Below are 60,948 nucleotides of genomic sequence, written 5' to 3'. Positions count from 1 at the left end.
TTATCCCAGGAACTGCAAACTTTTTTTTAATGCATTTTTCGTTATGTTAAAAAAAAAAAAAAAAAAGGCTCATAAAAGTAATATTAAAGCAATGAAAGCACCTTATTATGTATACATTTAAATAACTTCAAGAGCTGCATTGCAAATCCTGGATAGTAACTCCAGATGATAACCTAGATGCAACGTGGTTATTTTCTTTTCCTGCTCTCTATTACATCATCTTTTTAACTGTCTTCTTGTGTTGGAAAAAGGGAGATGGGCTTCACTCCCACCAGTGCCTGATCAGCTGCTACCACCAGTGCTGAGGTCAGTTATCACCTGGTTTCCACAAAACCAGCACGCAGCTCAGCTGAGTGGCAGATGGGCCAGGGTGCGTAAGAGCTGCGTACACACATGAGCAGACAGATGGCCGAAGGAGTGCTATCCTGTGGGGTGTGGATGGACTCCTCCAGGAGAAGCTGCGTAGAGAGATAGAAGGGCATGAGAGATATATTGAACTCTCTTATTTTGAAGAAACAGAACCGAAATCCTGAATACAAAGTCAAAAAAAAAGAGAGGTTTGTAATCCCGTGGCTACGAGGTATTGTTTTATGCATGCTGGGGAGTTAGCCTACTGGCTTACATGATTGCTTTTGGCACACAAAAATATTTTGTTCTTTGTAGCTTTCTGAAAAATATGTAAATCTTCCACTCTTGCCTGAAGCAGCATTATAGACATGGATAGCAGCAATTTTATGATGAACACTTTAAAAATCCCACTATGATAGCTAAATTACTTTAAAACACCAAACACCAAGGAAGTTGCGTAGAGTTGAACCTATGAACATAATTTCCTACAAATGCACAGAATTCTGACTGCAGATTTACAGATCTGGAATAGATTGGAGCCGTATTATACCTCTGCCAGGGTCCATTTTTTCATTTCCATCATATGGTGATTTTATCTATAGAACACAAATCTCCTATTAGTTAACTAACTGATTAACACAGTGAGTGGTTTTCTACCTAATTTGCTGAGGCACACAGATGCTCAGTTAGGTCTTCGGCATAATGTACAGTCATTGTAGTGCAGGGAACACAGTACACCTGCCCTCAGTTTTATTCTTTTGCTGTAGCCATTCACATTTCCTGCCGACAAAACCAACCTGGAGAAAAACACAACTTTGATTTATTTTAGAAAGCTCCTGGCTGTTTTTGCAATTAAAATATTGCTGAAAAGACCCTAAAGTATTGTATGTTGACTACTGTGCTGTTCTCTCTTCTTCATCCTCCCTCAAAAATAAACCCTCCACAAAGTTGCATGTCTCTCACTTTTATTTGCTTACTTTTTCTGGGATTTAAGAGTTGTTATTGAGATCAAAGAGGAATTCATATCCATAAGCAGGAGAGGCTATGTTCTTAAGTGTGATCAAAAAAAAACCCAAACCAAACCAAAACAAAAACACAGTCTCCTTTTATGTCACATTTGCTTTGCTTTTCCCTTCTATTTCCTTAAATTAAATGGCAATTATCTTCTTTCATGCATGCAAGTTCTTTAGAACAGGAGGGAAATTACTAGGTACTAATCACTAGGATCCTTAGTTATTAGCTGCTGAATAGAAATGGGCATTCTTCCACCCGCTCTTGACCCTTATTTCAAAATAGAGCTTGTTTATCCTGAGAACTATGGAAGATATTTCCTGCAGAATGGGAGTGCAAGAAAAAGAGAGTCTCAGGCAGAAATCATTATGCAGAATGGGCACCCTCTTGGTGCCATTGTATTTTTTTCTCTTCTGAAAGCAGAAAAGGTTCCTTTCTTGCTTACTAATTTTCTGATGACATCCAGATGAGGTGATAAATAAAGTTCTATTTCATGAGTGCTTTGTATTTTAAGTCTTTAAAAACACAATCACTACAAAAATAAAGCACAAATCCAAACCTTGGAGAGGAAATCAGTAAACAGAGGACATGCATAATATATAAATAAAACAGTCAATTAAAAGATGAGAACTAGGAGTTTTATAGACATTAGCATGTGAAAAAGCTTGCAAATGCACGGATTGTTGTCTTCTATTTCTATAAAGATTCTTAAAGTGTATGCTGCTTGAACAGTTTCTAATAATGGGTGACTGATTTGACTACCATCTGTGATGTGGTGGTTTTGTGTTTTGTTGTTGTTGTTTGCTTGTTTGTTTGATTGTGTTTTATTTCCATTCTTTTCCTGCAGGAGAATCTGCTGTGATGTTTTAGTTTAGACATTTTTGTCTGCTCTTGTTTGTGATGCCATATATTTGTATCGGAGAGCTCCAAGTGGAAGAAGTGTTCTTTGTGCTTTTAGTGGGAAGAGAGTTTAAATTTTGTGATCATCACTTCCTGGGGAAGAGAGGGTAAGGGCTAGGTAAGGTGGATACTGCTCGAACATTATGTCAATGTTTGTTTCTGTTTCAAGGAGACTGGGAAAATTTCTCTGGATGATTCATCACCTACTGGATTCCCAAGAAGAGCCTGTGCCAAAAGTTTAGAGCTCCTTCAGAAATTCAGAATATTCACTTCATAAAGAGCTTTGGGAGGAGGGGCTGGTGAAAATCCTGAACTGTAAAAATACAAGCTGTCAGGGTAGATCCATCATGTCCAAGCAGGCATTATAGATTTATAATGGAGTAGGACATCACAATATTCATTGTTAACTTCATGGCTACTTGTAGATCCCAGGACATTAATAACACAGTTTCTTATTGCTAACCTTAGAATTAGATTTGACAGCAGTTATGGATCTTTACAGGTAGCCCTTTAGGCTACACACATATAGCCTCTACCAGGCAATCCTGTGGATACAGTTTAGTTTCTGGCCAAGCAGCACAGCCTGTATCTTATCTTCTGGCCTTTTGGAAGAAGCTGCGCCCGGTCTGCATTTAAGCAGGACTGGCCCTCAGCATGAGAAGCATCCTGAAACCTTTTGTGCCCCTTTTTGCTGCAAATGTCCCTGTATGGTCTTCATAAGGGCACTGGCCTCATATACCTCTTCATTCCATCATTATAACAGTTGGACAGTCATGCTAACAGCACAGTTGCTACTGGTGCTACTCTTCCTGGGGAAGCTTAACACCACAGACCTGTCTTTGGAGTCATCCAAACCCAAAATAAAAAGGCAAATCATCCACAGAAGCCTGGTTTCCCTGTATTCCCAGGTAGCTCTGGTTACAGACTGAAGTCAAAGTGTTTTTTTTTCCAGTTAGCAGGCTTCCCTTTTCTTTCCTGTTTCCCACTACTGGTGTAACCCAGACTCATCAAGCAGAGGAGGAAGAGCAGCCACTGTTGGATCTCTGTCTTTCCTGTCAAGAGCAGGTGCAGAACCCTTGTGTGAGGAGTCCCATGTCTGAGGTCCTGCACGGGAGAGTCTCCCCTGCCCCAGACTGACTGCATATCACTTTTAGGACCCCTCATGCCTCACTAACCATCAAGGGAGTTGTCCTCTGACTGCTCTGGAACATATCATTGGAGAGAGCCTCTTCAGGCTGGGAAAATCTGATGCTCACGTCTTGCAACATGAACCTGGATGTCAACCCTTGCTGGGAGCTGTCTACCCAGGCATATGGCTGCAAGCCAGGATGTGGGAGTGAAACGTGGCAGAAATTCCTAGGGAAGCAGAAAACTTGAACTGCCCACTCATTGAGTCAACAGCTAACTCCCAAAAGGCACATCCAGAAACAAAAGGCATTTAGTAAAAAACAAACAGAAAAAGAAGTGGTTCTCGAGCCACCAGCTCAGCAGCACTTGCCGCAGTGCACAGGCCTTGTGCAAGAGCAGGCTCGGACACACTGCTCATGGGGTTGGACACTGTTGTTGCAGCCAGAGGTCACAGCATGGGTAACACGGTGAGCTGCCCGCACAGTGATCTGAGCCTGGCCTTAGGCTTTTTGGACTAGCAGGACCTTCTTCACACAGGGAGCTAAACAAGCTCTTCTGCCACCTCCACAATGTCTTCACACAGATGCTGGAGAACTTCTCAGCAGTAAAGCTGTGCACAGAGCTACAGAGCACCCTGAGGGCACCACCAGCCCTGCCTCTCCCTGCCCACCCCCAGGCCCAGGACCCAACATTAGCCCAGGGCCACCAGCCCCAGCTCCAGCAAGGCTGCAGCAGGGCCAGGCTACAGCTCCCCACAGCCCTGCCCTGCTGTAGGCCCATGTCCTGGCCAGACCTTGTCCTGTCTCCATCCAAAAGGGAGGTGCCCGGTGTCAGGGCTGGGGCTGCCCCAGTGCCCTCAGTGCCCTGCTCCTGGTGGGGCAGGGGGATGGGATGGGCTGCCGGGCCCTGCCCTGATGTACCCACAGGCAGTCCTGACACCCACAGGGTACACACACACATTTTCAGTTGTTGCACGGAACCTGCCCAGCAAACAGATATGTTCCCTCTGATTCATCCCCTCTGCTGCTGTTACCTTGCCACGTAAACCCACTACATCAATGCACACCAGGCAGTATGGAGTTGTTACTTTATCTGTGTTCTACAGTAATTTACAGTCGTAGGACTGGGTGGTGATTTTAAAGTGAATTTTCATGCAGGAATGGTCACGCAGGAAGACATGCACTGGGAATTGAAACAAACCGCCAGCATGGCAGTGCCAGCGCTCTGAGGGCTTCCTTCCACACTGAGTACACCACAGCCCTGGGCAGCTCCTCTGGGGCCACAGGAGCCTCACCCTTCCGGAGTGGCTGAGAACAGGGGAGAATCAGCCACAAAATTTGGTAAGGATTTTCTCTGTGAAGACTAAGAAAGGGCCTAAATAGCTGCTACAAGAAAAAAATAAATAAATAAATAAAAATTAATGGCTTTCTGATTTGTTTATTTAGAGCTGTTATAACAGAAGTCCCCAGGCGTGGATCTGTGTCTTTCACAGGAAGACAAGTGCTTCCACATTATTTACTGAAGGGCTATGTGCAGCCATGGGGCTGAGCCTGCCCTTACGCAGTGACAGCTGCCGAGGAAACCCCTCCCTGCACCCCTGCTCTTGGAGCACTTTCTGGCGCCTTGCCCTCGCGCCTGCGCACACCGCCAACGACGCCGCGCCCTCCCTCCTGCCCCGCCCCTAGCCCCGCCCCACTGCGGGCAGCCCCTCTTTCCCCGCCCCCTCACGCCGCGGGGAGTCACCGCGCATGCACCGCGCATTCCCCCCCTCACGCTCCTTGTTACGCTAGAGGGGAAGGGGGCGGGAACAACGCTGCCTTCCTCGCCTCCCATTGGCCGCCGGCCGGGCCGGGGCGGGTGCGCGCGCATCGCCGTGCCCTGGAGGTCGCTGCCGCTCCGCTGCGGGCCGGGGGCCGCCTGCCCCCCCCCCCTCCCCAGACCGGACGTCGGCGGGGCGCGAGCCCCTGCGGTACGTTAGTGGCCGTTAGCGACCGTTGGCGGCAGTTGGCAACCGTTGGCCGCTGCGGGGGGAGCCCGGCCGCCCCCTCCCAGCCGTGGGCCCCGCGGGGAGCGCCTCGTCCCGGTGGGGCTCGGCTCGGGCAGCCCCGTCCCGGGGAGCGCCCCCTGCCCGGGTCCGGGTCCGGCTGGGGAGCGGCGGGGCGCGGGCCTCAGGAGGGGGGAGCGAACGCGGGGCCGGCCGGCTGCGGTGTCCTGCGGGACTTTGAAAACCAGCCGCGGTTCTGAGGATCCTGCCCTCTTCCCGCAGGAGCCCTTTAACGTTAGGATGTTGGGATTAGGAGCTTGGGGTGTTTGCCTCTCGGCTCCCGGCGCTTTGGTAGCGGTTGTGTCTGTGTTTCCTCAACAGTTGCGTGCGGAGGCTGAATCGGCGTGGATGTGTAAATATTTTCCTGTTGTGGTGACAAAGAAGGCGCTGTAATATGAGGTAAGAAATCTGCCGCCGTGTTTAAGCTCCTTATAAGGATCCTTATAACTGTCAAAGATAGTTTTCTTTAAAAACGATGACTGCTTATTTGAGTACTTAAGCATGAGCATGTAGTCCTGAGTGTGTAGTCATTAGTTTCCCCAATAAGTCTAATATTCCGTTATTTTCTTCTTCATGTACGTTGTTTAGCATGTGAACTTTATTTTCTAGTATTTTATCTATAAAATCTGTTCCTTGCCCAGGTTGTGGCAAGGAGCTGGAGTTGTATCTTGATTAACCTTAGCAGTTAGTTGAATTCAGTAAGCCTAAGCATTTAGTTTGATGATTGGTCTCACTGAAATGCATGGTGGCAGAAGTAAGGGCTCCTCTGCAAGTAGTTTGTATATCCAGCTCTCAGGATGCACAACTTCCTGGGAAAATAAAGTGTTCGGTCACTGGGGACTTCTAAGGACAGAATTTGATACCTTAGTATCTAAACTATGTTTTATGTAATAGCAGTTTCAGACAGTCCTCTGCTAAGTTTGCTTAAAGTTTCATTCCTATGTAGGCTTTGGAAGAAAAGGAGGGGCACTCTGCTTGTCGCTTCCCCACGCCCGCCTCCAAATCTCTGGTACATCCTGCACTTTTGTGTATGGTGTTTCTTTTGCTGTCTCCCTCCACCCCCAGCTTTGAGGGATTCCAGTGCTTCTACATCTATATCTGTCCTACAAGATTCTGAGCAGTAGTGAAATATAGCATTCCTGTTGATCTCCCTCTGTAACTGTCTGGCAGAATGAGCCGTAGTACAAGACAAATTCTTCGCATCCTCTTTGTGTAAGGTTTTTGCATAGGGACGGGAGATGGTCTGTAAAACTGCCTACTGATCAGTTAGATTTCTTAATGCATATGCCTGCGTCCAAAACTTTGCAAGTTTAGCAGTAGCTGCACAGTCAGATTTCAGTGTGAACATTTAATTTTGCAATACTTATCACTGACTAATATAAATTCATCTCACAGAGTCTGAAAATAGCATCGAGAAAAACGACAAAATGAGTAGTCGTCGAAAGCGTGCACCTCCATCAAAAATAGACGATGTGAAGAAAAAACAGCTCTGCTGGAATATGCATGAAGACCGGAGAAATGAGGTGATAACATTAGATGATGAAATGACCAATGAGGATGATGTTCCAGGCCCAAGCACTTCCTCTTCGTCCTTCATTGTTATAAATGATGATAGCACTGATGAGGATGTCAGTCAAAAAGAAGACACCGGTTCAAAGTCTGTTAAATTTTTTACAGTTAACGACGAAGAAGACTCTTATTCCACTTTGACTTCTGTGTCAGTACAGCTAAATATTACTGTCCTGCCATACCGTGCAGATGGGTCCTGGAAAGCTTTATTGGGAGAATTTGCTCTTTGTCATCCTTCTGAGCAGATTCTAGCTGAGGAATTCCATGAAAGGGGCTTTACTTTGATGAGAGGAGACTCTGATGATCACCTGCAGGTCTGTGTCCATAAAAGAAGCGAAGAAGAGTACAGTAACGAAACAAAGGAATACCTGGGTGCTTATGAACAAATTATTATGGTGGAACCAACTTTAGGTGGTGAAATATTGGAAGGCTTGCGATGGTTGCAAAAGAAAAAGATAATTGGCCTTTATCAAAGACCTGCAGAGGCTCAGGCTTTAAAGGTATTGATTCATATATCTATTTTTGTTGTTTTACGTTTTAAAATTTCTTTTTTGTTGGAATTGGAAGATTAAACACTGCTGAACAACGAAGTCTGTCTTACAGTTTTATAATGTGATGAAATACATAGTTTCTGCATCCTTTTGCAAGTGTTTTTGGTGTGTTTTCTTCTGAAGACTGTCTTTACTGTTGCACCATTACTAACATTTTAATCAAATGAATTAAGGTAGCTTTTGTCTGTGACATACTGTATCTTCCTTACTGTTACCTTGGCAAAGTTCATCATATCTGTCTGCATCTGTTTATTTTGAAGGTTTGGTAGCTAAGGTTTTTCATGTAGAAGGCTATGAAAATTACAGTGTTTTTATTTATAATGTCCTTAGCATTCTGATAATTAAATGATTAAACATTTCATAGGTTGGAATTTACCTTCTGGAAGCTGGGCTTAGTAAACCAGATTTTCTCAGTGATGGAGGTGGAAGACCCAAAAAAGCTAATCAGCTGATTCAAAAACTCATGGAAAAGTTCTATAGTTTTATAATTCCAGGTAATCTGATTCAGTTGAATGTTGATTAATACTTTTTGTTATTTCTGTTATTGTCTCTTTTCAGTAGTTTCAAATATAAAGGAAAAGTTATTCCTGCCATATAGAGCAGCTCTCTTTTTAAGTAATATTATTAGGTAATAAACTTTCCGTATTAGTATCCGACCATTAATCATATGCTAATTAACTTGTGGACAAATTACAGATGGTAATCTTCCTTCTCTACAGATAAGGCTCTGAGGCACATAAAAGCTTGAGACCTTACCATCTGGGGAGTAAATGCAGATTTCTTTAATGCATGTGAATTATTTGAACAGATGTACAGTAAATAGCTGAAGATACCTAAGAAATGTTTATTAAAAAAAAAAATTAAACTCAGAGAAGTTTTATTCCTAGTTTGGTGCCTAACACAACCATGGCAACAGATTTTTTGTTTGGTTTATACTGTAAAACAATCGTAAAGAAAACTGCATTGATGAAGTTATGTAGAAATGAGGGAGATGTTCTCTCCATCCTATTGCTTTTATATTTTTTTTCCTCGGTGTACTCATCCTGGTAATGTTCTTGTAGAGGGTTTTGAGACTTGGAGTTATGGATTCCATATCAAGTTAAAGCAAGCATAGGATAGATGCATTAATGAATCTGCAAAAGATCAAAGTTACACTTCACAAATGTGGTAATTTCATTGTAATTTCCATGAAGTTAGGAATCTCTGTGAGAGGATCCCTTGGAGTAGTTTCTGTAGCTCTCTGGTGTTTGTGCCACGTATATTTCCTTTTTTTTTTTTTTTTTTTTTTTTTGAGAGGTGTCACAGTGGTAGTCTGATTTAATTGTTGTGCCTCCCAGTATCATTTTTCTCTTTTTTTTTTCAGTATGATGTTATAGTTTTAAATGTACCTTAAAGGTCACTTTGTGATGATTATGCTGGGCTTGAGTTGCTTCTTAACTTTGGTCTTCTGAGAAAAATGCTGCAAGGTGGCTTTCTCTCCAATACTAGCTAGGGTTAGTGTCTTTATTTGAACTGTAGGGTTGTACAGCTCTTCCCAGGTTTTATTAGTACTGATTTTACTTGGGACCTAAAATGCTCTCAAAACTTGTGCAAGCCTTTTGTTGCCTCATCTTACTTCAGCTTCCTAAAATACTGACCCTTAAATTTTTCATAAATATTTGTTCTGCAGTGCATAAGTTCTGTGTATGCCCATATACCCAAATTTCATGGAAAATATGTATGTACAAGGTCTTCTTTGCTAAGTCTCCTAGAGGGTACATACTTCTCTTGAGGTAGGATTATGATTTCTGAAGTATGAGTTGTCTGACTTCTTGCAGTGATATGATGGGAATTCCATGTTGTTAGACTTCTACAATTTTTATAGCCAGATGAATAATTTAAAAGTAACATGAAAACTTATACTGAAGAGATTTTCTGATTGTTTTTAATGTTTTCATATCAAGAAGGACTTTATTTAATGAAAAATGAACAAATCCTTTACAACCCACTGTGATTTTCCCCTTTCTCTAAGTCGATCAACCCATGTGAACATTTTAAACTGAAATGTGAGTTATTTTTGATTCTTTATCCACTGGAAATACTTAGTGGAAGCTATTTATTGAATAAATAAAATCTGGTCATTCTGTGCCTAAACTCTGAAGGAAGAGCTTTTCCAGTTATATCCATTTCCATGATGGCAGTAGAGTGTTAATGTTAGCATCTAGGAAAGTGTTCTTTGTTTCCTACTGCTGGTAGCTGAGTCAGGTGCAGTTGTGACATGTTTAAATGATGTTTTGCTTTGTTTGTTTTCATGGCTTAAATAAGTATGTTGCAGCAGAACTTACTGAAATGTTGACAAGAGTTAATTGATAATGCATCTCTTGAATGACTGGGTGTATACAGATGTGCTGGAGGAAGATGAAGAAGAATCAGACATGGAACTAGAGCGCCAAAATATCGAAGAGCTTTATGACTTTGTAAGGCATACCCATCAGCAGGATATCCAATTGCTGAGAGAGGATGTGCAGCATCCTGCCTTAATTCCTATTCTGAGGCCGTACCAAAGTGAGGCTGTGAATTGGATGCTTCACAGAGAGAACTTCACAGGCACTCCAAGCAATGGCAAGTATATGGGCCTGGAAAACTTGTATTACTGAGGAAAGTGGTGTTGTATTGTGAGCATAATGTTTTCTTACTGTTTGATTAGAAGCTTTGTTAATTATTTCATTACTATTTTTATAAAAGGTGTGGCTTATAAAAGCAACCCAAGTGGGTTGCTTGGGTAGTGCACTAAATGAGAAGATAAATATGCTTTGCTGATCAGCAGATGATACAGCTTGTTGGTCATGAAGTGTGGTGGACGTCTGCCTCTTTTATTTAAGTGCCACAATAAGGCTAAGCAATTCTAAGTACTGTTCTAACTACTGTTTATAGAGAAACCTTGTAATACTATTATGACCTCTTTCTCCCTAGAAAATGCACTGCACTTCTTATGGCGAGAGGTCATCACTCTGGATGGAGTGAAAATCTACTATAATCCATTTACAGGCTGGTACGTTTCTACGGTCACCTCTTTAGAGAACACCTTAAAGCTGTACTTTGTGAAAAACCTTATTGGCAGCTTTTACCTGGAGAATACAAGATAATCCATAATTCTAGCTTTTCAGTTAACAACTAAAGAATTAGAACAATGATATATTTGATTTTTAATGAAAGGGCAAATTGGAGTATATAATACATGGAAAAATAAGTAAATCTGGAGTTGAAGACAGTTCTTAAAGCTGCTTGTATTTGATGTAAGTTTTTGGTTATAAGATTAACATTCTTTTAAAATTAGAATGCTGGAGGCTTCAACCTGTTCTTCCAATGCTTTTAAAAGCTAAAGGAAGGAGGCAGCATAAAGCTTTTTATTAATGCAATTATTATCTCAGTTTCATTTTTCTCATGAATTTGTTTAGAACAGAATCTTTTGCTAGTATGCTTTTTTCCTGTTGTGTGTATGTAATTTTCAGAATATGAATATAAATATATTTTTATTTTTGTAGACTAATGTTGCAATACGCTAAGATTAGCGAAGCAAAATCTATCAGGGTGGAGGTGTGGGGGTAACCTTCTGCCATACACATTAATTTTGACCAGGTTGGAACACTCAAAGCTTGCAAGCTTTTGTCAAGCTCAGTTTATCTAATAAAAGATATTACCCATTCGTAGGTACTACCCCTTGCTTTGCTGACACTGTGCTGTGTGTATATTCCTGAACACATGCTTCTGTCATACCGTTCTGTAATCACTGATTTTCCTCTTGGGAACGTACTTGTTTTTTTAGTATTATCCGTGAATATCCATGTGCTGGACCTCAGTGGCCTGGAGGTATTTTGGCAGATGAGATGGGTCTTGGAAAAACAGTAGAAGTGTTGGCGCTTATTCTGACTCACACCCGACAAGACATTAAGCAAGATGATCTGACATTACCTGAGGTGAGGCAACTAGGGTAAGATTTAATATGAGGAAATTACTTCTCAGATTAATGAAATGTGTTTTATCTCTAAGTTTACTATTTTGTTTTATATTAATCCAGAATCAAAGCTGGATTAAAGTACAGTAAAAACTTTAGCTTTTTACTTTGTGATACGTGGTGACATAAATAGTGGAGTAGATTGCATGAGTGGCATTTGATACCATTCCCCTTTGTTGAAGGGGACTAGCAGGCAACTGCACTGTTAATAAGCTGTTAATAGTTTCCACACACTCCAAGAGTGTATGAATTTATAGTTTGGTCTGCTAAGTCAGAAATTGTTCTCCCCTTCACTTCATTCTATTAATAAGTATCAAACATCTATTAGACAAGCTGTATTGCTTATTTGTTTTTGTCTTTCTGGCTGTATGTACAATATGTATTTTCCTCTCCTGCCTTTCCCCATCCGTAATCTATGTCAGTTACAGCTATAGATTCCTTCAACTTAGTTCTGAAGTCGCAGAGACCCCAAGGGGCTTGCTGGGCTGCTCTTCTGTTTTAGTGTAGGGTGTTGAACAGCATTTGCCAGAAAACTGAGCCAATGGGTATCATTCTACCTACTTAAAAATAAATAAATAAATAAATAAATTAGTGGGATCAGTGCATCGTAAGAGTGCACACTTCATTAACAGTTCAAGCTTTTTTTCAAATGTGAAAAAATTAAGTTCAGAATTGCTGTGAAGAGATGTGAGCTGATAACACTATTTAATGTTGTCTGCCTTAGGGTAAGCTTGTGAACTTCTTTGTTCCACCTCAGCCTTTAGAAGGAAATAAAAAGAAAAAAACAAGGGAAATGGAGTTGAAATTGAAAGAAAAAATACAATATCCCAGTAAGTATTTCTGATGAATTTCTTAATGCATTTTGCTTTTGGCATAACTCTTGTGTTGACCATTGGTAGTGAGTTTAAGGCCACTCTGTGATTTTGCAGAATGAAGTGGTTCTTTCGCTGAGTATTTTGGTGTAAGGTTGTGTATGTTTAAAAGTAAAGTTACCAACTCAGATGTCTGCTATAGAACTGTGTGTACCTGGGGGTCATTTTGTAAGAGTTCATTCATCAAACTGAAATAGAGAGTTTCTAAACTTCAGTAAGAAAAATTAGGAGGTAGTTATTTTTGTGGTTACTCTGTATTGAAATATGCACGTCTCATCTGAAAAGTGATTCATAAAACTACCTCAAGTAAAGCATTGTCAAAACTGCTGTCTGTACACACTTTGCATTTTTTTAGATAAGCACAGACAGTGTTCAGGGTTCCTTTAATAGGTGTTCTCCAAGGTAACTGTCATTTTGTCTGAGCTGTAGTTTTTCTTCTGCTTTGGTTATACATGCAGGCTTACGAGTGATGGTATTAGCAGCTGTAAAGGAGATGAATGTGAAGAAAGGAGCATCCATTATTGCAATATTTAAGTATATCAGTGCTGTCTATAGGTATGACATACAGAGAAATAAACGTCTTCTCAAAAGAACTCTAGAAAAACTAATTGCAGAACAAGTAGTGGAACAAGTCAAAGGACATGGTCTGGCTGGGTCTTTCAAGCTGGGAAAGAATTACAAGGAACAGAAGAGACGAGAGAGAACCAAAGAACAGGTAAAACTTGCTTCAATAGCTACTTCAAAGAATGGTGCAAAGGCAGAGCTTTCTACCCATTGCATACTGCAGTCAACCAAGTTGTCTCTGTGACCTAGTTCTGTGATACTGGCTTATTTATAAAAATGAAAAAATGCACCATTTGCTTTGAAATCCATAGACAAGGAAGCAGAAATGATAAGTAGGTTAAATATGGGGCTAAACATTAACTACATTTGTCATGAGTCCTGTAAAATACTGCTGTAGGGGCTGGCAGATACACTGTTCTTACCTTGCAGTTGTGTGGTAAACACTGGTAAACATATAGGATGTTTATATCTTGATGTTAAAGTCTTCCTTCCAAAGGAAGAAAAAAAGGTGAGGAGAAAGTCTGACAATCTTGTTTAATTTTACTTTGTAGATAGCAAGGACTTCAGAAAGGACTCAGAAGAAGCAGTTGACTGATACTAATACTCAAACCAAAGAATCAAAAAATAGTGATGTTACTTCTGAAAATGTCCTTAAAATCCCTTTACGACTAGGTATCGCCACAGAAGAACATGATTATTGTGCAACTAGGAAAAACAGCAAGACATCTGAAGTAGATCACAAGAACTCTGCAGAAGAGAATGATGTTCAGCAGGAAGCTGTGGTCCCAAAGTCTCTTGACTTGCATGGCAGCCTCCTTGTTTCCAGTGACGTTAGCAGTCATCCTGATCTTGATGTTCCTAAAGGTAAAGCTGATATCAAACAGGAAATCCCAAAGGACCAATCCTCACATTCCCAAGAACGTGCCAGCAGTAGTGTGCAGCATGCAAGTTCTGTGTTTCCGTTTAATACCTCTGAATATCGTTTTGAATGCATCTGTGGTGAGCTTGGATTGGTTGACTATAAAGCTCGCGTGCAGTGCCTGAAATGTTCTTTATGGCAGCATGCAGAATGTGTAAACTACAAAGAGGAAAATTTGAAGATCAAGCCCTTTTACTGTCCCCACTGCCTTGTGGCAATGAAACCAGTTTCTACAGGAGCAACTCTGATAATTTCTCCAAGTTCTATTTGTCATCAGTGGGTGGATGAGATCAACAGACATGTGAGGTCATCATCTCTTCGAGTTCTGGTAAGATTATATATGTTCATCTTCTGGGGAGTTATTTTATCAAGGCTTGGGGTTTTCTGTCTGACTCTCTGTATCATGTAAAGTTCAGACGTTTCTTTGTCAGAATTCTGTATTCCTTGCTGATAGACCGTCATGTCTGTTTTGGCAATACGTGATACACTTCTCTCCCTGAAAGATGTCTGCGTTTAGTTCTTCATTTTTTTCATTGTTAGTTGATCATTGGGAGACAATACAGTGAACTAGATATCTTTATCATACAGAAGCAAATCTTGAGTAGTAGCAACAATGCATGATTTCTAAGAGGGAATGCTGTATGTGTCTTTTTTTCCAAAAGATTATTGAGGAACTTAGGAAGGCCTTCCTATAGGTGTTTTTAGCTGTATCGACTCTCACTGTATACTTAGCAGCTCCCTGACAGGTGTTTCTCACTTCTTTGTAGATAAAAACAAATGGTTTAGTAGGTAAAGGGTATACTTTGGAATTCTGTTTCTCAGGCTTTATAGAAGTCTTGGGCTTTCAAGTTTACTGAAAATAACACCGTTACATCTTGGGCATTTCTCTAGAATGTCTGACATGGAATAGTATGTTGCTTGTCTGGAGACCTTGTATCATCTCTTGATTTCTCATTGAAATAAACTTAATTACACATACAGTAGTTGTGACTGTACAGGATTTTTTTTTTTTAATATAGCTATTACAGTATTCAAGGGTAAGCATTGTATTTTATTAAACTGAATTTATTTCAATTCAATTATTTATCTCAACTAGATGATCTTTAAGGTACCTTCCAACCCAGACCACTTGGTGATTCATGATGTAGTCAAGTCTTGTCCTTCATAGTTTTAATGAGCAAAAACCTTTCTAATGGTAAGGTGCTTTGAGATACTTAGATCCTTTGTATTTTGAATAAGGGTAAGTAGATAAAAAGAAATCTTCACAACCAAGAATGTATCTGATATCTTCAGTTATCCTTCAATTGTCCATTTGTACATTATGTAATGTACAAATGAATTCTAGGCCTCCAGTAAGTTGTGTGTGTGAGTAGTCTAACTAGCTTAGATAACTAGCTTTATTGCGGCAGCTAACAAATGAGTAGCTTGCACAGTTTTCATAGGACCTAGTCCAAGTTCTATACCAGCTTTGATGAAAACTGTCAGAAATAGATTTACATGGTAACAGGAGAACAGCTTAAATACTGAATGTCAGTACTTTAAAACTGTGACACCTTCCACTCTAAGACACTGTTTACATCTTCTTTTAACTGCCAACTGTAAGCCATCCAGAATGGCTTTCAGTGCTGTTTCAAATGAAAAGTTTTTTTGTTTTTTTTTTCTGTGAACTTAAAATGAAATGAATGCAGACATTTTGAAGTATTGACTTTCCCATGTTAACAGATTTTGCATTGCATGTGAATGATGTTTTTTATTCTTTCAACTGGTCATAACCTGTGGGAAATTCTACAGATTTTGTGTAAAAGAACAAAGAATTAGTATTTATCAGTAGGTCTTGCTTTGTAGCAGGTTGTCTTTTCCTGCTGCTGTGGAAACAACCAAAACTTGGCCAAGTTACAAACCTCCAGAAAATCTGTTCACAAATGCTTCAAAGAGATCATTAGACTTCAATAGCTATTTTTCCTTAACAGTTGTTTCAGTGAGCATGCTCTGTGCTTTGGTGTTTTGTTTTTTAAATCTCCTTCTCTGTCTCTTTTTTTTTTCTCCCTTGTTCATGTGCATTAGCCAGGTTGTACTTGCTCAGTTCTCTTGTTCTGGGGCTGAACAGAAATGTTCTGCAGGAGTTTCTTGCAGTTGACAAAAACTTTGTTGCTATATGCAGAAATGTAGAGCAAGATTACTGGAGTAAAAAAATATAGTGACAGTGAAAATAACAATTTTAACAGTGAAAATTAAACAGATCAAGGGCTAAGTAGGGGGGAAAATCAAATGAGGTTGTATATCATCACCTCAATTTTGGTATTTCTAATCATTTGTTGCCTGAATTAAGAGAGCATTAAAGTTTGTTACCCTTAGGGACTGGGTATCTTAAGTGATTAAAACCAAGCATTTGTAGACAACTTTAGATAAGAATAGACTGTCTTGATTAGAATGTTCATGTAATCACAGACTGAGAGACATATAGAAGGATATTAGCTGATTGAAGATGTGACTAGAATTTAGATGTTTTCTAAAAAGATGGGGGTATTCCTGTATCTATGAGAAGAAAACCAAACCATTTAATGCTGGGATTCAGCATTACATACAGTTCTAGGTGAATGGTAAGAAGTAGCTAATGACTTCTTATAAAAATGTAGTAAGCAATGGATGCATGTAATTTTAAAGAGTGTTCCTGAGATAAATGGGGAGCAAGAGAAATCATTTTTTTATGAGAAAGGGAGGGGGAAAAAAGTTGATTGCTATATAGCTCTGGTAATGATTACTTTCAGCTAGAAGTCCTGGGGATGACAAAACTCTATTTTTGTAAATGGATTTCACTGATTGTTTGCTATACCACTTGTTATATGAAATTTTGACATGCTTTGGTATTCTGAGTATATTGGGACTCATCATATTAGCTGTGTTTTAGATATAAAATGCTATCACAGGGAAGCATGTAGTAAAATGTTTGGTTTAGTTTGTAAAATTTTTATTGAAACTGCTCCATGTTTCCAAAAGGATTGTACTTAAAATAATGAGGGAGATAAACTACTTCTGATATTACAACAAATGTCACTATGAAAGATTTATTATAATATTCTGTTGATGCACAGAGAACTGTTTCTCACTAGGGTATTCTTTCTATGTTATGAGTCTCTGTGGAGATACTTTTTGTAGATAAAACTGTACCCAGAGTATTATTTTCTGTTTTTAACTATTTTATTTTACTGCATGCTACTGTCTTTGTCTAATCTTCCATGAAATTTTCACGAGATTCTTTGGGGGGTAGATGAGAGGATTGAGAGGAGAAAGGTAATATACATCTAGAGTAAATGAGAGAAGAGAGAGCATGTAACACTGGCATAATGCTACTTCTTACAACATAAAAGAATATTTAATCTTGTTTACAGCTGTTGGTACACAAAATTGTTGTAGCAAGTTCTAAAATTCTTTTTTCTTCAAAGGAGAAACAAAATCAATACTTGAAGTTTTGTACAGATGTAAATAATTATACATGAAATTGCATCAATGTACTTCATTTGTTATTTTGTATTACTTATGTTTTCTGACCATACTAGTACATGGTACAGGTTTTGTGAATGATTTCCTATTTTATGAGGGCCACATCTAAAAGTATGCATGTATTAAGCCATACATGATAGATATGGTATATTTTTTTTTTTTTTCTGAAATGTCTCTTACCTTAATTCTTCGCTAATGAGCTACTGAATGCAAATCCATGTAGGTATATCAAGGTGTGAAGAAGCATGGCTTTTTGCAGCCACACATGCTGGCGGAGCAGGAGGTGGTTATCACCACATACGATGTCCTCCGCACTGAACTGAACTACGTAGACATACCCCACAGCAACAGCGAAGATGGGCGGCGTTTCAGGAACCAGAAGCGGTACATGGCCATCCCAAGCCCCTTAGTAGCAGTGGAGTGGTGGAGGATCTGCCTTGATGAAGCACAAATGGTTGAATGTACTACTGCAAAGGTATAACATTCCCACTCATGCATTTATTTAACTTGAAAAGGTTTTGACAAGCTTATTGTAAATAATTAAATAAGACTCCCCCCGCTCCTAGCATTCGGTGAGCTTAGGTCATTTGTCCTTGTAGCTTGCTCTTTAGAAGTGAATTTTCTGTTGGAGATATTATTATTAATTGTTTCCCCTGCTGGAATTTTAGCAGACTGAAATATATTCAGCTCAAAAAATACTTAACGTAATCTATACTGACAGCTTAAACAACTAGGTCATCATGTTGTATATAGTGTCTGATAGTTTCAAGCAAGACACTAGGCAGTTCAGTGACATGGTTCAGAGGCATGTGTCCCCTGGATCCAGAGGTTAAAATAATTTGCAGTGTCTCTGGAAACTCTAGGTGTGCAATGGGAGATAATTAAAATTAATGTTCTTCCAATCTTTTCGCCCAAGACAGGAAGACAAAAATGCTACTTACATCATGGTTCATAAGCTTTAGTATTCATTCTGTGTATGTTTCTTTTGCTAACTCTGTGCCTCTTGTGAACATTTGATTGCACTTGATTACTTCGAAGTGGATATGGCTTTTGGTTACCTTAAAAATAGCTCTCAGTAACTTTGTACATGTTTTTGTAATACATTGTACCAATGCTGCTTAAAGGTTTGTTAAACTTTTAAACCAAAAGTTGTGCAGGCTTTTTTTTTTTTTTTTTTTTTTTTTTTTTTTTTAAAAGTCCCTATGTCTTCACACTGTGTTCCACTCTGTTTTTTCCTTTCCTGGCATTGATTCTATCTTGTTTTGCTAGGCTGCTGAAATGGCACTCCGTTTAAGTGGAATCAATCGCTGGTGTGTCAGTGGCACTCCTGTGCAGCGAGGATTAGAAGGTGAGATTTTATGCAGCAGTGTCAGCTGTGGGTTTTCCTTGTCCTGATAATGAGGTGGTGGGTTTGAAGCACTTAAAATGTCTGCTAATTTTGCTCTGAATTCAGAGATATGTATGAGATATTCTGACTTTGGAAGTCCCCTGGTCTGTGATGTATGTGATGAATGTCTTACAGCTCTGAGCTGAATTATCATAAAGCTAACAGAGTAGGGAATGTAGCCACCAGGTCTTTAAGAACTTAAGGGTGTCGTCATATATTTCTGTTTCTCATGTGGACAATGCAGGCATTTAAACATGTGCTTCTGTAGTTCTCCAGTAAGTTCTGAGTACAAGCTTAAAGTTAGTGTGTCCTTAAATTTTGTCCCCCAAGATGGTGGGCATCTGAATTGATCAGAATTGGCAAGCTATGTTCTTTCAAGGTAAGAAAACAAGAATAGTGGGTTTTGTGAATTTCTTCTGCTGTAGTAGAAAAGTGAAAGTCTTCTGAATTGCAGCCACTTCTAGGATAGTGGGCAACAGAAGGTGCCCAGCAGGCTGTAAAGTAATGATACTGAGCAATATTATTGTAGAAAAAACTGGCAGACCTAGCTAACCATATGCAATCATGTACTTTCTGCCTCTCACCCCTGCTCTGAGTAGGTTTAAATTCATCAGTTTGTTCTACTAAACTTGAAATTAGCTGTTTGAGAGACATTTTGCGATATTGCAAGTTCAATAAAAATCAACAGGTAACTAAAGGAGAGACTCTTCCCTCCCCTCACCCAGTCCCCTGCCTCCAGTTAACTGTTTTTGTGAAGGAATGACCAGAAAACAAGTGGAAAAGATAATCACTCAAATGTCTTTGCTTTATATATGGTAACATTTCTGTGGAAGCTAACTTTTTTTTTTTTTGGAGGCATATTCTGAAGTATTAAAACAAAAATGTTGCATTAAAACATTTTCTTTTCTTGGCAGATCTGTATGGATTGGTTCTTTTTCTTGGAATTGATCCTTACTGGGTCAAACATTGGTGGGACCAGCTTTTATATCAACCTTATTGTAGGAAAAATCCCCGTCCTCTCTACAGTTTAATTGCCAAGATAATGTGGAGATCAGCAAAGAAAGATGTGATTGACCAAGTAAGAGAGAGGTTTTGGTTTTAAAATTTCTGAAGAAGATATATCAATAATTTTATTTGCAAATTACTTATTTTTTAATTGCAGATTCAAATCCCGCCTCAGACAGAAAACGTACACTGGCTTCACTTTTCTCCTGTGGAGAGACACTTCTATCATCGCCAGCACGAGGTGTGCTGCCAGGATGCATTGGCAAAACTCAGGAAGATATCAGATTGGACTCTTAAGCTTAGCAGCCTAGATAGAAGGACCGTGACATCCATTCTGTACCCTTTGCTGCGGCTGAGGCAGGCCTGCTGTCATCCACAAGCTGTTCGGGGAGAGTTCTTGCCATTACAGAAAAGGTGAATTTTTATCACTTCCTTAATGGTTTGCTTTGGATAAAGCAAACCTTTAGTTGTGCCTAATGGTGCAGTATTTTGTAGAGCTGTAAACCTCACTTTTAAGCTTCATAAGTTAACCATGCAACTTTGTCACACCAAGCTCTGACAACAGAAGTTGAATGATATGCAGTAGGGGAGCCGGTAATTCTCGTGTTAAAGAAACATTAGTGCTGAGTGATAATGCAGCAACACTTTGACTTTGATGCTGTTGCATGCTAGGGTGTTACAGGTGACAAATATACTGTGAAACAAAATATACTCTTTTTCAGTTTCAGACAAGCCCACCAAATTTCATGTCTTACAAAACTCACTTTCATAAATGAGAACAATGAACTAATTGAATAAACAGAATGGAATAATTCTTAAAATCAAATGTTTTTAACGTGAGGTTGCACAGCTAGTAAATATGCATCAAAACTTGAAAGCTGTTCAAATCTTTCTTTTCCCCCTCTTGCATGCTTTCAAGGTCACCCTTCGCACAGAAGCCCTGCAAATATACCAGTTTGGTGCCAGCCTTTGTTAGACCTAAAGCCTGTTGCCACTACTCTTTGTGAAACATAGTTACTTCTTTTTTGTGCAATTAAATGGGCTTTGTGAAAACAAGGTGTTTCTCTTCCAGAATCTCAGAGCACTGCTTGTGTTGTTTTATTCTTAAATTTAAAAACATGGAAAAACATAAACTATAGCACTAGCTATGTTGCTTCTGTTGTTTCTTGCTTTTGTTCATCTATTTTATTAAGTTTATTTCCATCCTTTTATGAAGTTTTTTATCCTACTCCTTCCTGTTTCTCATACAGGGCACTTTCAGTGTGCCTAAGCAGCTGTAGATGACTTTCCAGCTGTTTCAGCAGGGACCAATAGCAGGCACTGTGCTATACCACTTTGTCTCACATTCTACCAGTGTGGTAGTAAGAAGTCAAACCTGGGAGAAAGCAATGTTCCCACAAACCCCTACATTATTTGCATTGAAATTAGCCAGCGGAGCACAAATGAAACATAAAACTGAGCTGAGCATGCTGGGGACAGCTTAGTGTACTGCATTGATTTTGGCACAGTTCCAGGGAGCAGGGTTGTATCTGGTCTCACAGCAGCAATTGGTCATAGAAGCAGCCTCAGGTTGGGTGTAGACTGCTGCTGCAGTTTACTTTCCTATCTCTTTGCATCAGTCTTCTTCCTGCCTGGATTCTTTGTCCCTTATTCCAAGCTACCCTTCATGCTTCCTTCTTTGCTTCTCCCTCTCATCTTTCCTGTATTTTTCTGTTCAGCTATTTCACTTCTAATTAAATTCCTCACAATAATTACAAATATTACAAACAAATGTAGAAAAGGAAGTCTAGAAAGAAAGGGAAGTTGTGCTTGCTAATCTTCACTGTTTTCATTCCATATATTTTCCACTTACCTCAATATTTCATCCATTCTGCATGTTTAGGTTGGTGATGAAGGGGAGAAGTGTAGTTTCTCGTGGCTGTTTTCATTTCTCATTTTGTTCTCTCAGCTTCTAGTGACACAAGGTCTATTTTTGGTTGTTTCCAGTTCTCTATTGTAACAGAAGGAGCAACATATTTTGCCCCGTGAAGGATTACTTCACCTGGTTCTATTTTTCCTCTTGTTTTATTTCTCCCTATTTTTAGGAGTTGTCAGTCTCTTGATGTACTTAAGTTAGAGTAAATCTCTGCCTGAAGTCTGTTGGAAAAAGTTTTTTGTTGGCTTCTTATTTTTTAATCTCTGGTAAACATTTGCACAGTATGTTGCATGTATGTAACATAGTATTTCATGCTGCACAGCAAGACAGATTAACTTCTGTAGCATTATGGTTTTGTTTCAAATTTGAGCCACTTGCTCTCTATTCCAGCACCATGACCATGGAAGAACTGCTAACATCTCTGCAGAAGAAATGTAGAACAGAGTGTGAGGAAGCTCACCGACAGTTGGTGTGTGCTCTTAATGGCTTAGCTGGTATCCATATCATTAAAGGTAAGACTGGGTGGCTGTAATATATTTACTTCTTTTAGTAGGCTTATTATGGAAAAGACTTAATGAAAATAAACTTGGGAAAATAAGCTCGTAAAAGTGTTTATAACAAGACCAGCACTCCTCCTAGTCAAAGGAGAAGAGAATAGATGTAGTGTGGTGTCTTTGAGGTGCCTCGGTATTTCTGGCTTTCCTGTTCTGTGTTCTACCTCAGTTCTACCATCTGTTTGTACTGGGAGGATAAGAAATCACACTTGTACTTATTCTGCTGCCTTATTTTATTAGTATACTGCTTTCAGGCCTGCCTTTGTGTTCCCTTCCACATAAAATTCCACAATGAATGTGGAATTACTTGACTGCATTTTAGGGTCTGCGTTTTTGTTTAGCGGTTAGAGCTGTACAGCAGGCATCACAAATTTTTCAATGTTGATTTTTGTCTGAATTAAGAGGGGAAAGAAAGCTTTGACTGTAAAACAAAAGTTGTTTAAAAAACTTGCCATAAATGCCAAGTGAGTTAAAGAAATTGTTGTCACTGCTAAACCAACTAAAAGTTACTGGCAAGTCAAGAAATCTTCCAAAGAATGCTTGACAAGCCTCAGTGTTGAGTCCTTGCAAATTCAGCGCGTAACTTTTGTCCTGTTACAACAATAGTATATTGCACGACCCTTACAGTTTGCAACTGTTCCAGTGTAAGAAAGAACAAATCTTATTGCTGTTATGTTTCTAGATATGTGGGGAAGTGATTTTTTTTTTTTTTTTTTTTTTACTTCTTGCTTTTATATATTTCATGTCCTTGTACTTTCCCCATTTTAAGAGTCTTCTAAGACTGTATTGCTGGCTAAGTAATTTTTTATCAGATGAGAGAAAAGGAAATATTTTTTTTTAAATGCTGCTACTTTCATGTGTGCAACTTCAATTTTGCATATCTTCTTAAATCAATTTATGTTATCTGTTTTCTGAGAAGTGATTGTCATGTTGGTACCTTATATCTACGGTTATGATCCCTACATGTATGTAATTACTTTTTACATTTCTAAAGTACGATAAAACTTTTCTGTGCATGTGTTGTTAGGACTCTGGAAGAGTGAGTAACATATGTGCAGTGCAAATTTAGTAATACATCCTTGCAATGAGTTGTAGATGGTGGGTTTTTAGTGTGACATTTGAGATGGTTTTTTTTGACATACACAACCGTGGATGGATATTTTTAAGATCAAGAAGTTTATAGATCTGACGATCATGTAATATACTTAACTTAGAAACTGCTTTAGCCTATAAGATTCAACACTGTATCTTTTCCCATTTTGGAGCAGGGAGAATGAACAGGGAAGATTTGCTTGAAGATGAACAAATATTATACAGCTTGTCTGAAAACCTCTTCATTTATTGCAAGTGATGTCTGTCTGGATATTTAAAGACCAAGTCAATTTGTATATGTAAATGTTCTTGTTTTGTTTACTTTTTTTTAAATCCAGAAGAATATGCATTGGCTGCAGAGCTGTACAGAGAAGTGTTACGTTCTTCTGAAGAGCACAAAGAAAAGCTCAAAACAGATTCCTTGCAAGTGAGTAAAGATTAAGGTGTAAAGAGACCTGAATAAGAATTGGAATAATCTAGATTTAAATTGACAGGTTAAACTTTTCTTTCTCCCAAGTGGTGTGGTGAATGACTCTTTCAGCCAGCTGGCATCAGTCTTTAGATAGGAATCTGTCTAGTGACCTTCATTTGTCTTTTTCTAAAACCTACCATGTTTCTAAAAAGCTTTTGCTTCTCAGTCATAACAATATCCCAGAAGCAGTGTATGATCTCCACCTGCTGTTCTGTACTAAACTTAACAAGCTGACTTTCTAGGCTTGCATATGTGACTGTGACTGTTCACATTAATGGTATTATTTTGCAGACTAGTGCAAATACAGGATGCTGGGTTGGCAATAGGAGTGATATTAATGTGCCAAGTGATAGAGAATAATAAAATCATTGCACTGTAGATGATCTCAAATAGCATTAAAACACACAAAAAAAAAAAGTTATTTTTTTCAGGAAAAATATGGATATATTTTGAATACTATATAAAAGTATGAATATATTTTCCTGATAAATAAACTTTGTAACAGTTATTTCAAGAACTATCAGTTTTAAATTGACCAGAATTCTTTTAATCATAACAAGATATTTAAAATGCTAATGACAGATAAATAAGAAGTGATCTGTATATTTCTTTACTTTGCTTTTTTCCATTAAGTTACTCTTTGATTGCTAATCTTGTATGTGGTCATTTGATGCCTCCATTGTGCTGCTTTGATATTCCTTGTTTGTGAAATTGAGGCATTTTTCAGTTAGCATGTTAGCATAAACTTGTTAAGCCACTTGTGACAACGTTGTTAATGAAGCTGTTTTACTGAATGATATATCAAGTAAATATTTTCCTCAAAATGTGCACTACCTAATATTGACTTTAGGTAATAAAACTACTTCTGTTGAGTGCTTCCCAGTTGTGTAGCTTTGACTCTAAGAAAATGGCAAGCCACTACAGGTTAGTGCTCTTTACTGGCTGATGTATTGATAGGGCAATGGTGGAGTGAGTCAAGGAGGTGAGAAAGGCATAAGATCATGCATAATCGAGGAGGTTATTAAAATACATTCATGGAATATGCAGGCAACATAATATTAGTAGACTGGTTTGGGATATATAAGGTGAACCTAGAATAAGAAGAATAGAGTTGCTTTGAAATAATGAAGTTGTTTTTTCCCCTGAAAAGTTTAAAAAAAAAAAAAAAATAGTAAAATAGTTGAAGTGTTCAAGAGAGAGTTTTTTTTTCCTTATATTCTCTTTTGTTTTAGAATGCTAAATGACTTCTCCATATGATGTTCCGAAAGATTTACAAAAGAATGTACTATAAAATAAACAACTTGTTTTACATAATAGTTAAGGGCAGTTTTAATTATGAGGGTGAGTACTGGACAGAATCTGAAGACTTGCCTAATAATTTGCTAAGAGGTGTTGAAGGTCTTTTTAACTTGTTTCACTTCCCACCTCACTAAAATGATGAAAACAATGTTTATCATTATATGCTTCCAGATTAATATAGGGGTTAAAAAAAAAAAAAAGACGCTAATGCTTTAATGGAGTACTAATTTCTTGCCATAAGACTTCATTGCTGATTAAGCTTTTCCTGTCACAGTTATTGCAATATATTTTTTTCATGATTACCACTGACTTTTTTTTTTGGTATGTTTAGAGACTTCATTCTACACACAATTTGATGGAATTGTTGGGAAAGCACACAGGAATTCCTCCAACTTTGCGTGATAGCCGACTTGCAGAAGAGGTAAATCTTGTTCATTTTTATATAAATACGTTTATAAGAGTATCTTTTTATTTTTTTTATCCTTTAATATTTTTCTCTAACCATAGTTTTCAAGTTAACTGTGGGCATTTTCTTTCAGGTTAGTCAATAGAAATTTTTCTAGTTTCATAGTAACTTAATAGAAATTGTGCTCATTTTTTGATTGCCTTAAAACTCAAGCAATTTAATTGCCACGTTTTCCTGACATTGATGTGAAGAGGATTGGAAAATGTGGCTTTTGCTTACAGATATAAAGCAGAAATTGCTATAAAAAACAATCTTCTGCCAGCAGCTCATTCAAATCCCTATGAGTCCGGTCTGTTTCTGGTAACTAACTTCCACCTGTAGCAGTAATATAATTGTTTTGATAGTAGCAAACAGAAGAAACAATTTAAACACACCATTAAAATGCACTAAATAAAGGTATCTAGTGATATCAGATTGTAATGGTAAAAGATGTGTGTATGTGTTAATGGTAAGAAACAAGATTTCTGTTGATCAGTTTTTAAAATATCAAATAATCTTGTACAGGTTATATCAGAGACACCTGCATGTCATAAATGGTTTTCACTCTCAGGAGTAATTTTTATTGGAGAAAAAAACACAAGAGTGATGCCCACAAATATAATACAGTTTAAACCTTTCTTGGTATTTTTATTGATAAATTCTATATGTAGGTAAAGTGAAATTCAATTGTGTGGTTCTCAGATTGAAAAACATTGTGTTGAAGCTAAACAATAGAAAAATCCTAAAACAATGTAGAGAGAATTAAGGAGTATGTGGCATTCCAATTCCTCTTATAATGTGTTGTGTTTCTAGTGTGTTATTTGGGCCTGTCCAAAAGCAAAATCGCATGGTTAACATCATGTAATAATTTGTCTTTGAATGTTTTGGGAGGGCTTATGAATAAATTCTAGAGGGAAAAATTAAGTCTAAATATTACTCAAGAACAAAGGTGAGTAGCACTTAGGTAGATAGCCATTCTAAAGCATTATGGTAGCTGCGGAGATGTTGCATTTTTATACCTCATAAATAAGAGTTGTACGTCATTTAAACTCTTACTTACATACAGGCAGAACAACTTCGGCAGCATTATATGAGTAAATCAAATGCAGAAGTTGCAGAAGCCCATCAGGCTTTACAACCAGTTTTCCAGACCATTCGGGAGCTCCAGAGAAAGGCAGGTACCTCTTACATATTTAGTCTTTTTTTAATTTATTTAAATTTACCTTAATTTCATGTTTCCTTTTTTATCCAGACCTTCAGCTACCTATTATCTCTAATAGTTCTTTGAAGGCCTGTTTCAAATGGGACTTCAGCAGTGTGCGTATATTCATATATACACACACACACAAAAAACAGAGCCCCCAAATATACTGTGATCCCCGCACAAAGACGTTCACAGTGCTCAGTGAACGGATGACTAAAAAGAGAAGCATATAATAATGGTGAAATGGTTCTAGTAAAGTTTAGCACTGTGCTTGATTCTTATGTTAACAGTTTCACGTTGATTTTAAGTCAATGAGTTAGAGGTTTTAGCTTGAAATGTTTCTCTAGTGTATCAGATTACTTGTTACTTCTGAAGGAAGTGTTCTTTTTTGACATGCATTTAGTCATTGTGTATAAGGCTCAATTACATCTATTCAAGGTGACTATTCACATTTCTTGGGAAGGTACAAACCAAACAAATTAATGAACACCTGAGGTGAAATGCTGCTTGTTAAAATAGTAAAGAACTAATACAGAAATGGGGTCATACAGCACATACATGTGAAGAAGTAATCTTTCCCGTATTTTCACCTTTAAAAATTATAAGCTCACTTCAGTGTTATTCTTCATTAATTTCACAGATAACTTGCTTTCTTTGAAATGTTCCTTTCCTCTTTTATAGAGCGCACTTTGAATTGATTATGATACCTTTTACACGGGTATTCTGTGTATATGGCCTAAGAAAATCTGACTCTACTGAAGCAATTTCAAGGTGTGGAAGTAGATGGGGTTTTACAAAATCTCTGTCCATGTATTCATTGGGTATTTTCTAAGCATATGCTCATTCTCTGCTTTCTTTCCATGGAATTTACCAGGTTTTGTTGTTTAAACATGGCCTAGAGAGCAGAATAAGCCTCTGCTGCAAAGAGTAAACTTACTGGTTGTTGAATGTTCATAGATAACCTGTTCTTTTGCATACAGATACATTCTGGTTCTCCATGGTGGTTAGATGTCATCCAGACTGCAATACAGTATGCCATTGATGAGGAACTTGTTCAACGTGTGCAAAACGAAATAACCTGCAACTACAAACAGCAGACAAGTAAACTCTCCATGGCAGAAAAGTAAGAGAACTAGCTAAAGTAGGCTAATGAATACAGTTAAGTCTTTTCAAGTCTTCCGATCACTTTGTGCTAACAGCTGCAGTTTAGTAGCAGGCACTTGTGCTTCAGAATATCTGGGCTGCAATTAAGTTTCAAAAACAGTTCAAGAAATCAGAACTAGATAGAAGACTTGAAAAGGAAAGTAGGAGAATTAGTTTTCTCCTAGACAAATGTTCTTTAAAACTTTCCTTTCTATTATATACGGTTGTTTTAGTGTTTTTTAGCAACTGCTTGTTAAGAAAGATCCCAAGTTTATTGCATTAAATTTGGGTAACCTCTAAAAGAAAATGACTCTCAGAAAAGGGAAGTGGACAGACTATATCAGGAATTCCTTGTGTAACAACATAAAATAGCATCATTGTCTTTAGAGCAAAGAATTTTGGGTTGATTTCATGTTAAACAGCAGTACTTCTGAATTCTAAATGTGTGAAGCAGTGCTTTATGGGTTAATATTATGCAAACAAATTGTCATAATAGCTACTCTTTACTGTGCTTGTTTTGAGTGGAATTTCTGATATAGAAAATCAGATCAAGAAGTTATTAGTAATGGTGTGATACTTTGATGTAACAATTCCATTTTTTTGTGTGCTATTACAGTATAATGATTTGGAGGAACATCTGGAAGTCACCTAGCACAAGCTCTTGCTCACAAATCGCCCATGCTCAGAGACTTAGATTGACCAAGTTGCCCAGGAATTTGTTCTGTTAGATTTAGAATACCTCCAAGGAGGGAGATGCTACAGCGTCTTTGTGGAGTCTATTCCAGTATTTGACCCACTCAATGAAAAATAAATATCCTTTATTTATTTATTTATTTAAACACACCATTAAAACACACCATTTTATTATATTTATTTATTTATTTAAATAAATATCCAGTTAGTGTTTCCTCTGTTGCATCTTGTGTCTGTTCTCTGTTGTCCTTCCACCATGCGCCTTTACGAAAAGTTTGGCTTGGTCTTCTCTGTCCATTCACGTTAGGTATAGATAAATGTAGAAAACAGTAAGTTCTCCTCTGAGCAGTTGTATTTTAAGGGTGAGCAAGGCCTGCGCTCTCAGGGAGAGAAAGAACTTAATTTCCTATTTAATTTATTTTAGCATGTGCAGTAAAAAATTGATAGTGTCTAGCGTTTCCTAACAGTCAGTTGTGGAAGCAACAAATGGTAAACTCTCATTGAGTATTAGAGATGGTTAATCCAGGGGATAATGTGGGAGTTTTACAAACCTGTGATTGCAATACATGTGTATTTTCAAGCTACCTGGTCAGGCAAACTCATCTATTTTAGTTTAAAATATTTATTGCTTAACTAGGTCATTTTAAAAGCCAAGCTTCAGTAGTGTTGATAAACTTGTGCTCTTTTCTACTCACTTTAGGAAAGGCATGTTTTGAATCAAACTCCCCTTATGGTGTAGAAGCACAATCTTATAAAACATTCGTCTTGCATGTGAATACTAGACCCTGTATGAACAGTGCACTCTCAGTAAAGGACCTCTGCCCACAGGAAAAACATGATATAGGAAGTACTTTGCTAGTCCTCACATCCCCAATCTAATCAAGAAGGACAGCTAAGATTTAGGACATTTTTAGGAAATTATTTCTTCAAAATACTGAATTAAATTTGTATTTGATGACTCAGTGTGCTATTTTTTCCCTTTTTCTGCAAATCAGATTCCGTGACTGCAGAGGCCTTCAATACCTACTCACAACCCAGCTGGATGAAGTGAAGAAGTTTCAGAAGATTGTAAGAGAAGCAGTGAAAAACTTAGAAGGCCCTCCATCAAAGCAGGTTATTGAGGCTGCCACTATCTGCCATTTGCGACCTGTTAGACTGCCACTTAACAAGTATGTCTGGAGAATCTAAAATATATTTTAGATGTATTACACAATTTTTCCTTTACTCAAAATAAGAGAAGAGATTATGGTCTTAATTTTGTTCTCAGTTTTGTGGTTCTATGTACACAGACAATACAGGTTCAGTTGTTAGAATCATGACCTTCATTTTTATAGAACTGTAGAGCTGTAGAATATCCTGAATTGGAAGGGACCTATAAGGGTCATCAAGTCCAACTTCTATCTTAAACACAAGACAACCTAAGAGTTAAACTGTATGTCCAAGAGCATTGTCCAGATACTGCTTGAGCAATGACTGGCGTGATGCTGCAATCACTTCCCTGTGGACCCTGACCACCCAGTCAGTGAAGAACTTTATAGAATGATAAAATTGCTTATGAAACCTTTTGCTGTCAGATATTATATCGCATGTACATATAAGACTTAAACTGTTCTTTTTAAGGACTTTGTGTAGTTTTTTAAATATTAGAATTAAGAATTACAGGAATTATTGTGGTTTCTGATCAAATTCTGAGTAGTTTTGTTTTCAATCTCCTATATTGCAGCTGTGTCTTCTGTAAGGCTGATGAGCTGTTCACAGAATATGAGTCGAAACTCTTTTCTCAGACGTAAGTTCATTGCTATATAATTTTTTCACTTCAAAAAGAAAAAGTTGGATTGTTCTCTATTTTGTGCTTACAGTTTTCTGAAATGCTTTGAACAAATTAAAACTTCTTGCTTGGGGTCTTGATAGCAATTTCATTAGGTTAAATTTTCTATGTAAAATTCATTTGAAGAAGTCATCTACAAAGAACAAATGCATGCCGTTCTTTCTCAGGCTGCTATAATTGGCAGTATGTGTGAAGTGTTTAAGTGTTCAGAAAGAGCTTGTATAAATACATGGTGTAATGCCATACCCTTTCACTGATATTTTTCTGTATAACTCAAAGTAAGACAATTTGACTTAAGCCACAATGAGGGAGGAGACTTCAGACCTGAATGCAGCTGTGATCTGAAGGAAAGGTTGCACCAATCCATGGTGTGAAAGGAATATACGTAGTGGACAGTAGTGAGGCATAGGTCCTCTGAATTCTTCTTGACTTTTATCTCATATCCCTTACAGCATCAAAGCTAGATTTGAAAATCTTAATGTCACTTGAGAAAGCATTTGGAATGTCTTCCCTAGTGGGAGCTCTGTTAGGATCATTGGAATCACTAGGTAACATTAGGGTGTTTTCTGAATCGGTGTTGTTTATTAAGAAGGTATCTGGGAAGCTGCACTGTTCTTAAACAGTGCAATGCATTGCATTATATTTTGCATCAGAATTTGATTAACTCTTGCTGATTAAAGAATTCAGAGTTACATTTTTTTAATTGAATGTGACATTCTAGAATCATTAACTACTGAAAGATAATTAAAATGTGTAAGCATCTTACAAAAAGCTGTTAATGATTTTGAGCTGACAAAATGGCCTGTACAGTAATTTGAAACCAAGTAGCAAAACATTTGTCTGTATTTGTTTAGTTTGTTTTTTTCCTTTAATCAAATATTAGAAGGCTGAAATATATGATGAATAGTAGAAACTGATGTGGAATTCTAAATCAGTGATACGTTGTTGGCTTTATTTTTAAGTGTTAAAGGCCAAATGGCTATATTTGAAGAGATGATAGAAGATGAAGAAGGGCTAGTTGATGACCGTTTGCCCACCACAAGTAGAGGACTGTGGGCAACCAGTGAAACTGAGCGTGCCCTGAAAGCTATTCTCTCCTTTGCTAAAGCTCACCGGATGGATGTTAAGCTAACTGAAGAAGGTAGCATATTTCTGGAACTCTTTGAAGCATGGAAAAAGGAATATAAGGTACAGTAAATTAGATGATAAAGAAATATAGAAATAAAGAAATATTATATGTAATACATGCAGATTTAAGCTGCATATGAACAAATATTTAAATTGCACTTCTGAAATCAGTTTGTATACACAAAACATTTTTGTGGTGATTATTACGTGATTTGATTTAAAATGGTTTATATATGGTTTAAGGATATCTAAAAGATCTGTACTGGCAAATAAGCAATTTAGTAAGCACTGTAATTGCATCTGTTAGGATAGTATCTAGATACAATTAAATGTGTTTTTCTGCTTAGTTAAATCAGAACGTAGCAAGACAGCAAATCAGTTGGTCAATTCTGTAATTCAGTTAACCTTCCATCTTGTGCTAGCTATAGCACAAGCTTCACATGCTTTTCACATAGCCCTTCACATGCTTTTCACATAGCCCTTCACATGCTTTTTTTTTTTATCCTGGATCTTTTTTGCCATGCAATGTAACCTAGAATATTAGTCCGCCATTCTTTGGACCAGAGGGAACTGCTGGAGTCTAATGTGGCTTTCTTCATGCATCCTGGCATGTCTGGGTGTCCTTGCAGTAAATACCAGTGTTGGAGATAGGGGAAGAACTTCTGCATACAAGGGTATCATCCTATCTTATAGCCTAGATATAATCAAGTGTTTTCTTTCAGATAGTTATCCTTTTCATTTTTGATTAAAAAAAAAAAAAAAAGTAATTTTTGGCATTTGCATCACTGAAGTTTTTGATATAGTAATTAAATTGTGGAAAGCTTGGGAAGGCATATTTTATGGTATTATAAGTAATTTAGAAATAATATAACATCAATTTGTGTATGCAGTATACTTCCAGTCCAAGACGTTTCTTTTGTAGAAAGTCAGCATTTTCTTTTACTTGGGAGATCTGAATCTGATTTAATCTTCACCCTGTGCTTGTCTGTTCTTTTGTCAAGACCATTAACATTTATTTAAAACACACTTCACCTTCAAGAAGTAATGTTTGTACTATAACAGCTAACTGTTCAAAAATTGGTTAATCATTTTCCCTTATTCAACATCTTGCCAGGCATTTTGTTTCTGATTTTTTAGTTGTGTAATAATAATAGCTGTAGAAGAAATGAGAGACCTCGTTCATAAAGAGGCTGGAAAAGAGAATAAGCAAAAGGCATAGGGATAATCTTGCCTTCCTTTGTAATTTGTTGTTGTGTCTGAATTAGTGTAAAGAAATATTATCTCTTATTCAAAAATGTTTTCATATTATACAGTGTATGGTCGACTCATATAAAGAGAACTCAACTCAGTTCTGCTACTAATTTGTTTAGGCTTTTCTTATAGTTACTTCATGAATATTGGATGGTGCTAAGGGATCACGTGTCTGCTATTGATGAGCTAGCAATGGCTACAGAACGGCTGAGGGTGCGTCATCCTGATGAGCCAAAACCAAATCCACCAGTTCTCCACATCATAGAGCCACATGAGGTGAAGTACTTGACAGGAAAGACATCTTTTTTTTCTGAAAGAATCAAGTTTGGAGACTGTACCTCAAGTGTGTGTGTGCGTGTATAGTGAGAGAGATCTATGTATAAGTTCTATAATGCACCTCTGTTTCAATTTCAGAATGCTTGGGTGGAATAAACAGAAAACATGCCACTTTTAAATGTATTGTATGGGCCTTTTTGAGTTTATAACTCTTAAACGGATATATTTTGTCAGCCTTCTGGCTGTATGAGTGGCATGTTTCCAAAAGACTACTGTCTTTCCAGCAGCAGGTGAATACCTGAGGGACCTGTCTGGTATTGCCCAATTTTGCAACCTGGTGGAAAATGAAGTTGACCTGATTTCTGACCTGCATTGTTACTTTCCACAAGGACTTTAAAAAAAAAAAAAAAAAAAAAAAAAACAGCAGTAAAAAAAGAAAAGAAATAGACACCTTATTTCAGTACCTTGGAATCTGAGCCACCTCTGAGACATTTTCTGTTCTTGAACACGGGAAATGCTGGGTTGATTTCACTTAATTATTTTTCTTGCACAAATAGAAATATGTTTTCAATAGAAATATATTTTCCTTTTTTTCCTGTGAAGGCTCAGTGTTAGATATAAGTGCTACTATAGGAAAATAGACATTTAATCTATGTACTTTTTTGTATTTATACACGTTTCATACTGTTTCCGTAGGTAGAGCAAAATCGAGTGAAACTTCTGAATGACAAGGCAGTGGCTAAATCACAACTACAAAAGAAATTAGGACAACTTCTGTATCTCACTAATCTGGAGAAGGTAAGGTTTATGGTTCCTTGATCTTTACCAAACTAAAGTGATATATTCTACTTACTTGAAGAAAGTTGCCGTTATTTCATTTAAAAATTGCATTTTCAAGTAAATTCAGTTCCTGTAAAGATTCACACTACATATTGAATTTGTGTGGTGTTCTGTGTTACTGCATATTCATAAAGTTATTTATTAAGTGTTACTAAGTGTAATAATAAAATATAAAAATATAATGTAAAAATGTAATGTAAAATATAAAAATGTAGTAATAAAATAGTGTAATAATAGTAAAAGTGTTATTTTGGCCATCTGATTAATTACACAAACATAAAACTACGAAGTAGTTATAGATGGTTAAAATACTCAGTAAACTAACTGGGCCAAGTTCAGAAGAAGGCTTGTAAATCTATGTACCTCTGCACGTACTTTTTGCTATTCTACCAAGGCCTTGTTTCCTTAAATAGAAGAACAAAGAGCTTTATAGGTTAAATATTAAAAATGTCAAACCAAACGCCATGTATATTAGTGTTAATCATAGTGTTCAAGTAAGCATAATTAAGTATATTTAAGTGTTTTTACAACAACATAAAGCTGAGAGAAAATATAGCTAGCTTCTCATTTGAAGCTTCAATTTTCCTTAGATTTTTCAAAACTGTACTGCGATGATATCTGAAGGACCACAGTGTGAACAGCACTTACATAAATTATTTTTTTTTTTTTTTTTTAAGTTTACCAAGATACTTTTCTTCATGGGTAATGTGTTTTAGGTTGTGCGCACACCTTCTAAGGATCTCAACATTCATTTTTCCCAGAAGTATAGAATAACTTTTATATTGATAAATATATATTTATGTATATATGAAAACTATATTAATAACACAGAACACATTTTTCTTCTACTTTACAGTCTCAGGATAAAACAACTGGGGGAGTTAATCCAGAACCATGTCCTATCTGTGCACGTCAACTGGGAAAACAGGTAAGATATTTTACAAAAGCAAAAACTACTGACTAACTCTTTACCTAGATCTGAGTCAGTTGTATATCAAGACTGCCATTATGTTTTATCTCTGACTTGGAGGATTTCACTGAAAGGAAAAGCAGTCTTGTCTTTAACTTTGTTCAAGACTGTCACTTGAGAAGATGGTAGCCATCACATTTCAAGGAAGTTTTAAAATGCTTTGCGTCCTGTTTCTGTATGATTGGAAGAACCTTATAAAGACTGGAAGATCTCTTGTTTGGTTGCCAGACATTCAGTCAATTCCCTCTGCTAATTAGACCTGTGAATTTTTTTAATCTTGGTATAGCCTGTAGAGCAGACTGGTACAGGATGGACTTCATAGACACAAAAAGATTGTTTTACAAATTACTTTCATGTGAAGGGAGGTCACAGATGAGATGTAGATATTCTAAGCCCTCAAAGGAAAAACAATTTCTGCAACACCAACTTTGTTTCTAATACATACTGTCAATAAAAGATCAATCTTCTATGTTCAAAATATTTCCTTTTAAAAACCCAAACATGTTGCCTAGGACTTTGGTGGTATGAAAGAAAACGTTCTAATTCATGCCCCTTGTAAAGAGGCTGTGAGTACCCTGTTTCTGGAAGTGCTTAAGGTCAGGTTGAGTGGGTCTTAAGACAAATGGATCTATTAAAAAGGGGCTGGACTAGATGATCTTTAAAGGTCTCTTCTAACCCAAACTAGTCTATGATTCTTTGACTTTTACGGAAGTCTAATACAAACATTTGTGTAATATTCTCTTAAAATGTTGTAAATGCTTATTCTGTGTACTTAACCTATGCATTACAAATTAGTGTTCATAGAAATGAGAGACTGTCATGTCTGTCTTCAAGTTTAGAATTGGGAAAATACAAAAATAAATAAATAAATAAATGCAGTGCAATTCTATGGATTATGAATTACTCTGTGCTGAAAACCTGTGAAATCCAGTCTTTTTAGCAGGTGTAGTAGTAAAAATATTTCTAATATTCTTTATTTTTAAGCTGATTACTTCAATGAAAATAATGCATCTATGAAGATGTAATTTAACGTGTTTAATGCTCTGGTTTTCTTTTGCATTTATGTGAAACTGATAGTTTCTTTTTTTTCAATTCCCTACATAGTGGGCAGTGCTGACATGTGGACACTGTTTTTGTAATGAGTGTATAGCTATCATCATAGAACAGTACAGTGTTGGCACACGCCGGAGCTCAATTAAATGCGCCATTTGCAGGCAGACAACATCTCATAAAGAAATATCATATGTCTTTACTGCAGAAACTGCAAATCAGGAGGATGATATTCCTGTGAAGGTAAGCTGTGCCTGGGGGAAGGCCTGGTAAACAGATTAAAAATTACACATTTGTGAAAACTAACACTATTTTAGGGTGAGAGGGTGGGGTGAGAGCTTCTGCTGAGCTTAAGTTTTGGTGTTTTTTTTGTAAGTGTTTAAAACTGGGTAGAAATAAATGTTCTTTGTTTGCAGGTGGATTTTTTGTTGCTGTTGAGGTGGTGATTTTTCTTTTTGTAGCTAAGGAGATGTGAGGCTTTTTGGAGGCATAGTTTTGATACCTGTTCTTGAATGAAATATGTGAAGTTTGAGAAAACTGTCTGTACCATAAGATTGTTACGAATTTAAAGTATTTATATTATCCTAAGTCTTCATTGTTAGCCAGAGAATATAAATCCCAATTCTGAACCTAAGATTAGTTATCTGAAATGTTTCTTGAGCTATTAGGGTACAGTAGTTTCACACTTTGCTTATCTGTGAAATGTCTGGTATACAAACCATAATTAGGGGGGGGAAATGCAACTCTAAATATGACTAATGAAAATTAAAAGCCTGAAAAAAGCTATATTAAGAAATAAATTACATTAAAAAGCTATAGCCTGCAGACTATGGCTGTGCTTCCTTCATCTAACTTGCCCACTAATAAACTAGTGGTTTCACTTCAGGTTCTAATAAGCATATTCAGTAATTTGACCAAAAATTTAGTAATAAATCACAGTAGAGAAACTGAACGTTTTTATACCATAATATATCATTTCTTAAAGGCAATGCTTTTCATTGGTAAGTATTGACCATTAATCAGTTCTATCTCCAAAGGTTTCTCTTTGGAGAAAGGACCCTCAAATGAGTTCTGTAAAATCTACCTGTACATTTTTGAAGCATTGTATTCCTGGTTCTTGCCCTCCTTTGGGCTGACTGCAGATAACTTTCCTATTTAGCTTTTGACATACCATACAACTCCTGCAGACTTGTTCAGCCAGAGTATATATATTCCTGCGCGTACAGATTTCCATACCACAGCATCACACATTGCTTGAATTCCCCAATGACCCTCTTGACATAAAACAGTTTATATTTGTCTCATTAGCACTTTATTCAGCATTTTTCTCTCATCAGGGAGTATCTGTTTTCCTTTGCACTTTGTGACTCCTAACTCCTTAAAAACCTCTTCTCTTGAAATTTTTAAGGTCTTAGTTTTGGGTAGGGGTAGCTCAACAATTCCCTGAATCCTGTCTGAATCTTATTTTTTGTTCCCCCTCAGACACCAGGTTCCCTAAATACTTGACTTCTCATTCTACGTATTGTAATTTATTTTCCCAATGCTTTCAAGCCCTGTTTTCCCAGAAGGTTGAATATCTTCTTAGTGGCTTCCTTCACAACTGTTTTCTCCTGTCCTAACAATAAAGGATCATCCACGTATTGTAACAGTAACACCCTCTTTGGAGGTTGGAATTGCTCCAAAATTTGTTCTAGAACTTGCCCAAATAAATTGGTGGCCCTCTAAACCCTTGTCTGCCATTCCTTTGTCTCTCTTCCTCTCCTTTCCATCCTGGGCCCTCTATCTCCCCCTCTGCCTCACTACTCAGTACACTGTGAATACCATTTGTGTTGCTCTCTACTTTTCCATCTCATATCCCCTCCTGGCATACACCTTCATACTACCCACACTGTTCGCTCCATCCTCTCACCTTCTGGAGTTTTTTCTGCATATCCGGCCAGGCTTTAATCACAAAATGAACTTTAAATAGCCCTTGGGCTACTGGGTCCGCAGGAATCATCCCTGAGTACATTCTAATTCTGACCCTGAGTCTCTCATAGCATTTCTATGTTGTGAGTTGTTATTATCATAGTTAGATAAGCAGATATTTCTGATTTTTTGGAATTACTCTCGGTTTGGGGGGGGGGGGGGGGAGGGGGTGTTAGTTCTTTCCCATTCTTGCATAGCCTGGCAAATCATTCCCCTCCTAAACATTCTTCTCCAGGGAATAACATACTCAAGATTGACATTTCCCCCCCAGGAATACAAATGAGGCCTTAGAAATGGATTTGACTCAGGGCCCCACTGCCCCCCCCCCCCCCCCCGCCATTCCTGCTGCTCTGCGCTCCCGGGCACAACTTCTCCAGGGACAGCATCAATTGCAGTCCCTGTCTCCCCTCCTGGAGCACCTGCCACTGCCTCCGGTGCAGTACTAGGATTATAGGGAGCATAACAAGATTCCTCATCTGAAAACGAAACCTTACTGTTTACATATAAATTTCAAACCTGAATTTTCATCAGACCCGTATTTTGGTCAAAATACTGAAGTTCCTTTTATTAGCTTTTTAGGCCAGGCAATTACACAATATCAAACCATTTATTTAATTGTGTATTTTTAAAATCTTTTTCCCTAGTTTTTGTGTTGTTTTTCCAAATCCTTATCATGCTCTCCAAAGGACTATCTTTAGGCACAATCCAGGGGTCTCCAACCCCACCCTGCTGACTCTTGGAACCCTTAATTCCCATCTTAATCCCCAGCTCTTCCTGACGTGCTGCTGTGGACTTCACCACCCACAGGGTACCACACTCCTTCACCTAGGATTAGGACAGAGGTGGGGTGTACTGCCGAGCACCATGCTCAGGGTACCATACACCTAAGGGCCCAAACACCCCAATACTCTATTTCACTCCTTTCCTCTCTCTCGCTTTGTCCCTCTCCAGCCAAGGGGACTTCATTCGTCCCCTTGCCGGACCACCGAGCCTCGCGAATTGGGGATTCGCACTAAAAGTGCCTCATTCACACTCATTCACACCAGAGTCTCCCCAAACACAATCCAAGGCAAGATACGGTAAAGTTTCCCTTACCTCGGTCCGTGCACTGTTTCCCAGTCCGGGTTATCAGCAGTAATCCCCGTGCCTCTTCCCAATGTGGGCTGTGTCTGTGTATGTTTGTGCTGGCCTCCCTTCTCCCCAGAGCTTCGCAGAGCCTGTCTTCAAATTAAACAGTCTCGGTCCTTTGCCGGCCATACCGAGACGGCCCACCACCCCCGACGGGACCACTGAAATCAGCAGGGTGCACCTTCCAGTCTGTGGTGGCAAGAAATCTTCAACAGGTGACAAGATTCCAGGCGAGCCCCCAAATTGTGAGAAACATCTCAAACAATTTTCTTCAGACAGGATCTTCTGTGAAGCTATTTTATTTGCAGTTGCAATGGTGGGCGTCCTGTCAATCAGGAGTGCATTTTAGTAAACAAATCATAACCTTTTATTCCCTATTACCCGATGCCCGATCATCTCCCCTGTTTTCTCATTGGCTGAGTACTACAGGTTCACAATCTACTCGATGCTCATCTATACCATATATGTACAATTTTTCTTTTTTTTTTTTTTTCCCAACCCTTTAATTTATCCTTTCTTATGTTTTGAGAACTTGTGATCTTTGATTTACTGTTCTCGCACTGCTCATCCTGGTTTTCTCAAGCTGCTACCTTATTTTGGAACAATGAGGCCTTCTACTGTCCACTTATCTACTTAGCATTTCTCCTTATTATGACTACACAACTACCTTGGAATACAGAAAAGTAGTTCTCTACTGCAAAAACACAACTTTGTTTCTCACGCTCTGGTGCAATATTATGGGGGGGACATTCTTTCTCTTCCCTATGCATATAGTTAATAGCATAATTGTGAGGCCACTTCCTTTGAGCTCATCTCCCCTTCTTTTGATTTAATTGTGTGCTGTAAACTTTTTTCCATGTTTTAGATGAGTTTTCTGGACCCTGTACTGTTGGGTACTCTGAAACAACATTGTCACTTTTGTTTATTTTCTTTTTGTTGATTTTTTTTTTTTGACTGTTTTTGTTTGCAACATCAAAAGGTAGACTTTGGAAAAACTGAGTGCCTATTGTCTGTTTGCATTTTAAGCTTGACAGTGTTTGGTCAAAGCTTCATTGGCTGGATACCATATACCTACAGAAAACATAATTACTGTATAAAGAATGACTTTCGCTCTTAAAACAAATGCCTGCATATCTGGGGTATTTCTTTCCCAATACTTTCCATTGACAGTGTGCAACAGCTCTACTGATCACTGGAAGTTGCATCTTCCAATGTGACTCTTTGTTCTTTTTAGCCTGGCTTTTTAAGAAGTTATGGTCTTTTCACTGTGCTGTCTTAGACTTCTCCTGTAATTTAGCAACCCATTGGTTAATTTCAAACAGTGTGACAGTCTCTTGAGTTTCCATGATTATTCATTTTCTAGAATTCTTATAAAAGCAGCCATCCATCTGAAGGATGGCTCTGCAAAATACTGCAGGTTGAATTTCCCTTTTCCACAAAAGATTTTTAAAATTCAGGTTAGTGGAGAAACTGTTTGTAACTTGTGTGCATTCCTAATGATGTTAATGAACCTGTAGATGCAAACATGTAGGAGATCAGTCATGATTGCATAGTTTTATCTACCTTTCTTGGTAAATTTGAGTTTTTGTTGGGTAAGAATCTGGGGAGGAGGAGGAGACAGTATATCTCTGACTCATTAACAGTACTCATGTGTAGTACAAGGTATGTCTTTGTACAAATCTGTTGTAATGTTAAAGCAAAAGCCTGTGGTCATTGAAGTTGTAGAAAAAAATAGAGAGTTCTGGATTAAAATGCGAAAGTAAAAGACTCATTGGTAATATTTTGATTTAGATGATGATACTGTCTTTAACTAGAATGTGATTATGGTACAGCTGGATGTAGCAATCATAGTTTTCATTTGGTTAGTATAGTTGAAAGTAACAAAATGTGCTGACAGAAACTTCCAAGTTATCTGTGCAAGTCTCCTTTGAACCTTGCATGTATACTAGGGTTGCTGGCCTTCACTGAAGTCAATGCTACCATATTCAGGCTATGTATCTCAGCCTTCCTGGACAATGGAATTGTTTTTTGTGAGTAGATGCTTCCTAAATCAAAGACTTGAAGTAGTTGAGAGCATGTGGCAGCAGGGGGAGTAAATGGACTGTATTTCTGAAGTGCTAATTATAGCAGTTTTAGCAGACGGTTTACTAAGGGTTTAGAGATACAATCCTGTTTCGAACAAGAAAACTTCAAATATGTTTTATAAATTACATAAGTAGAATAACCAAATTTCTGAGATAAAATACAGAAGGAACAGGTCACCTACTCTCCTGCATAAAGGGCTATAGAGTTCCCTAGAACTCTATAGTGTCTGCATCAGAACTTGAGGTGACGCAAAAAATATGAGTTTCACGTGAATTTTCATGGTGTTTTCAGCAAGGCCCATTCTTATCTCAAAAAAAAAAAAAGTTTAGTTTACATTGTAGCCTCAGTGTTTTTGCTATCAAAGCAAGCAGGAATATTAAAAATTTTTCATCTCATTCCTTTAAGGACAGTTGTTAACAAAAGATAACTAACTTGTTATGGTTTTTGTAACATCTTGCACTGCAATACGTGAAAATTGTGTGATTTATTCAGAATTTGTATATTCATATGAAAGTTCTTCTGCTCTCTTTGGTCTTTTTCAGTATTCAGTGTCTCTTGTTTTGTTGGTGTTTTTGTTTTGTGGTGGTGGTTTTGTCTTTGTTTTGTTGTATACCTCTTATTTTGTTGTACCAGCACTAGTCACAGTAAGTTAATGCATTAGATGTGAAAAGACTACTGTAAAAGGGAGCATTCTATACTGAGAGAGAGCTTACTGGCATCCTTGTATGTTTTGCTTCTATAAAAGCTTCCAGTGTCTGGTTAGTGTTATCGTGGGCATTGCTAGTCTGTTATCTGAGAAATTGCTTGTTAGAGGGTAGTTTTATTCTCCTGTGTGCTGTTCCATGATCATTTAGAACTGCCTGATCTGTTTTTATATTCTCTTCTGATACTCAAGAAAATAACAAACTTCAAGGTGTGTGGGTAGTGGTGGGGTAACTTTTTTTTAAGAGACTGGAAACCAAGAACTCATAATAGCCAGGGTACTTCTATTAGTTTCAGCTCTCTGTAAATACTGAGAACAAAATTGAATTTTCTTGTGTGCTGTGAAAAAAAACTTTGGTCAATTGTTAGCTCAATGATGAGTCAAATATAGTTTGTCTAATACAGTTCAAGCAGAGGGATGAAGAACTTGGCACACTTAACACACATCTTGGCAGAAATGACTGAATATTAAGAACATGGAAAGGTCATTTACAGTTTTAAATAACATTAAATTAAAATTTAGTTTATTCTGTGCCTGTGAAGAGGGTATAAAACCTCAGGTTTCCAGGGTTTTACACTTGTGAAATATTTTGCCATGCGTGTTCAGAAGGCGGACTCCAACTTGAGGTGCTGAGACAAGTAACCCTAATGAAGAAAAGTAGCAGGGACAAATGATGCTTGAAGCAGAAGACTCAAGTTTCCTCAGGTTAGACAGGTGCACAGGTTGAACTGGCAGTGCAATTAATGTACTTCATTTTGAATTTATGGATTGGCTTTCTGCAAGAAGTTTTCTTATTGGCAGAGGTTTACATTTGGTCAGTTTGCTTTTTGTTTCTCAATAGATTTGGTATTGTATGTAAAAATAATTGCTTTGCAAATAGTAAGAGATTCTGTATAGTGTGAATGATCAAGCAGCCTGGTGTTGGCTTCCAACTTGTGCTTAGACTGCTGTCATCCTTCCCCACCAATTCTGCAAGCGGCATAACTTCAGAGAATTTGATCCCTCATTGTGGCAAGCCAACATAGTTAATTCAATGTTCAGAGGACAGGTGCAGACAGAAATAAAACAATATTTGTCCAGCTGAATCTAGTGCAGCTTGAAATTGCTATACATGTAAGAACTAGTAAGCAATTAAATAATGGCTTCTTAAAAAAGCATATTATGTAAAGTTACTGTAATACAAAGTGCGTACTGAAGGAGATAGAGGGAGATACTAAACAACTTGTTTAGAATCCTCTTCATGACTAAAGGGGAAAGAAGTCTAAGAATATAGAAACCAAAGTCTACAAGAAGTAGTATTGAGTTCATTAAGCACTGAAATACAAATGCAGAATATGAAGATGTTTTCATCGCAGTGATGAATCCTTCAAGTTATACTTGAAGTATATACTTGAATATATACTTGAATCCTTCAAGTTATACTTGAAGGATTCAGTTATATTCAGTATTCAGTATAATTCAGTTATACTTAGTAGCTTCTTAATATTTTAAGGTAATTAGCCAGCTTTATAGTAATGAGTGTAAGTTTAGTGTTGCCAGAGTGAGAAACAAAAGCAACAGAAATAAGGTTCATGCAGGTTTTTTGCATTATTGCCTTTGAGGAAGTGTGAAGGGAAGGGAAGTTAAATGTGCATTGGGAAAATTTTTTAAGCGTGTATTTCTGGGTAAGTCGAACCTCAGCAGGCCTAACTGACGTATTTGGGTGTGATTGCACTTCTTGGGTTATCCAGTTTGCATCATCCAGAACTAGGTAAGCATATCTGTAGTCCTTCATTCTTCCATGTACTGCACGTGCTGTAATATGTCATTGATCTATAGCAGTGCCTTACATGGGAGATTTCAAAGCAGTTCAGTGCTACTTAACCTGCTCATCCTCCAAGTTGGTAGTATTTGAATCTGTCCCAAGTCAGCCTGGGAAGTTGCCATCTAAATAGGTCAAGAGTCTTCAAAATTGAAGTACTATGTTCTCTTTTTGAAAAGTATTGCAGCTTTATGAAACAATTTGCTGGTGTCTTTTTCTAAGATGTGTAAGATAAGTAAGAGTCTCAATATAGCATTTTTTAATAAAACAATTAATTTGGAAGTTGTTGTTTAGTATCCTACTCTATTAATGGTGTTTTTTCTATTTTCAAAGGGGAGTCATTCCACCAAAGTGGAAGCTGTGGTTCGAACACTGAAGAGAATACAATTTAAAGATCCAGGGGCTAAATCCTTAGTTTTCTCAACGGTATTAATCACCATTTTCTGTTTTGTCTTTGTGTATTGTGTGTTTTCTGTGAGTTTAAAATGGTCATAATATTTCCTGGGATTTAGTTTAGCTACCACAATGTTGAGTCATTCTGTACAGTCACTAGATTGTTCTGTGAATTTGTAGGGCAGTTCATGTACCTGGGATACAATAATCCTAGTCAATAGATGTAACAGCTTCTTTTGTTAAAAGACAAATGCGTATATAGGAGCATTAGAAATTCTAGGTATCTTTAAATGTAATGCCCATATATTTTTGATAGATTATAAAAGCTCTTTTTGTGGTGGCTGCCAGTTATTTTTATTCAAGCTGATTTTTTAATTATCTTTTATGTTTAGATTTATGAAATATATGGTTCCTGCATGCAAATATTTTTTTTTAACCTTAAATATTAGTATTTTGAAAGGCTTGAATTTATTGCAGTTGTCATTGTTGTTTGTAATACTGACTTCTGTTGTGGTTTTTTGTTTGTTTGTTTGTTTTTGTTTTTTTTTTACAGTGGCAAGATGTATTGGACATAATTTCAAAAGCTTTGTATGACAACAATATGACTTTTTCTCAGATCAATGGAATTAGTAAGTTTCAGGTACATAAAGGATATTTTTCTTTAAATTGTTTTCAGCTGGATATTATAGTTCTTAGAAGTTAATTTGATCCTTTTACTTCATTGCTTCATTTGAGAATCTAAAAGAGCAGCAAACTTGTTTAGCAGAATCTTTGGTCTCTGAATTCTAAAAATAATATTTGCCACAAATTAAAGCCTTTGAAGATTTTTAAAAAAAAAAAAAAAAGGTATGTATGTTCTCTTTTGAGAGGGCAGTGTTGGCTTGTTCATGCAGATGTTGAAATGGTAAGGATGAGACACACTGATCAGTGTTGCAAGAAATCCTCACCTTCCTGATAACCTGTATGGTACTTGTTTGGTGATGACAGGGCTTGTATCAGTCTACAGGACTGTCAGTATGGAGTCTGGAGTGTCTGCTGTAATTGCTTGAAAATATAAAGATGTCCCCATGCTCTTTATTCAGGAACTTCTGTCATGCTTCTGTGATTTTTGCCTTTTAGGAAAATCTCTCTGCATTTAAATATGATCCCAAGATCAATATTTTGCTGCTGCCCCTTCATACTGGTTCCAATGGACTAAACATAATTGAAGCAACTCATGTTCTGCTTGTGGAACCCATTCTGAATCCTGCACATGAGCTTCAGGCCATTGGCAGAGTACATCGTATTGGCCAGACGAAGTAAGAGTTCAAATTGCTTTAAGAGGTTTAGTGGTCTGGAGGTCCAGAGTAGACCTGCATACTGTAATCGAAATAAAACCAGTTCACTGAACTTCTCAGTTTTGGAGATGAGGCTATTCATAGGGACTCTATTTTTAAAGATGATCACATGAGGAACAGAAACAACAATAGTAATGAAAAGCTTGATGAAAGTCCACAACATGTAGTTTTGGGAGCTCTTGTTCTATTGGTGGTAGATGGAGTGGCAAACTGCAAATTTAGAAGTTTAGCAAGAGTGTAGGTTCTTGAGTCCAAAATCCTGAAAACCCTTGTGCCGCTGCTGCACTAATTTGTTTGCCTTCAGTTTCTTTGTTTTTAACTTTGAAGTTCTGCTTCTAGACACGTCCAGAAATGTCTTAGCTTTGCAGGTCTGAGCAACTCACCATTTATGTCGTATGTGGCTAAGTTCAGGCCTGAATTTAGTTCATCTTAGTTTCCCTGAGAAACTTACTCTGTCTGGTCATTCCCAGCTCCAGATTACAATCTGTGTTAAATCATGTTTTGTTTTTTTCTTCCCTCTTAAAGTGGAAGCTGTTACAGTGAGAATCATTTCACCTGGTGAAATGCAGCCTTCACAAGGATGTCTGAGGCCAGCTTTCTGGCTGCTTCTATCGCTTTGGAATTTGAGTGATCATACCGCTTAAGAGAGTGCCCTGATCACTCTCTTAGATGAGGGTCCTGCCCATAGTTAACAGAGAAACTGAGTAAATTCAGAAGAAAAATTCCTAAATACCACATCTGGTTCAAGTACTTGATCTGTAAATGGTTAGAGGGTAAAAGAGTACTAGGGAAAAATAGATTGTACACCTTGTCTGTATTTTTAAAGAGTGTTTAACAGGTTTTAGCTGCTGTTGAAGACAGTACCAGTATATGTGGACTATGTTCTAACTGTTACGCTGATCACTGTTTTTTTCAAGTATTTGTCTTTTTCTATGGTTAGAAGGGTCAGAAAGTAAATACCTACAAAAATGTAAAATAACATTGGAAGATTTTCTTAAATGTATTGAAGAAAATCTATGAAAATCTAAAAGACCAGTTACAGCACACTCCATAAAGCTGGTTAGCTTTTCACAGTTCTTCCTTCACCTCTGAGTAGGTCATTTTGAGAGATTAATGAGTCTCCATATCTTTTGTTTCAGTGTCTTAGATGTTAAATAGGTAGTACTGAACACTTAACATAACTTCTAGAAAGTTTTTCCTGAATGAATTATATGCAAATTATAGGTTTCATGTTACTTGAAAAATAGTAATGAAAGAACCCTGCATGTGAAGTTAGAAAGATAGAATCAATCCAGAAGTAATATTCTGGAATAGTAATAATGGGTTTATGTTTTGGAAATTGAAGCAAAAGGAGAGGGCATGAAATGAGCATATATGTGAAAGAATGCGTATGGACAGGTGGATATTTGTGTGTTAGTAAAGACTTTAATAGTAAGGATGTAGAAAAGATCAATTGCAAAAGCCTGCATTATAATTTTACTTGATGCTAGCCTAAGAGGTCTGGTAAAAACCTTGCAATAAAAACCAGCAAGAATGTATTATACTTCATAAAAGCCAGATTTCAGCAAACTCTTTTTTGAAAAAGAGCTGTATTCAAGTCCAGTGAGCATAGCTCAGCTGAGTTCTTATTTACTTCTCTTTTTTGGTAGGTAGGTCTTTGCCTATGAATCACAGAGTATTTCCCCAAAATATTCCACTGTGTGATGTTACCTAACAAATTTTCAATTTAAATTCTGAAAAACATCCAATCACTTTCAAGGGTTCATATACTGAAAAATGTTTACATTGAGGAGTTTCTGAATGATTTTTACATTATCTGTGAAACTGACTTTTTTTTGTTTCACTTTGTTATACTCAACATTTCTTTTATCTCAGTGTTGTTTTTTTTTGATTTTTTTTTTTTTGAAATATAATTTAACAAATAGGGCCTTCATTTTGTTCTGTGCTTACTGACTTTTAAGTTTTACTGGTGTTTAAAGTTTTGCATTTACTGACTTTAACGTTTTTATACAGTTTTGCCATCTTCAAGAACAATGTTATTAAAACTCTGGGAATGAGTTTATTATCCATTGCACTAAACTCTGCTTCTTGGACTGACTTGGGATGATGCAGTATAAACATTATATATAAAGAGTGAGCCAAAATCATTACTTTAAACCATATGGGAAACTCTCAAGGACTGTTTGTAATAGGGACATAGAAAGTAAAACTTTGTCCAGTGTCTGCTTTAGGATTTTAGTTAATACAGCTTATGCTAATGTGATCCAGCCAAGTGGAATTGCATGATCTTGGAGGCACTAAGCATCCTTAAATGTCAGTGAGAGTTACTAATCACCTGCCTTAAAATAGGGGTGTTTTTTCAGCAGTCTTAAAATAATTAGTATAAGACAAGTGATCTTGAATTTTTGAGAGTAACGGCATATCTTATGTTCACTTCTTTTTTTTTTGAACATGTTCAGATCTACAATTGTTCATAGATTCCTGATAAAAGCAACAATAGAAGAGAGAATGCAGAGTATGCTGAAAACTGTAGATAGAAGGTATGTGCTGAATTTTTTAAACAATGTTATTGCAATGAAACTGAAAAGGAGGTTGTCAGCCATACTTTTGTTACAATTAGGTACACATCAAAAAAAAACACCCTTTTGCTCTCCTTCAAATTCTTTTGGTTGAAAAAGAGCTTTTTAATGTGAAAAATGTATCTTTTATCTCGATTCCAGTAACTGGAAGATTAAGGTATTTTAATTCTCTGGAGAATATTTTTACATTTTGTGTACTTTGTTTCAGAAAAGCCCAATTAATGCACTGTGTATTATGATTTGCCGTTTCATTTTACTTACTTCCATTGCTATAAACATTGATATTAGTGGAGTACTACTAAGTTTGCCACTGAAATGACAGCTTGCTCTAAGATACTATCTTGTTCTTTCTTTCATAATTTTTAAATTCTACAAACTGAGACTTGACACTTTGTGTCACACGGGTTGGTTTTGCAGTCAGTGCGAGAGTTGTCCAGATGCCAGCTTGTAAGTTGGTCTGGTGTGCAGACGCAGAAAGCAATTTTCACCATTTCTTTTCCAAAAACTCTAATCAATAAAAGACTAGGACTAGAACTTAAGTGGTATTCACATTCTTTGTACAGAAAATACAAGAGTTTTGTACCTCTTTAACTGTACTGTATACACATAACAAATCTAGGAAGCAACACTAGTTTAGGAAAATGAGTGACTTTTCTAGCTTTTCTGGTTCTTATAAAACAAGACTTAAATAACTACAGCCAAAGACTTGCATGTAAGTTTTTCACCTTTCGTTTTGAAAGAATAGTTTAATCAGTTTCCATATCTGTTAAGTAGCACTATTTTTGCTTATAAAGTTCAAATAAATATACAGTGATCTAATGAAGGCTAATGTTTTAAAAGTAGCATCAAACCTTATGCGTGGAATCCAAAGCCAATCCCTTAAACATTGACAGGACAAAGTGGTTTATCCCCATAATCACTGAGGTTGGAACTAGGAGAACTGTAAGGTCCTTTCCAACCTAAGCAATTCTATGATTCTGTGCTCCCATGTTCTGCTGCCTCTCAAGTGTTTGGTGATCATGTTAAGGACCGTAGGTGGACTTTGTATATTACTGAAATTGTGCATCAGGAGTAGCTGATCAGTGCATGCACTTCTCCTAATAGAAAGTGTGTTTTTTCTACTGAGCTCATAGCCCAACATTTATTGCATTCTGAACCATTTGGTGGTCTGTTTTCAGTACATACAGGTTGTTATTTAAATTGATTCCTTCTCTGATGTCTGCATGCAATTTTTTCCTACAGCCACACAAGCTCTTCCATGAAACAGTCAGAAGCTTCAGTTCTGACAGTGGCAGATTTGGCTGACCTTTTTACAGAGGAAACTGAAGAACTTGAGTAAAAACGTTGATTTGACCTCGTGAAATCAGAAAGTACCTGATCTAATAAGCACTTGTATATACTCTACTTGATCTGTCATTCATTTAAACACCATCTAATGTGTCCTTAATAGAACTATTGGAAATAGAAGAGTCTTCTAAGTGTTAACATTTTATTCTGTGGTGACATTCTTAGCAGCACGCATTTCTGATAGCACTGGAGAAAACTTGCACTTTGCACATTAAACAAAAATCTGGATTTTATTCCCAAAGAGCATTTGAGCTGGATGTTGGAATTGAGATCTTGAACTGCTGGATTTTTACCATCAGGTTGGATTGGTTAGTGATTCAGTATGAGAGTAAAACTATGTGGGTGGTGGGGTGGGAAAGGGAAGCAGAAAAACACAGATCTACTTTTTTTACTGTACAAAGAATTGTTAGGAAGAATGACTGTAAATTAATATTCTTCTAGAAAGGGCTTCTAGGGTTGCTACAATTTAATGTCAGGTTACTGAACGTCTTACTGGTAACACTTTAACTAATCTTTATTAATCATTTGGATATTTGTATTAGGCTTTTAGATATTCACAAAGACTAGTGTGACAATTAAATTTCGTTGTTAATGCTCACTCACTACAGAATGATAAATTAAATTATGCTTTTTGTATGCATGTTGGTCTGGAACTCCGTTAAACACTTAAACATAATGTACATGTTTTTCACTTACTATTGAAACCGTGACTACTTCAGTGCTTTGTTTAAACAAAATACATTTGTTACAGATTTTTTTTAAAAAGTAATTTGTTAAGCTGCTGATCACTTTAATTATTTAGTGCTTATGTACATTTTCTCCTCCTGATTTTTTGTCTATTTCTCCCTCTCAAAGATGCATCAGTCTAAATATTCAAAATATGAGATTGCTAGGCAGTCTAAATGGTAGGTATCTAGTCTAAGTTAGATAATCAGTGAAGGGATGAAACTTTTGTGGAATTTTCCATCTTTATGTATGTGAGAACACTGCACCATCTCAGTTGACTATTGAAAGAGTTTAGAAAGCAAAAGCTGACTTTTAAGATGCTGAAGGTAGGCAAGAAATTCTAAACTTTTTGCCGTAGGTTATGGACACACATTTGCTTAAAATCAAGCAAGGTCAGTTACACAGTGTTATGTTTAGAGAATATGAAAATGTATGCATAAACAGGCTACTTCTTTCAGAGTACAGTATTTACTGTTTTAGCAGACTGTTTTTTGTATATTTTAGAAATCTTACTTGAGATTGAGTCCTTTAAGAAATCTCAATGTTAGAATTTTTATTCTTGTCTGCTAAATAGACTTTCCATATAATTCTTGTTTTCTGTTTTCAAGAACGTTATATTTAAGTTGCACCTTGTAGCCTTTTGGGTATTAAGGCTATCTGCATGGCAAACAGATTTTCCTTTGCTGACACCAAACATGAATTGAATTACATGACTAATATTGCATCAAGAAGTCCGTCTTCAGCATTCTGTTGTGTATCTGGGCCAATTAGATACCTTATTCTAAAGACTATATGAGTAAATTTACAGACAATAATTCTTTATTTCCTGTCTTTGTAATATGTACTAGTCATATTTATATATTTTGTTTTGGAGATTACTGTTCTTTTGCAGATTACAGTTTGCAGCAAGAGAAATTGAGTACATAGTAGACTTTTTTCAATGAGAGCGATCAAACAGTTTGTGCAGACTGACATCTCCATCCTTGGACATGTTTGGAACTCAGATGGCACTGAGCAACCTGATCTAGCTTCAAAGTTGGCCCTATGTTGAGTGGTGTGTTGGACCAGATGACCTCCATGGATCCCTTCCAGACTAAATTATTCTACAGTGTGCTGGAGATCATGCTGTACAGACACTCTAGGAACTTTGTGGGCAGCAACATTCCAGTTTTCTCATCATCCTCAGAGAATTTCAATACTGTACAATGTAATGTGGTGGAACAAGGAGCTTCTGTTCACTGCAAGAAATTATATATCTGTTTAAAAAAATGTGGAAGCAAATAATGTTTACATTCATAGCTCCCCTTTTAAATAACTTAATGTGGGAATAATCATTGTGAGAAGCAAACTGAAAAATAACTGCTGTGAAAGGTTTCCTAAGCTCTGCAAGTTCTTGGCTTGTTTGTATAAAGATGTCTGTTTAAATGTTTATTTACAAAAATGTGGGGTTTGGATTTCAAGCCAAAAGCATAGCTTCTCATCAAGCAATGCGTGAGATGTTTTAGTCCTGACTGTTTTTTAATGCTTACGTAACAGCATGCGATGCCAGAGACCTGATTCTGAGCACTGAGGACTGGCGTGCCAGAACTCAGAGCTCTGGAGGCATAACATTAATGCACTTCTTACAGTTGTAAGGTTGAATCATTGGTGTGTATGTAGCCAGAGTCAGTAATAAAATAGTTTCTATAAATTTCACATAGTATTAAGTAGATAGACTACATCTAAAGAATAATATCGAAAAAGAAATTGAACTGTAATTTACCACTGCTTGCCATTCTTTGCAGCATTTCGTTTCTTTAACAGACATTTTCTTTCAGATGCTTTTAAGATGGCTCAGGAACTTATTTTTCTGTTAAGGCTGTAGCTTGTACAACTGCAGTGCTTTTCTCTTATCAACAACAGAGTAAGCATGTTTTCATGGTGCTGCGATTTTTGCTCTATCAGGAGAGTGCTCTTAAAAGACTATCTTAGTTGGAACGATCTTTGTCCTATCTTAATTGTTCTGATATGCAAATACAAATGCTTTTTTCCACAGAAAGCAAAAGTCTGCAAATACTGACTGCGGTATTTGTGTGTACACAGTAATGTACTAGCTTCTCATGTGTTCTCCTGTGAAACAGTATTGCCAATTTATATTTCCATGTCTTTTCCAGTGCAGTCCCTGTAAAAAGGAGGATCCAGCGGACTCTGAAGAACTTATCACTAACCTTCCATCTCTTTCAGTTCCATAGCTGTAAAATAACAATAATGCTTTTTTTTTTTCTCTCTAGTTGGTGATGATTTCAAGACAGTTTTCCCCCCGTGTATAAAAGTTCAAAGCCTTGTAAAAGAGAGCTGCCACCTCAGTTAGGCATCTGTAAAAGCTTGATGCAAATAGAAGACTTTCTTAATCTACGGAAGACATCAGTATTGGAAATTCAGGAGTGCATTCCCACGTTGTGTTAAATTGAGCACCATAAATCTCACTGTGGATGTTAATGATGAGTTTGTAAGTCAAGGGCCACTTTGCGCTGTAAATCAGTCTGTGCCAGGAAGACATTTTCATCTTGACTTGTTAAGTGACTCTCTTGCATGCTAATGAAAGTCCAGGATATGCTATAGTTTCATGCAGGCCAAATACTATAAAAGAACGTTTGCCTCAAGTTTTCCCATGCATAAAGCTTTATGTTAAAGAATGGACTTGATGATGCTTTTTATGAGATGAGTCTTCTAAAAACTTTCCTGCCAGTATCTGTAGATATTCAAGCTGTCTGCCAGCAGAGTGTCCTCAACTTTAAAAGTAACTTCACTTTAATACAAGTGTGAGTGGGATCCTACAGAAGTTTTTTGTTAAAACTATAATTAGACGTACTTCCTCTTGTAGGATTCTGTCTGGATTAGTGGGTGAGGACCAGTTGGCAACTTTTTAGCACTGTCTTTTCAGACACAAACAGTGCAATCACTGGAAAGAATGTATGCTGTTCTCTTTCCACCCCTTTCTACAGTCCTTATTGACCGTATTATGCTTTCCAAGAGTCTTGATTATTTTAATAGCAACTATTATTTCACCTAGCTACAAATGAAACCTGTTTTTTAGTTTTTTTTTTTTTTTTTTTTTTTGAAACTTAGGCTTACTGCTTAAAATCTACATGATGAGCATGTCTATAGACAGGCTAGTTGCAAAGCCACTGTGCCTATGTTTTTCTTCCTTTTTTGGTTGCCTGAAACAAGTACACTCTTTACAAGGTTATCTGCTATAAGCTACAGGAATTTCATACTGTGGACGAAAAGGAGATCCAAGTAGTCTGTCTGTCTCTGTGTCTCCTTCCCTCTGTCTCTCGCAGCTTGCTCAGTTTAATACAAAGAATGTGCTTGGCCAGTGGAAGTATAGTAGGTGAGTCACAATCCATGAAATGGCTCCAGTAAAACTAGTTTAGTGTGTCAGAGGAAAAGTGAGGGAGGGAAGTTAGTCTGTTTTTTGTTTTTGCAGCTGTAATATCTTTACCCATATTCACTGTAGATGAAGATTTTGAATTTCAGTCTGTTAATTTTTGTATTTCTGGTTTTATATTGTACAACTCGCATATAGGAAGGCCTAGTAAACTAATTATTGAACAATCAGTGAGGCTTACAAGTTTTTAGTTTCATAGTCTGGTGGTTTTGTATTCATAAACTTAAGATGAGAACCACTGTCACAAGTCCTGTTGCATCCACTATCTTTTTCCTCTTCAGAGAGAGACTAAGTTGGGAACTCTTGAATCATTGCATTACTAATTTCAAGTCACAAGTAGTCATTTTATGTATTGCTCTGTAAAGAGCGCAGTCAGCTGAACTTGCAGATTTTGACTGTAGTGAAGGTATTAAGTCAGCTGGGAAGAAAGTAAACGAAGCAGGGTTTATAAAAACTAGAATAAACTCTACTTTGGAAATTGACAGTGTGAGATCTCTGTAAGCCTCTAGCTTCATTTCTTCCTATATGCAATATGTCAAGTTTCCAGGTCTTAAATCACAAGATGCTTTGTTTTATGTATTTATTCAACCAAGTGTAAGGTCTGATTGTTTACAGGGTGTTTTAAAATGTAAGTTGTTCATGTAAGCTGGCTTAGATCTTTTTTTATGTATCTTTTCCTCCTGTATCTTTTTCCTCCTTTTTCTTAGCCCCTGTTATGGGACTAGGAAGTTAGGAGGATTCACACTATGTCACTGAATTTTCCCCTTTGTGTGCTAACAGGTCACCATCATTTGTTGAAGAACTGTCAATGAATCCAGGGTTTCTTGTGACTATTATTAGGTAAAGGAAGAAAATCTAGACTGCTGTTCTTGTTACCCTGGGGGTGGTTTGTCCTATCACACTCTGCACATAAGGCAATGGCATTTAAACACCAAGGTGTGTTCAGCCATCTATAATGGCTTGTTCTGCACTAACAGAGTATACATATATTCCTATACATATTCAGCATGTGGTCTTGGATAATCAAATATTTGCTATCAAAATTGTGCGTCAGTACAGAGTCACTACTATGCTTACAAAAATTAGCTTTGGGTTAAGTCAATAAGATAGAGAACAAAATTTAAAGAAAATGGGAAAAAGGCATTATATTTGATGTATTTATTGCGTGTTCTCCAACTGTGAAATTTTTCCTTCTCCCTCCTTTATGCAAGTGACTCTTTTTATTCTGTACTGTAGGCTTTGAAGGACAAATGGTGGAGGAATAGAGGTCATATTTGACTGATCACCAACCTTTTTCACCAAACTAGGGATTTACTTAGTGTGAAAGCCAAACTAAGTCATCCTGGTGTGATTTATTTCAATTTATTTAATTTAATTTCCAAATGCTACTTACTATATTGAGCTGAGAAACCAGAGTTTCTGGGACCGCCTCTTCTATTGTCCTTTTATCAACCCAGATACTGCCAACAGGAAATCGTGGTTGCAAAAAGTTTCTGATCTCCTGTTCTTTAACAGCGGCCAATTCCTGATCACAAAAGATTTGTATAGGAAACTGATCAACAGTTATTCTAATTCTTCCTTCTCCCAAGTAAATTAGTGCAATTTTATATTGCAAGTATGTATGTAACAACTGCAAGTAGAAGAATTTGTTTCTGTTCCAGCTTCTCCCAACATGCTGGAAAGTAAACTAAAGGAGTACAGGTGCAAAGCTAACACCTCCTCCCTGCACTGTTTGATAGGGGACTTCTTTTTTATATGTGCTCTATTTGCAGCAAATACACCAAAATGTGGCATAAGATCTTGCGTAGCACACTGCCATTCTCCTGGCAGGTAAGCATGCCCCCTTCGTAGCACTAACCTTTAAATACCACCAAGAGCATGCTGTGTGTCTGATCCATGCTGGAAGTGGACCATCAGCTAAGAAAGCACATACATCTGTTGTCTCTCTTTGAGGAAGCCATAGTAAAGCAACATGTAACTTTTTGGAAACAATTATACTGTAATAACTGCTGCCATCATTGTTAGATTTTGAAATCAGATCTGATGAAAAGACATTGTCATATAGCTCCTCTTACAGAGGTGAAAAGCTGAGAGCATTTCACCACCAGCCAGAAAAGAGATGGAGGGAGTACATGCAAGTCCTGGCAATCCCTTCATACCTGCTGCTGCTGGTGTATCTGCTGCTGTGGGACAAGACTGGATGGAGCTGGGGAGGAAAGAGGGCTTGGGATAGAGAACTTTTTGAGTAGTAGTTGGTAAAAACCTCCCCTGAGTGCCCTTATACTGTTTTTCCTGTGGGAGGAATGAGTCACTGATATGAGAAGTGAATAAACAAAGGGTGACAGATCGTAAATGTAACTTATTGACTGGAGCTCAGTGTTCATCTAATGTAGTGGCGTGTTTCTGTGTGTTCATTGTTTGAGATTATAGCTGTTCCACTGAAGTCTTGGGGTATGAATATACAGGGCTTCACAGTAGTTGAATGAGCAGGAATATTGAAAAGTTTTGTGCGTGATACATACCTTTATGTGCACCTTAAAGTTGTAGGACTCCATAGCCAAACTTATGCTGTGGATTTGTGAAGGATAACAAATCTCAAATGGTTAAAACTCAAATGATGCAAATGTATAGAGCCCTTGAAACAAACTATCAAGTTCTGCTTAATAAAGGAAAGGTAGTTAATCACTTCTGCTGTAAATGCACGAGATGTCTCTGATGGGACAAGACAGTGGACTTTGTAATTGCCACTCTTGGGAAACTTTGCACCCAGTGATCTCCCATGTCAGAGGAGAGACAGAAGGCCATAAGCCTACAACAGTCCTGTTGGGCAGGGAAATGGGGCAGCCGGGACTTGCCAAAGGTCTGAGCCTGCTATGTCAGAAGAGGGCTGTGTCAAAAATATTTGGGGGGAATCTTTCTTCTTTGTGCACCTTAATCATGAGGCATCCTGTAAGCATAGTTTTTCTGTAAATCTACAACTCTAAATTTTCTGCAGTTTTTAATATATGCTTCCTTTGTTAGCAGGCTGCCACTATTGAAAAGGACTTTCTGTTCTCCCTGTGGAGCATGTATTTCTTTTATGTTACTCATTCTTAACAAAGGTGGGTGCCTCTGAGTCACTTACAGCTCTCATTAAAAGCCTCTGTAGTAGGGTGGAAGGGCATAAACCACCAAAGGGTGGTCACAGTGGATGAAGTGAGAGAGGCTCTACTCCTTTCTAATAAAAAGCACGCTTTGCTGCCACTATAGCACAAGAGAAAAATTAACAAGTAGGGGTGGGTCCTGTCCTGGGGGATCAATTCTAAAATAGGTAGAAAAGGCTTTCCAAGTATGCTTGGTCTCTGCTGACTTGGCACATTGGGCACATTGTTGGGTGCAGGACACCATTTGATCACTCTTTTGAAACACTTGTTTCTGTGTTGAACTTTTAAAACCTACAACCATGACCCTGCACTTAATATCCTGGGGGATCCTTTCACTTTCTACTGAAAAAAACAAGCTTTTACTCCCACCAAAGAAAGCAGCTGGAAGGGCAAAGATAGAGAGAGGTCTTCAAAGATATCCTACCTTTGAACTGCAGAGGGAAGTTTGATGGTGGGTTTGCCTCTGCGCTGATGTCTCTAACTTCAGCAGATGATGCTGACATGGGAGAGGGTGAGTTGTGTATTATTTTTTTTTTTGGAAGAAAATACCATCATTGGTTATCAAAAAAATAAAAAATAAAATCCAAGGAGGAACTTGAGGAATACAGAAACTAAAGCCAATTACTTAATAACTGTTGGTGTAGTTGTCAGCTCTAAAACTTTAAATCGGAATCTGCTATAGTTATGTAATGGTATGACATACTGATGTACAGTGGGATGTGGAACAAATTTTCTTTCATAACCTTCCTCTGAGTGCTTTTTTTTTAAAAAAAAAAAAAAAATATATATATATATATATATATATAATATATATATATCAATTTCTTCTTGCTTGTAAAAGAGTAGCTGGAGTCTTTGTAAAGTTAAACCTCAACAGAAAGTTTTTAAAATGCAATGGTCAGTTGCCTTAGAGTCAGCTGTGCAAGTTCCTCATTTATTCATGTTATGATTTGATTGCTATGTCAATGCTAAATTAATCATTTGTTTGCAAACTAATTCTCAGATCTTTAAATTACATTTTTTGTGTGTTGAGTAATTTTAGTCATCAAATTACTAAAGTAAAACTAGTTTTTGAAAAACTATTTTCTTCTATTCTAAAAACTATTTTCTGTCAGGAATTTACAAACAACTTTATAGCTGACAATTTAGTTACAGATATCAGTGTGGAAACAGAATAATTGATCTATTAATACAATAGTGAAATTCATCAGCTTATACAGTGTCAAGAAACAACCCATGAGAGTGAAAACAGCAGTTTTCAATCATGTTCCAAAACTGAACTTCCTAGATGATGTCAAGAAAGATTATTTTGATTACCTGACCTGTTTTCTTGTATCATACAGACTGTGTCAATCAGTGAAATAATTTATCTACAAAGTAGCAAAACTAAATTTTTACTTTAAAATTGCCAGTGGTGGGTAAAGGTAGGGCCTAATCTTCCCTTTGGCTCTGAGTTACTTCACATTCCCATTGATAGCTTCTATTTTGCATTCTTTATTTGTTTTCAGAATTACAACACGTTGTCACTTAAGGTTTGCAGCTATTTCAGAGTCTTTGTGAACACAATTTTTTGGTCTTACTCTCCCGAATAATACCAACTGTTGTAATATTTATTAAATAACCTTTTCATCTTTCTGGTTTGTGGTAAAGTAGCTGGTGCCTCTTTTGAGAGACAAGTTCTTAATAATTTGTGTTACTATTAGTTTTCCTCAGCATGTCATTGAGTTGTTTGGTAGATGTTGCTCATTAAATAGTATCAATTAATGGAAATGCTCTGCATATGTTACTCACTTGTTACTCAAAACTACAATTATAGTATGTGTAGAAGCCTAGGAGTCTGTAATTATTCTATTTTTTTCAGCGTGGGTGGTTGAACCCAGCTCTAAAGCTGCTACCTTCTGGAAACAGCTAACATTTCTCTGTTGTTTCTTCACTGTAGTCTCCTGCTCCATAGGTAGAGACTGGGGCTGAGACAACTTGATTAGGCTGTTTGTCGGATCAGCTGTATCATGTTTGCCCTCCTAGAACCTGGTCAATCCCAATGTACAAGGAACAATTTTTGTGACTGCGGTATAATTAAGAATCCTCTTTGGTCCACTGCTGTATTTGAGTTCATGTATTAATAATTCCTTTTAACATTTAAAAAACAAAATGAATAAAAATTAAAAGTAGTTCATTTAGCTATACCTAGATGCAACCTGAAGAATTAAGAAAATGTTTAAAAAAATAAATAAAATTCTGCCAAAATATGAGAAATTGTATTAAAAATAAGGTATCTTTGGATAGTATTAAGTCAGTACTCCAGCCAGTCCTTGTTTCTCTGGACACTGTGCAAATGCTTGGGATATCGTCCAAATCCAAAATGGGGTATTTTCTGTTGAGGTAAGCGGCTAGTAGAACTGCTCCACAGGGAGAGAGGACTTGCAACCAAAACACAGAGAAGCACCATAGAACACGAGTCTGGTGAAAGGACTCGCCCAAAGTGGGGCACTGGCAGAGAGGAGGCCAGAGCCCCCGGCCTCCTGCATGCAGCGGAGGAGATCAGCCTCACAGGAGGCCAGGACAGATGCGTTCCTGTTCGGATGCCTCTCACACCACGCTGTTGGCACAGCAAGCGCTGGAACCGTTTGCTGCAAGCTGTTGCACGCTGCACCTGCTGGCACTCAACAGGATCCTGCTCCTGCTGTGTTGTTGGGTACTGATGCGGCTTTGATGCTTGCCACTTGCTCAGTTGTTTCTTGCAGCGCTCTCCATTGCTGTGTGCAAGCAGATCAAGATCGTCTCCTGTGTACCTACACCTCAGTTAACTGCTCTCAGCAGCCTGCCTCAGCTGAGGTGCCCATCAACCTTCCTGGAGAGATGCCTGTTCTAGCAACACTTCGGAAGAAAGATTGCATGAACTTGGAGAAACACCACATCTTGGAGAAATACAGAGCAGAGCATCTTACAGCTGCTGTGCTGAAATGCTTATGATGTAAATAGCCAGGTTTTGTAGCAAAAGACTACAGCAACCAAGAACAGTTGTTCAAGGCTTTTATAGATCTCTTGTACTCTGTGGAATAAATAAGTAATGAAGAGTTAAGTATGTTAGAGGAAGGCACTGAGGCCCGTTAGGGTCCAGTTATTAAATGAGGTTCTCACAGAAAGTCCACACTGGGGGTTTCCTTGAACTGAAAGGAAATAGCCGGTGAGAATAACATGCAGGCTTTTAAGATGGTGACAATATCTTACGATAGTCATCTGTACCAGCACTTGCACTAAGGAAGAGAGGTTTTTAAGTCCCCCTCTAATTTTTTTCAAAGTTTTCCACTTTGTCAGAGTACCGTTTAATTTTAAATACTGTAGCACAATGTATAGGAGGAGAAATGGAAAGTAGGATTTCAGTGGATCACCCTGAAAACATCCCTTTCATGTCCAGGTTTCACTGTGAAGGAGCCAGAGGATCCCTCTGGCGTTGGTAGACTTGCTGGCCAGACGTCAGCCAGCTGGAGACGTTTTCCTGCTGAGGATGTGACTAAAGGCTGAGAAAGAATACAGGCAGTGGAGCCTTCTGGCTACTCCTGCAGGGGCCATCCTTCTGTGCATCCTTCTGTGTGCTGCTTCCACAGCTCAGCTGTGGAGAGCCCCTGGCTTGAGGAGACTTGAGAGCACACTGGAGGTGACTGAGAGCTCTAACCCTCGTTCAGAGGTGGAGAACAGGAGTATGTGACATGCAGCAGTAACGAGAGAAATGGGAGTGCACGGCTGGTGTTTTGGAGAGCAACCTTTTCCTCTTAAGGCAAAAAGAAAAGTAGAAATGGTGCTACATCTAGTTTCCCTTTGCTCAGGTGTCCATGGTATCCTGAATAAGGAATATCATGTGTTAACAGAACAAAGGTGTAAGGTGTTCATATGGGGAAAAAAAAAAAAAAAGTCAAAGCAGGGGGAAAAAGTCAAAAGTTAGGGTATGCCACTGCTCAGTTCCAATGAGATGTTTAAACAGGTTCGTTCCTTCGGGTAAGTGTCAGTACCTTGGGACACATTTTGCTGTCAGTCAGTCCACTGTAAATCTGGGGTTTTATGGAGTTTCTGTGCTCCTGCCAATGCAACTGAGAGTAAACTTTGGCTCTGGTTACATCCATCGAGAGCAAGCTGCAGCTTGCCTTATCCAGAGAATTCCTTTCCACTTTATAAAGTTTTGCTTGAATTGGGACATCTGGATTTGGTACAGTAACACCTAACATTGGGATGTTGCTGTAAACATTTGGGTGTTTACAGAAATGAGAGAAGAATCAGGCCCCTGTTAACTATTTCACAGGAGCATAGGGTTTCTTCCAAGAAAAACATATGCGTAGTCTATGGCAGCATCTGCTCTC

At 37.6% G+C, this 60,948-nt stretch overlaps 1 protein-coding gene across 2 annotated transcripts; it reads left to right on the top strand.

Annotated features, from left to right (window-relative positions):
* Positions 1 to 5,312: 5,312 nt before the first annotated feature.
* Positions 5,313 to 49,615, top strand: SHPRH (SNF2 histone linker PHD RING helicase). 2 transcript variants are annotated; one of them, XM_082758195.1, is made up of 31 exons: positions 5,313 to 5,356; positions 5,753 to 5,830; positions 6,827 to 7,500; positions 7,916 to 8,045; positions 9,934 to 10,152; positions 10,504 to 10,582; positions 11,357 to 11,507; positions 12,270 to 12,375; positions 12,876 to 13,132; positions 13,533 to 14,228; positions 17,625 to 17,876; positions 18,671 to 18,749; positions 19,703 to 19,866; positions 19,951 to 20,207; positions 22,099 to 22,220; positions 23,693 to 23,781; positions 25,457 to 25,546; positions 26,637 to 26,744; positions 27,755 to 27,897; positions 29,606 to 29,779; positions 30,334 to 30,396; positions 31,401 to 31,626; positions 32,950 to 33,093; positions 33,790 to 33,891; positions 34,790 to 34,861; positions 36,008 to 36,196; positions 43,972 to 44,064; positions 44,585 to 44,671; positions 45,151 to 45,329; positions 47,828 to 47,908; positions 49,190 to 49,615. In XM_082758195.1, exons 3-31 carry the CDS (start codon positions 6,859 to 6,861, stop codon positions 49,284 to 49,286), a joined length of 5,091 nt encoding a protein of 1,696 aa, XP_082614321.1. In that variant the 5' UTR covers positions 5,313 to 5,356; positions 5,753 to 5,830; positions 6,827 to 6,858; the 3' UTR covers positions 49,287 to 49,615. The 2 variants fall into 2 exon arrangements, with proteins under 2 accessions (XP_082614321.1, XP_082614322.1); XM_082758196.1 differs by lacking the exon at positions 5,313 to 5,356 and having other exon boundaries at positions 5,562 to 5,830.
* The last annotated feature ends 11,333 nt before the right edge of the window (positions 49,616 to 60,948 follow it).

This window comes from Aythya marila, assembly GCF_965140915.1.
Source record: "Aythya marila genome assembly, chromosome: 3".
In the NCBI taxonomy this organism is placed as follows: Eukaryota; Metazoa; Chordata; class Aves; order Anseriformes; family Anatidae; genus Aythya; species Aythya marila.
Note: the sequence above shows the minus strand (reverse complement) of the source record. Positions and strands in the feature narration are given on the sequence as shown.

What these genes read in the sequence shown, in the direction of transcription:
- SHPRH (XM_082758195.1), top strand. Translation starts at nt 6,859, where the DNA reads ATGAGTAGTCGTCGAAAGCGTGCACCTCCATCAAAAATAGACGATGTG. An exon ending in CAGAGGCTCAGGCTTTAAAG is followed by an intron (nt 7,501 to 7,915) that starts GTATTGATTCAT and finishes AACATTTCATAG; the next exon opens with GTTGGAATTTACCTTCTGGA. An exon ending in TTCGGGAGCTCCAGAGAAAG is followed by an intron (nt 26,745 to 27,754) that starts GCAGGTACCTCT and finishes TTTTGCATACAG; the next exon opens with ATACATTCTGGTTCTCCATG.